Source organism: Mobula birostris, chromosome 8 (genome assembly GCF_030028105.1).
Source record: "Mobula birostris isolate sMobBir1 chromosome 8, sMobBir1.hap1, whole genome shotgun sequence".
Classification (NCBI taxonomy): domain Eukaryota; kingdom Metazoa; phylum Chordata; class Chondrichthyes; order Myliobatiformes; family Myliobatidae; genus Mobula; species Mobula birostris.
Genome location: NC_092377.1, coordinates 162887816 through 162956968, shown reverse-complemented (window position 1 = coordinate 162956968; position 69153 = coordinate 162887816). Strand labels below are relative to the sequence as shown.

Genomic DNA, 69153 nt, shown 5'->3' with positions numbered 1-69153 from the left:
CTGACACATGTAAATGTATATGGCAAATAAAGTTGATCCTTGATCTTAAGGTATGTCAACAAAAACACTCAAAAGCTTCTATAGATGTACTGTGGAGAGCATTCTGACAGGCTGCATCTCTGTCTGGTATGGGGGGGGCTACTGCACAGGACCGAAAGAAGATTAGTCGGCTCCATCTTGGCTACTAGCCTACAAAGTACTTAGGACATCTTCAGGGAGTGGTGTCTCAGAAATGCAGCATCCATTATTAAGGACCTCCAGCACCCATGGCATGCCCTTTTCTCACTGTTACCATCAGGTAGGAGGTACAGAAGCCTGAAGGCACACACCCAGCGATTCAGGAACAGCTTCTTCCCCTCTGCCATCCGATTCCTAAATGGACATTGAACCCTTGAACACTACCTTAGTTTTTTAACATATTATTTCTGTTTTTGCATGATTTTTGATCTATTCAATATGCACACACTGTAACTGGTGTATTTATTTATTTATTTCTCCTCTATATTATGTATTGCATTGAACTGCTGCTGCTAACTTAACAAATTTCACAACACATGCCGGTGATAATAAACCTGATTCTGAGGTTCATTTTCCTTCACTTTCAGAGGTATAGGTATAAATTCAGGAACCAAGCCTGAGTGGGTGCTTGGCCGAGAAGGGGATTGGGGTGGTACCAAGGAGGGAAATGAAGGAGGTAAGATAAGATAAGCTTTATTTGTCACATGTAAATAGAAACATACAGTGAAATACGTTACAGGCAGTGGTAGGAATTGAGCCTGAGTCGTTGGTACTGTAAAGCATTGTGTTAACCACTACGCTGCCTTTCTGCCACGTTTATTTGGTGCCGCCAACTAGCAGTCTTGGGGTCTTTTCTAAATTAGTTTCAGGGTACATTATGTTTCCTAGAAACACCAGAGCAACATCAAGCGAACTAAAATATGAATTGCCAATCGCTTAATAAAAGGGTGGAATGGTAGCATAGTGGATAGCACAACTCTCTGCAGCACAGGCGACCCGAGTTCAATTCCCACCGCTGCCTGTAAGGAGTTTGTACGTTCTCCCCATGACTGTGTGGGTTTCCTCCCACAGTCCAAAGACTATACCAGATGATCAGTTAATTGCTTGTTGGAAATTAGATTAATTGGTCGTGGGAAATTGTCCTGAGATTAGGCTAAAGTTAAATCGGGGGGGTTGCTGGGCAGCGGCACTCGAAGGGCTGGAAGGGCTTAACAGCACTGTATCTCAATAAACGAATAGGTTTGTGTCAACAACCAACACAGTCCGAATATGTGCTGGGGGCAGCCCGCAAGTGTTGCCATGCTTTTGACACCAACATAGTATGCCCACACTTACTAACCCAAACGTATTTGGAATGTGGGTGGAACCAGAGCACCCAGAGGAAACACAGACATGGGGAAAATATACAGACTTCTTACATACTGCAGTGGGAATTGTCCTACCGAAGGGTTTCGACCCGAAATGTTGGCAGTGCCCTTTTCCATAGACGCTGCCTGGCCTGCTGAGTTCCTCCAGCACTTTGTGTGAGTTGCTCAGGTTTCAGCATCTGCAGGTTTTCTCTAGTGGGTGGGAACTGAACCCCGTTCGATGGCATGGTAAAGTGTTACGCTACCGTGCCGCCCAGGAGAGGGAATTAAACCAGCCACCCAGAACTGTTCCATAACCCTGAAAACAAAATTCTTCTCCAAGGAGATCTAGGAGAGTGTAGTGTAGCAGTTGTTGCTGTTGTTCAGTCGTTAAGTCGACTCCCGACTCTTTGTGAGCTCATGGACCAAGCCTTCTTGTTGGAAATTGCCTCGCTAAGATCGCCCAAGGTCATACGCATTGTCTGAGTAATACTATCTATCCATTGTAGTCTCTATCATCCTCTCCTTTTACCTTCTGTTTTCCCTAACATAGCAGTCTTCTGCAAGGAATCCTGTCTTCTCATGATGTGGCCAAAATATTTGAGCTTTTGTCTCATAATCAAGCCTCCAAGTGAGCAGTCTGGCTGCATTTCTTCAAGCTTTGACTTGTTGGATCTCCTTGTAGCAGTTAGTGCAATGCTGTTACAGCTGGGGGTGTTGGGAGTTCCGTTCTGGTTGGGAGTATAGTTGAAGTAAGGAGTTTCTACGTTCTCCCCATGACCGCGTGGGTTTCCTCTGACTCCTCCGGTTTCCTCCCACAGTCCAAAGACGTACTGGTTAGTAGTTAATTTTTACTTTTGCCACATAATTTAAGTAGACTGTTTTGTTTTAAGGAATATCATATAATTGGATGGTAGGGTGGAGGTAGGTCTCTACCAAAGATGGTGTAAGGTGCTCCTTCCCTCCGCTAGCCTGCAGGTCACCCTTGGGCGAGGTGTAGCACCTGCTTACCCCCGATCAGGGTCACGTGAAGCCATGGGAGCAGGTGGTGGATGGTCGTATGAGCAGCTGGTGCATATCACAAGTCCTGGTTATGCGACCACTAACACCAGGCAGACAATCTTTGAAGAGTTTTGATAATCACTGGGGCCATCCACCTTGTAACGACACTGCCCAGAAGAAGGCAATGGCAAACCACTACTGTGGTAGAAAAGTTTCCCAAGAACAATCATGGTCACGGAAAGACCATGATCACCCACATCATACGACACGGCACACAATGATGATGATGATGGATTTAATTGATAGGGCAGTTAATAGTTCAAAATCAGTGGTTGTTGTCTAAAAAACAAACTGTACCTGCCACTGGTACTTTGATATTTCAGTACTGGCTCGACTTATCTATGGCAGCTCACAGAGCAATTCCATTCTCCATTATGTTTCCCTGTGCTCTACTCTCTTTACAATCCCGTCAATTTCCATCAGATTTTACCACCCAGTTTACAGCGGCCTGTTAGCCCAGCAACCTGCACTGTGGTATGGTACAGGAGCCCACAGGTAAGTGTAACCGCTTCACAACACCGGCTGTAAGATCGAGGTTCGACTACCACCGCTGCCATGTGGCAGTGTGGGTTTCCACGCACATTCCAAAGATGAACAGATTAGGTTTAGTGAGCTGCGGGCATGCGGTGTTGCCGCCAGAAGTGTGGTGACGCTTGCGGGCTGCTGAGCACAGTCGTTGCTGATGTCATTTCATTATATTGTAATTATCAGCCGTAGAATTTAAATATTTTTCTTGGGTGCTGGGTGGATGGTGGGAGGGATGGAAGAGGTTTGCTGTTGCTGTTTTCAAAATTTAAAGTTCAAAGTAAATTTTATTATCAAACTACATATATGTCACCATATACAACCCTGAGATTCATTTTCCTGCGGCAAATCTATAGAATAGTGACTATAACACGATCAATGAAAGATCAACCAGAGTGCAGAAGACAACAAACTGTAAATGCAAATATAAATAAATAGCAATAAATAACAAGAACATGAAATAACAGGATAATCAACAAGGTCAGTGAGAAATAGAGTCAATCATGGACTCACGTCCTGTCTCCAGGCTTCTAGGCCTGAAGTGAAAGAAGTAGTTTTATGACCCATCTGGAGGATGTTACTCTTGGTTGTGTTGTTCACAGGCACCATCTTTTTCTGGACATGACAATGAGACATACTGTATCAACAAGAGACCTCTCATTAACAAATCATTTTCAAAGGTTCAAATGTTTATTGTCAAAGTACAATACAACTCTGATATTTGTCTATTCCTGATAGCCATTAAATACAGAAAGACCATGGCTATTGATGAAAGAAAAGACATAACTTCCGCCCCCACCCCCCACCAACTGACACAAAAAAGAAAAGAAACAAAACTCACAGATCCCATAATACCCCTCTCACCCACAGCAAAAAGCAGCCACATAAATAATCAACGATCCTCAACACTGAGGATCAAAGAACACTGAGGCTGTCTACAAGAAGGGTCAGAGCCGTCTCTATTTCCTGAGGAGACTGAGGTCCTTTAACATCTGCCGGATGATGCTGAGGATGTTCTACGAGTCTGTGGTGGCCAGTGCTATCATGTTTGCTGTTGAGTGCTGGGGCAGCAGGCTGAGGGTAGCAGACACCAATAGAATCAACAAACTCATTCGTAAGGCCAGTGATGTGGGGATGGAACTGGACTCTCTGACGGCGGTGTCTGAAAAGAGGATGCTGTCCAAGTTGCATGCCATCTTGGACAATGTCTCCCATCCACTACATAATGTACTGGTTGGGCACAAGAGTACATTCAGGCAGAAACTCATTCCACTGAGATGCAACACAGAGCGTTATAGGAAGTCATTCCTGCCTGTGGCCACCAAACTTTACAACTCCTCCCTTGGAGGGTCAGACACCCTGAGCCAATAGGCTGGTCCTGGACTTATTTCCTGGCATAATTTATATATTACTATTTAACTATTTATGGTTTTATTACTATTTATTATTTATGGAGCAACTGTAATGAAAATCCAATTTCCCCGGGGATCAATAAAGTATGACTATGACTAACACATGTCAGTCCCTGACCCCCTCACTTGCAACAGTAGCACCAGATCCCCGACACCCTTCTTACATGCAGACAATTAACAAATCACCCACCCACCAATCATTCACAAGAAAACACTGAAAAACTGAAGGAAAATCTGCAGATCTGCCACTCACTGGATGTCTTTTGTTCTTTGCACCCTTCTCTGTAAGCTCTAGAGTTTGTTGTGCATAACAATCCCAGGATATCAGCAGCTTCTGAGATACTCAAACCACCCCATCTGGCACCAACATTCATCTCAAGGTCAAAGTCACTTAGATCACATTCTTTCCCCATTCTGATGTTTGGTCTGAACAACAACTGAACCTCTTGACCACATCTGCATGCTTTTCTGTATCGAGTTTTTGCCGTGTGATCAGCTGATTGGATATTTGCATTAACGAGCAAATATATAGGAGTACCTAATAAAGTTGCTACTGAATGTGTAGTTATAATGGGGTGGCACAATAATAGTGGCTAGCACAGTGTTGTACAGTGCCAGAGATGCACAGGTTGGTTAGTAAGGATTAGTGAATTGTGGGCTGCCATGTTGGGGCCAGAAGCACGGCAACACTTGTGGGCTGCCCCCAGAATAACCTCAGACTGTGTTGGTTGTTGATGTAAACAACACTTTTCACTGTATGTTTCGATGTACGTGAAAAAGCATTTCAGGATGTATATTCTATACATTTCTCTGACATTAAATATACCTTTGAAACCTTTGAAACATGACAAATAAAGCTAATCTTTCTTTAAAGATGTAATATCTGTTGAATATAACAAATTTTATTGTGCACTATATTATCATTAAAATAATTAGATAATATATTTTTACAACTTTGAATACTTTGTTCAACTTCATCCACAGTTCTCAGTATTATTTACTTACTATCTGTTATTGTTTTGTTTGTACAGTATTTGCACAGTTTGTCCTCTATGCACATTGCTTGTTTGTCTGCTGTGTAATATGTATTGATTCTATTGTATTTCTTTTGTGAATGTGCACAAGAGAATGAATCTCAGGGTTGTATATGGTGACATATATGCACTTTGATAATAAATTTACTTTGAGCTTTTTGAACTTTGATTGTTGCTCTCTTGCTGGTGACTTCCACGAGTATTGGCTCTGATTTGGTTTCCGTCTGAGTCATTGCTCGCGGTGGTTAGCGAGTGTGTGGGAGGAAACCAGAGCACCCAAAGGAAACCTACGCAACCATGGGAGAATGTACAAATTCCTCCTAGCAGCAGCAGTATCATGATAGCTCCTGTGCGAGTATACACTTCAGTCTACCTCCTCATTTCCAGGCAACTTCATCCTATCTCCTCATTTCCAGGTAACTTCAGCCTATCTCCTCATTTCCAGGTAACTTCAGCCTATCTCCTCATTTCCAGGCAACTTCAGCCTATCTCTTCATCTTCAAGTAACTTCATCCTATCTCCTCACTTCCAAGTAACTTCATCCTATCTCCTCATCTTCAAGTAGCTTCATCTTATCTCCTCACTTCCAAGTAACTTCATCCTATCTCCTCATTTCCAGGTAACTTCATCTTATCTCCTCGTTTCCAGGTAACTTCAGCCTATCTCCTCATTTCCAGGTAACTTCATCTTATCTCCTCGTTTCCAGGTAACTTCAGCCTATCTCCTCATTTCCAGGTAACTTCATTTTATCTCCTCGTTTCCAGGTAACTTCAGCCTATCTCCTCATTTCAGGTAACTTCATCCTCTCTCCTCATTTCCAGGCATCTTTCAATCTACTTGGCCTCGAACACTCTTGGCAACTGAACCATCTCGCACCTCTGAAGGGGAAAGTTCCAAAAATGTACAGACGTTTGTATCAAAGTCTTCTTCTCATCAATCCTAACCTTGTCTACCCACATCCCCCTTGCACCTATATCTGGAGGCAAATCACAGAAGTCCTAGACTCTCTTTGGAGATAAAACAGCCTCTTTCAGAATTTCTCAGAACTTTGTACATCTCATTGACATCATCTTTCATTGCTCTGAACTCCAGTGAGTGGAGGCCAAGCTTTCTCAATCCATGTTGCACAGTGGCGCAGCTGGTACAGGCACTGCCTCACCACTCCAGCGACCTTCAGTGCAATCTGCTCAGAGTTTGCACATTCTCCCCCTGTCAACGTGGGTCTCCTCTGGGTGGGGGTTGACGGGTTAATTGGCTGATATCAATGTAAAGTCAAAGTCGAATGCAGGGGTTTCCAACCTGGGGTCTATGGACCCCTCAGTTAATGGTAGAGGCCCATGGTATAAAGAATGTCAGGAACCCCTGGTCTAATGTCTACTAATCCTCAAGTCCATTGAAGGCTGGAGACTGGAGTTGTACTGTGTATGTGAGTGAGTGGGAGAGAGGAGCAGGGCTTGTTTTGCTGTTGCTTTGTTGCTTGTTGTGTTCTGTTTTTGTCACTTCTACTTTGTTCTTCCGCGCGTTGAGCTCCTGCTATGTTGGCGGTGGAATGTCTGCCAACACTTGTGGGCTGCCCCCAGAACACCTTTAGATTGTGTTGCTTGTTAACACAAATGATGCATTTCAGAATCAGAATCGGGTCTAATACCTCGCACCTCACCTCAAATCTAATCGGGCACATGTCATTAAATTTGTTGTTAAGCGGCAGCGGTACATAATTGTAAAAACTGGATCACAGTAAGAAGTGTATATATGTCTAAACGTTGAATTAAGTAAGTAGTGCAAAAAAAGTAGTGAGGTCGTGATCGTGGGTTCAATGTCCATTCAGAAATCTGATGGCAGAGGGGAAGAAGCTGTTCCTGAATCATTGAGTGTGTGTCTTCAGGTTCCGGTACCTCCTCCCTGATGGTAGCAATGAGAAGAGGGCATGTCCTGGGTGATGGGGGCCCTTAATGATGGATGCTGCCTTTTTGAGGCATCGCTCCTTGAAGATGTCCTGGACACTGGGGAGGCTGGTGCCCATGATGGAGCTGACTGAGTTCACAACTTTCTGCAGTTTATTTCAATCCTGTGCAGTGGCCCCACCCCACCCCATACCAGACAGCGATGGACCCAGTTAGAATGCTCTCCACGGTACGTCTATAGAGATTTGTGAGTGTCTTTGGTGACATAACAAATCTCCTCAAACTCCTAATGAAAGGCCACTGTCATGCCTTCTTTGTAACTGGGTTGGTGGGTTGGCCCCAGAATAGATCCTCAGAGATGTTGACACCCAGGAACTTGAAATTGCTCAACTTTTCCACTCCTGATCCCTCTATGAGGACTGGAGTGTGTTCCCTTGATTTACCCTTTCTGAAGTCCACAATCAGTTCTTTGGTCTTACTAACACTGAGTGCAAGCTAGTTGTTCAGCTAGCTGGTATATCTTACTCCTGTACACTCTCTCTTCACCATCTGAGATTCTGCCAACAATAGATGCGTCATCAGCAAATTTACAGATGGCATTTGAGCTGTGCCTAGCTACACAGTCATGGGTGTAGAGAGAGTAGGGCAGTGGGCTAAGCACACTGTAGGTTTTGATGTACCTGCAATAAATAAATCTGAATTCTCCTTATGTAAGTGGGGGCGGGGGGGGACGAGTAACATAGGATAAGTGTAAACGTCGGACTTGGTAGGTGAGAGGGCTTGTTTCTGTACTTACATGACGCTCCTTAACAGGACGTCCACCTCATTCTAGGAGTTAACACGAAGGAAATTGTGGATAAGTGACCTTGTTCCAAAAACAGTCACTTCCTCCTGAGATGTAGTCAAGAAAACAGAAATAACTTAAATTTCCTGCACAACTGTTCACTTATCAAAGAGTGTGTCACGCTTGAATGACCCTTTAAGAACTCAATATACAAAGGGGAAGGTTGATGTGAAAGTAAATCAGATTAAAGGCAAGGTGAAGTCCAAGTATTCACCATAAACTCCCTCCTTGAATATCACACATTTTCCTTCCAGTTAGCTCATTTGATAGTACGTAAGGGTTAAAGATTAAATTTAACTTTTGCCACAGATACATCAGAACAACAAAATATACAGTGAAATGCGTCATTTGCGTCAACAACCAGCACAGTCTGAGGATGTGCTGGTGGGCAGCCAGTGAGTGTCACCGTTCTTCCAACGCCATCATAAACCAGGCTCTTTCCACTGAGGCCGGGTGAAACTAGGATTGGAGGTCATAGGTTAAGGGTGGAAGGTGAAATACTTAAGGGGAACGTCTCCACTCAGAGGGTGGTGAGAGTGTGGAACGAGCTGCCAGAGAATGTGGTGGATATCAGTTCAGTTTCATACCTGGGAGAAGTTTGGATAAGTACGTGGATGGGAGGGATATGGAGGAGCACTGTCTAGCTGCAGGACAATGGGACTAAGCAGACTAACAGTACAGCATGGACTAGAAGGGCCAAAGGGCCTGTTTCTGTGCTGCAGGTGCTCTATGCCTTTGTAGCGTACGGCCCCCAACCTGTGTGTCTTTTTGGAATGTGGGAGGAAGCCCACGCGGTCACACGGAGAACGTACAGACATCCCCCTATACTTCCTCCGTGCACCTTAAAATGATCAGTCCCACTGCGGGAAAAGGTCTCAGGCCAGCTGTTGTGTATTTAGTATTCAGAATCAGGTGTAATCACCAACATGTGTCGTGAAATTTGTTAACTTAGCAGCAGCAATTCAATGCAATACGTGATAATATAGAAAAAAATAAATAAGTAAATCAATTACAGTAAATACGTATATATATATATATAGAATAGATTAAAATAATGCACAAACAGAAATCATATATATATTTTAAAAATAGTGAGGTAGTGTTCATGGGTTCAATGTCCATTTAGGAATCGGATGGCAGAGGGGAAGAAGCAGTTCCTGAATCACTGAGTGTGTGCCTTCAGGCTCCTGTACCTCCTTCCTGACGGTGACAATGAGAAGAGGGCATGTCCCTGGGTGGTGGTGGTCCTTAGTAATGGACGTCTCCTTTTTGAGGCACCGCTCCTTGAAGATGTCCTGGATGCTACAGAGGCTGGTATCCAAGATGGAGCTGACTAATTTTATGACTTTCTGTAGCTTCTTTTGGTCCTGTGCAGTGGCTCCACCCACATCCACACCCCCGTGGCAGACAGTGATACAGCCTGCCAGAATGCTCTCCACGGGACATCTATAGAAGTTTTTGAGTGTTTTAGTTGACAAACCAAATCTCTTCAAACTCCTAATGAAATATAGCCAATGCTTCCTTTATAGCTGCATTGATATGTTGGGACCAGGTTGGATCCTCAGAGATCTTGACACCCAAGAACTTGAAACTGCTCACTCTCTCCACTTCTGTTCCCTCTTTGAAGATTGGTTCATGTTCTGTCTTCTTACCCTTCCTGAAGTTCACAGTCAACTCTTTCGTCTTATAGACATTGAGTGCCAGGTTGTTGCTGTGACACCACTCCACTCTCGGTCCTGTACGCCCTCTCATCGCCATCTGAGATTCTACCAACAATGGTTGTATCATCAGCAAATTTATAGATGGTATTTGAGCTATACCTAGCCACACAGTCATGGTTATAAAAAGAGTAGTGTAGTGGGCTAAGCACACACCCCGAGGTGCACCAGTGCTGATTGTCAGCAAGGAGGAGATATTATCACCAATCCGCACAGACTGTGGTCTTCCGGTTAGGAAGTCGAGGATCCAATTGCAGAGGGAGGTACAGAGGCCCAGGTTCTGTAACTTCTCAATCAGGGTTGTGGGACTGATGGGATTAAATACTGAGCTATAGTCAACAAACAGCAACCTGACATAGGTGTTTGTGTTGTCCAGGTGATCTAAGGCCGTGTGACGAGCCATTGAGATTTTGTCTGCCATAGACCTATTGTGGTGATAGGCAAATTGCATTGGGTCCTTGCTGAGGCAGCAATTCATTCTAGCCATGACCAACCTTTCAAAGCATTTTATCTCCACAGATGTGAGTACTACTGGGCAATAGTCATTAAGGCAGCTCGCACTACTGTCGTTAGGCACTGCCTTTTTGAAGCAGGTGGGAAATTCTGACCATAGCAGTGAGAGGCTGAAAATGGAATAGTTTAGTATTTGTTCCATTATTTTCCCTCAGTTTGTGTTCTGCCTGTCCTGTGTCACTGATTACTTCACTAAACAAACTCACCAGCCAACAGTCACACTTCACAGTGAAGTTCCTACTTTTTAGGTAGTGACGTATTCCTGAACCATCAGAATCAGGTTTAATATCACTGGCATATGTTGTGAAATTTGTTAACTTTGCAGCAGCAGTACCATGAAATATATGATAAATGTAGAACAAAACTGAATTACGATAGCTAACTTAAAATAAGTAATGCAAAAACAAATTTAAAAAAGGTAGTGAGATAGTGTTCATGGGTTCAATGTCCATTTACAGATCAGATGGCAGAGGGGAAGAAACTTTTACTGAATCGTTGCGTGTGTGCCTTCAGGCTGCTGTACCTCCTCCCTGATGGTAGCAATGAGAAGAGGGCATATCCTGGGTGGTGGAGGTCCTTAATGATGCATTCTGTCTGTCCGAGACATTGCTCCTTGAAATTATCCTGGAGGTTATAGAGGTTAGTACCCATGATGGAGCTGACTAATTTTAAAATTCGCTGCAGCTTACTTCGATCCTGTACAGTAGCCACCCCCCCCCACACACACATACCAGACGGTGGTGCAGCCAGTCAGAATTGTCTTCACAGTACATCTCCAGAAGTTTTTGAGTGTTTTAGATGACAAACCAAATCTCCTGAAACTCCCATGTGACGGGGAAGTATATGATCATGCCTAAAGGTACAATGGAATTACAATGGCCTCCTCTACTGTAAAGATGAAGCCACACTCAGATTGGAGGAACAACACCTTATATTCCGTCTGGGTAGCCTCCAGCCTGATGGCATGAACATCAACTTCTCTAACTTCCGCTAATGCCCCACCTCCCCCTCGTACCCCATCCATTATTTATTTATATACACATAGTCTTTCTCTCTCTCTCTCTCTCTCCTTTTTCTCCCTCTGTCCCTCTGACTATACCCCTTGCCCATCCTCTGGGCTTTTCCCCCCCTCCCCCTTTTCCTTCTTCCTGGGCCTCCTGTCTCATGATCGTCTCATATCCCTTTTGCCAATCACCTGTCCAGCTCTTGGCTCCATCCCTCCCCTCCTGTCTTCTCCTATCATTTTGGATCTCCCCCTCCCCCTCCCACTTTCAAATCTCTTACTAGCTCTTCCTTCAGTTAGTCCTGACAAAGGGTCTCGGCCTGAAACGATGACTGCGCCTCTTCCTAGAGATGCTGCCTGGCAACTTTGATGTGTGTTACAATGGAATTATGTTGGCTTAAAGAATCCCAATCACAAACTTTACAAAAGAAGAGATGTAAAACGCATTTTACTTGCTTTGGTGAGTTAATGATCGATGAATCCTGTGGCACTTTGTACCTCTGGCTGACAGCTGAGAGAAGAAAGGACCAATCAAAACCACTGTGTCCTGTGCCCGGCCTGGCCAAACTCAGCTGGAACAGGCCCAGGCATGACTGGCAAGCGACTTGCAAGCACTTTTCCCCACCCACTGATCTTTCTTGCTCATTGAATCTATTTATTTTGAAGAATAGTTGTGTTGTGTTTTGGCATATCGAGAGAAGCTGATGGAAGAGACGATGCACAACTTGGTACTGATACCAATCATTTCTATTCTTCCTCTAACTCCTCTCCCCTTTCTATCCTGTGGAGGGAGGTGGCTGAATCTGAGAAGAGATCAAAGTATTTGGGCACTGCTTCCTTGGACTAATCCCTCGACTTTTTGACCTTTTTGTCTGTCTTTGTGCTGGTGGTTTTGGGATCCTTATCTTCCTTGCTGCCACCCCTCGCAAACTACAAAACCTGGGGGTGGCATAGTCAACTCCCGTCGCTGTCTGTAAGGAGTTTGCACGTTCTCCCTCTGTCCACTTGGGTTTCCTCCAGGTGCTCTGGTTTCCTCCCACAGTCCAAAGATGTACTGGTTAGTCGGTTAATTGGTCACATGGATGCAATTGGGTGGCATGGACTGATTGAGCCAGAAGGGCCTGATAGCATCTCCAAAGTTGAGCCCATGAACACTACCTCACTTTGTTAATATATATTGACGGTAGCAGTGAGAAAAGGGTATGCCCTGGGTGCTGGAGGTCCTTAATAATAGACGCTGCCTTTCTGAGACACCGCTCCTTGAAGATGTCTTGGGTACTTTGTAGGCTAGTACCCAAGATGGAGCCAACTAAATTTACAACCCTCTGCAGTTTCTTTCGGTCCTGTGCAGTAGCCACCACACCCACCCCCATACCAGACAGAGATGCACAGTACATCTATAGAATTTTTTGTTGACATACCAAATCTCTTCAAACTCTTAATGAAGTATAGTCGCTGTCTTGCGTTCTTTCTAACTGCATCGTTATGTTGGGATCAGGTTAGAACCTCAGAGATCTTGACACCCAGGAACTTGAAACTGCTCACTCTCTCCACTTCTGATCCCTCTATGAGGATTGGTATGTGTTCCTTTGTCTTACCCTTCCTGAAGTCCACAATCGGCTCTTTCATTTCAAATCATAATGATTGACAAGTCCAGGAGAGAGGAACCCCGTGTGAACATTGACAGAAGTTGCTGCAGGACTCTTCATGCACCATGCAGTTGAATGCAGGCCATATTGCCTGCGCAGGGAGTTTACCATTGCGTTTATCACCGCTGTCTACATCTCCTCCACAACCCCCCCCCCAACTGAACACTGACACCAAGGACATACTGGGAGAGCTTTACGGTATCAATTCTCTACACTAACAAACATCCAGGCCATCTCTTCGCGTGTGCAGGAGATGTTTATCGATAAGCACAAGATTCTGCAGATGCTGGAAATCCAGGGCAACACACTCAAAGTACTGAAGGAACTCCGCAGATCAGGCAGCGTCTACCGGGAGGAATAAAGAGTCAGCGTTTCGGGCCAAGACCCTTCCTCAGGAGGGGGAAGAAGCCAGAATAGGAAGGTGAGGGGGAGGAGGAGGAGGAGGAGCACAAGCTGGCAGGTGACAGGTGAAGCTAGGGCGAGGGGTTAAGTGGGAGGGGAAGGATGAAGTTAGAAGCCGAGAGGTGATAGGTGGAAAAGGTAAAGGGCTGAAGAAGAAGGAATCTGATAGGAGAGGAGAGTGGACCATGGGAGAAAGGGAATGATGCGCACCAGGGGAGGGTGAAAGGCAGATAAAGAGAAGAGAAGGGGTACGAGTGGAACCAAGATCGGGAATTGAAGAAGGAAAGAATGAGGAGGGTGAGAATTACTAAAAATGGGAGAAATTGATGCTCATGCCATCAGGTTGGAGGCTACCCAAACAGAATTCTGCCTTCTTCCCCCTTCCTTTCCAGTCCTGATGAAGGGTCTCGGCCTGAAACATCGACGGTTTATTCCTCGACGTAGATGCTGCCCAACCTGCTGAGTTCCTCTGGCATTGTGTGTGTGTGTGTGTGTGTGTGTGTTCTTTATTGTGTTTGTCTTATTTTAATTGTGTTCTTTATGCTTGTTGGGGTTTTTGTTTTCTACTGCATCGGATCCAGAGCAACACCTATTTTGTTTTCCCTCCCGTTCACGTACTGAAGAATGGCAAAAAAAAAACTATCTTGAATCTTGGTACCAGTTTACAGCAGGGTGTCACATACTCGATGTGTGGTTTCTCTGTACAGAGACAGAAACAAAACAGAAGAATTGGATGTGCTCCATCAGGATGAAAATTTTATATATTATTTTTAATACAAAGTTTGTCACGGATAAATAATAAAAAAAATTATATGTCACAGAAGACCATGTTAAGTGTCAATCCTTGCTCTATTTTGGTTTCTAGGTACCACAGTTAAAGCAGCTCACACGCAAGATGCCTCTAATGACAAATTCTGATAATAATTTTCAAATCCAGAAAGAAAAAAAAAGCAGTCCAGCCCACAAAGGTTGCTGGAAATATTTTAAAAACTGTTGAAACGTTAACCACGCTTCTCTCTCCACAGATACTGCCTGACCTGCGGAGTGTCTCCTCAAGTTTCTGATTTTATTGCAGATTTCCAATGTGCGCAGTTCGTTTTGTTTTTTTTTGCTTTTCGATTCCAATGTTTATTGCTTTCGTTCCGGACTCATGGAAGGACTGAGTTGGGGTGATGATCCTGGAGATGACATGCTGGATGATCCTGGAGACGGCATGCTGAAAGCAATGATGATAATGATGATGACGATGAGGACAACAAGAAACACGGTTCCTCCCACAATCAGCTTCCACTTCCTATTCTTATTCTTTTCCTGATGAGCCACGACTTTGGCTGCCTTCTGGAAAGTTTTACCCTGTGGAGATCAACACAGAACATTAGCACTCAGTGAAGTACCCAGGCTGATTACAAATACAACATATTTTATAAAAATCATGTTCCGGGGGTAATCACAAATACGCTCTGTGCCACTTTATTAGGTACAGGAGTGGAACCCGGTTTGGTCCTCTGCTGCCAAAACCCATCCACTTCAAAGTTCAAACACGAGGAATTCTGCAGATGCTGGAAATTCAAGCAACATCAAAGTTGCTGGTGAACGCAGCAGGCCAGGCAGCATCTCTAGGAAGAGGTACAGTCGACGTTTCAAGCCGAGACCCTTCGTCAGGACTAACTGAAGAAAGAGTTAGTAACTCTTGCTGCATTCACCAGCAACTTTGATGTGTGTCACTTCAAAGTTCAACGTGTTGTGCGTTCAGAAATGCTCTTCTGCACACCACTGTGGTTATTTGAGTTACTGTCGCCTTCCCGTCAGCTTGAACCAGTCTGGCCATTCTCCTCTGACCTCTCTCATTAACAAGGCATTTTGCGGCTCACAGGGCTTTTTTTTTGTTTTTCACACCATTCTCTGTAAACTCTTGAGACTGTGAGCATGAAAAGTCCCAGGAGACTGGCAGTTTCTGAGATACCCAAACCACTCCGTTTGGCACCAACAATCATTCCACTAGTTACTTAGATCATACTTCAGGTTGGAGAGTCCCAGCCCAAAACGTCGACTATTTACTCTTCTCCATGGATGCTGCCTGACCTGCTAGATTCCTCCAGCATTTTGTGTGTGTTGCTTTCAATTTCCAACATCTGCAGATTTACTCATGTTTGTGATTTTCTTCCCAATTCTGATGTTTAGTCAGAGCAACAACTGAAACCTCTTGACCACGTCTGCATGCTTTTATGCATTGAGTTGCTGTCATGTGATTGGCCAATTAGATATTTGCATTAATGAGCAGGTGTACTCCCCCCCCCCAATTCTCTCCTTTTCCATTCCCCAATCAGGCACCCCGCTTCCTTTCCAATTCTGATGAAGGGTCTTAGCCCAAAATGACTCTTCACAGCTGCTGTCTGACCTGCTGAGTTCCTCCAGGTTTTTGTGTGTGATACTCTGGATTTTCCTGAATCTACCGAATCTCGCGTTCACGTTACTTAATAATGTCTTAAATGCAAACACAAGAGACTGCAGATAATGGAATGTGGTGCAAAAAGTGAACTGCTGGAGCTGCTATATCTCATTAGGACTTTGAAGAGATTTGGTATCTCGCCTAAAACACTCACATATTTCTACAGATGTACTGTGGAGAGTATTCTGACCGGCTACGCCACCATCTGGTTATGGGGGGTGGGGGGGCGGGGCTACTGCACAGGATTGAAATAAGCTGCAGAGAGTTGAAAAATTAGTCAGCTCCATCATGGGCACGAGCTTCCATAGTATCCAGGACATCTTCAAGGAGCAATGCCTCAAAAAGGCAGCGTCCATCACCCAGGATCAACCCCCATCACCCAGGACATGCCTTGTTCTCATCGCTACTGTCAGGAAGGAGGTACAGGAGCCTGAAGATACACACTCAGTGATTCAGGAACAACTTCTTCCCCTCTGCCATCAGATTTCTGAATGGACATTGAACCCATGAACAACACCTCACTACTTTTAAAAATTTCTATTCTTTTGCACTACTTAGTTAATTTAACTATTTTATATACATAGTTAACAAATTTTATGACCTGATGTTATTAAACCTGATTCTGATCTCTCCGGGTGGAGCAGCAAATATGGGCGTCAGTGTATATTCCCCTTAAATAGATACTTGTAATTAAGTTTGAAGTCATTTTCTGTTTTTAAACTTTTCACAACATTAATTATTTTGATGACCCTTATCAAAAACACAAGAATGTCTGCAGATGCTGGAGATCTTTTAAGAGGCTCCTGGATAGGTACATGAAGCTTAGAAAAATAGAGGGCTATGGGTAACCCTGGTAATTTCTAAGGTAGGGACATGTAGGCTGAAGGGCCTGTATTGTGCTGTAGGTTTTCTATGTTTCTATGTTTCTATCTGTAGCGAAACACATAAAATGCTGGAGGAACTCAAGTCAGGCAGCATTTTATGGAAATGAATAAACAGTCGACATTTCGGGCTGAGACACTTCTTCAGGACTGAGAAGCAAGGGGAAAGATGTCAGGATAAAAAGGTGGGAGGAGGGAAAGGAGGCTAGCTGAAGGTGATAGGTGAAGCCAGGTGGGTGGAAAAGATAAAGGGCTGGAGAGGAAGGAATCTGATAGGAGAGGAGAGTGGACCACATAGAAAGGAAAGAAGGAAGGGACCCAGGAGGAGATGATAGGCAGGTGAGAAGATGTCAAAGGCCAGATGATGAAGAGAGGAAGTGGAGGGGGAATTTTTTTTACTGGAAGGAGAAATCGATATTCATGCTGTCAGGTTGGAGGCTACCCAGATGAAATATAAGGAGTTGCTCCTCATCTTGGCACAAGAGGAAGCCATGGACTGATGAGTCGGAATGGGAATTAAAATACCTGGCCACCGGTCAAAAAAGCCCACACTTCTGTTTTTCTTATAACTCAGTTCCTGCCCCAAGGAGACACAAGAAACTGCAGTTGCTGGAATCCAGAGCAACCAACATTTTGCTGGAGGAACTCAGCGGTCAGAACGCAGCAGTGGAGAAAAGGAGTTGTCGTTGTTTCAGATCAAAGACCTGCATCAGGCCTGCATCCAGAGTTTCTCTGCTCCCCATCGATGCTGGTAGATATGCTGGGCTTTTCCATCAGTTTGTCTGTTTACTTACTTATTGAGATATAATGCAGAATAGGCCTTCCGGCCCCTTGAGCCTCGCCAAGCCTAATCACAGGACAATTTATAAAGAGCAACTAACCAACCAACTGGTGCGTCTTTGGACTGTGGGAGGAAACTAGAGCACCAGGAAGAAACCCACGCAGTCACAGAGAGAACATACAAACTCCTTACAGGCATCAGAGGGATTTGAACCTGGGTCATTGGTACTGCAAGGCCTTGTGCTACCACTAAGCTACCGTGCTGCTGTGATTTTTGGCACCTGACTCCAAGGAGCAGTCTTGGGGTTCTTTTCTAAATTGGTTTCACGGTAGCGCAGTGGTCAGCACAACGCTTTACGGTGCGGGCAACCCGGGTTCAATTCCCGTCACTGCCTGTAAAGAGTCTGTACGTTCTCCCTGTGACCGTGTGGGTTTCCTCCCACAGTCCAAAGACGTACCAGTTGGTAGGTTAATTGGTCATTGTAAATTGCCCCGCGATTCGGCTAGGAGTAAATCAGGGGATTGTTGGATGGCACGGCTTGACAGTCCGGAGGAGTCCATTCCGCGCTGTATTCAATAAATATAAATAAATTGATAATGAATCGCAACATGGCATTACCAGCAACTTCCGAGAACAGAACAGCACAGGAACAGGCCCCTGAGCCCACAGTGCCAGTGCTCAAAACGATGCCAGATCAAAATAAACCTCCTTTGCCTGCACGTGATCCATCTCTCTCCATTTCCTGCAGTTATATAAAAGCCTCTTAAATGCCACTACCATATTGACTTCTGTCACTACCCCAGCAGCCATGTCCAAGCACCTGACACTCTCTGTGTAAAAATATTTGCCCCGTGCATCTCCAATAAACTTCCCCCCTCTAACTTGAATCCATGTCTTCACATTTTTACCCTGGGAAAAATATACTGACTGTCTGCCCATCTATCATCATCATCACCATCATTGTGTGCCGTGTCGTAAGACGTGGTCGATCGTGGTCGATCACCGTTCTTGGCAAATTTTTTCTACAGAAGTGGTTTGCCATTGCCTTCTTCTGCGCAGTGTCTTTACAAGATGGGTGACCCCAGCCATTATCAATACCCTTCAGAGATTGTCTACCTGGTGTCAGTGGTCACATAACCAGGACTTGTGATATGCACCAGCTGCTCATACGACCATCCACCACCCGCTCCCATGGCTTCACCTGACCCAGAATGGGTTGGGGGGGTGGGGGAGGCACTAAGTAGGTGCTAAACCTTGTCCAAGGGTGACCTACAGACTAGTGGAGAGAAGAAACACCTAACACCTCCTTTGCTAGAATTGTATCTCCACCCCACCCCCCACCCAATATAGATACTTTGGTAATAAATGCACTTTGAATTTTGAACTTTTGAAGCGAGGACTTCAGGAATATTGAATTACTCTATATCCATATGGGCCCTGAAGGAAGTTCTCCTCCCCGCCACCCAAGCCCCATCTATACCTCTCATAATTCTATAAGCATCTCTCAGGTCCCATCTTAAGTCTCCTACTTTCCAGGGATAACAACCCAAGTTTGTCCGACCCCTCCTTACAGCTCATACCCTCTAATGCAACCAGTTCATTCCACTTGCTACCAGGAAACTGCCGGATACAACAGGCTCATGGGACCAGACAACATCCCAACACTGTTGTCAGGAAAGTAGCATCCATGATCAGGGTCCTGCACCACGCAGGCCAAGCTCTCCTCTCACTCCTGCCACCAGAAAGAAGGCACAAGAGCCTCAGGACTCACACCACCAGGTTCAGGAATAGTTACTACCCCTCAACCATCAGGCTCTTGAACAAAGGGGAAGGGGATAACATCACTCAACTTCACTTGCCCCATCATTGATATGCTCCTACAACCAATGGACTCACTTTCAAGGACTCTTCATCTCATGTTCTCGATATTTATTATTTCTTCTTTTTGTATTTGCACAGTGTGTTGTCTTCTGCACTGGTTGAACACCCTAGATGGGGTAGTCTTTCATTGATTCTGTTATGGTTATTAATTAAAGGCATCCACTAGTCTTGTGAGACCATGGATCTGCGCCTGGAAAGTCTTCACTCTCCAGGGCGCAGGCCTGGGCAAAGTTGTATGGAAGACCAGCAGTTGCCCATGCTGCAAGTCTCCCCTCTCCACGCCACCGATGTTGTCCAAGGGAAGGGCATTAGGACCCATACAGCTTGGCACTGATGTCGTTGCAGAGCAATATGTGATTAAGTGCCTTGCTCAAGGACACAACACATGTTGCCTCGGCTGGGACTTGAACTCACGACCTTCAGGTTGCTAGTCCAGTGCCTTAACCACTTGGCCACGTGCCCACACTATAACCATATAACAATTACAGCACAGAAACAGGCCATTGCGGCCCTTCTAGTCCATGCCGAACTCTTACTCTCACCTAGTCCCACTGACCTGCACTCAGCCTATCACCCTCCATTCCTTTCCTGTCCATATATCCATCCAATTTAACTTTAAACAACAACATCGAACCTGCCTCAACCACTTCTGCTGGAAGCTCATTCCACACAGCTACCACTCTCTGAGTAAAGAAGTTCCCCCTCATGTTACCCCTAAACTTTTGCCCTTTAACTCTCAACTCATTTATTCTATAGATTTATTGAGTATGCCCGCAGGAAAATGAATCTCAGGGTCATATATAGTGACATATGTGTACTTTGATTATCAATTTACTTTGAACATTGAACTTTACAGGAGGCGGTTTAGTATCAGTTCCTTTTACTATGGGGTATGATCAAAGTTCATGTTATTGGCAAAGTACATATATGAAACCAAATATGACCCTGAGGTTCATTTTCTGTAGGCATTCACGGTAGAACAAAGAAGTACAATAGAATCAATGAAAAACTACACGCAAAGATTGACAAATGGTGCAAGTACAAAAAGAAACAAGTAATAAGAATAACAATAAATAACGAAGTATATTTCACAATTGTACACAATCACATATCCTTTTCTAGTTTCTGATTAGATTAGATTATGAGGACCTCTTTTATTACATGCATTAAGAAATGATACAATTTGTTCCTCCAGAATGATATCACAGAAACACAAGACAAACCAAGACTAAAAACTGACAAAAACCACATAATTATAACATATAGTTACGACAGTGGACGGTGTTGACAATGTGGAGTTTGCGATGATTTGTCTGCAGATTTTAGAACTGGTTTATTTATACTGTTTTTATTGAAGAAATTATTCAGTGCACACGTTGTTGTCACTGGGCAAAAAAATTGCACAGCACAGGATATTTGCGCACACTGGTCATTAGAAATTAGAGAGAACATTGAATTTACTTTATTTCTTACATCCTTCACATTCGTGAGTAAAAATCCTTACGTTACGTCTCTCTCTGAATGTGCAATGTGCAAATTATAGTCATTTGTAATAAATAATATGTACAGTAAGATATACAACAGAACAGTCAATATAGCTTAGAAATACAATTGTGTCAGCGTGAATTAATCAGTCTGATGGCCCGGTGGAAGAAGCCGTGCTGATAATTGATGTTGCTTTCAGGTGGCAGTGAAGTGGTTTAGCTTCTTAGGCCATTGATCCAAGGACACATGCCACCACTGCATCTAGAGAACTTAAATTCCAATGATTAAACAAATCTGGATCTAAAGCTGCTCCAAATAATGGTAAAAAATTAAAATACCAGATTATTTTAAAGACTATATAGTTCACTAGTGCCATCCCAAGTAAGGAACTCTATCATACTGGAATCAGGGCCTTGTGCTTTGGCTCTTGGTAGGGTCACCCATGCCAAACAGTGGTCCATCGTTCCTCCAGGTTCGGGGGCTCAGCTCAGGGCTAACAATGCTGACTGGTCAAAAAACATTGTTAAGGAAACAGACAGACAGAGATGGAGGACCTTCATTGCTCCCCTAAATGCTAGCAGCATAACTGACAGTAAGTAGGTGTATCATTTATTATGATATGTTAATGTAAATGGAGATTTCAAAAACGAGCAGAAAGACAAATCACAAACGAGAAAATCTGCAGATGCCGGGCAGAGACCAGTGAAATGACTTACAGCTTCCATCAGACACTGGGCTCTTTCATCGAGAACTTCCAGTTTCTCTCCCCGGTCCTTTACTTTATCCACATTTACATGCATGATCTCCAAAACCTCCTCCGTTTCTTTATGGAGTTTATCCATTCTGTCAGAGTTATTTGTACCCTGAAAAAAAATCATGGGAAGGAATTAAGAAAGAGCTTGGGAAAGTTCTTGGCAGGATGATAGGATGCAGATCATTCCGTCTCCTCTCTAGGGAATTGCCGCTCCCACCAGCATTCCACACAAGATTCAATATTCAGCATTCACACATTATCAGGCTTCCACAGTGACATACACTCAGTGGCCACTTTATTACGTACCTGCAGCCACTGAATGTATGTTCGAGGTCTTCCGCTGCCCGCCACTTCAAGGTTAGACATGTTGTGCATTCAGAGATGCTGTTCTGCACACCACTGTTGTAATGCGTGGTTATTTGAGTTACTGTCACCTTCTTGTCAGCTTGAACCAGCCTGACCATTCTCCTCTGACCTCTCTCATTAAAGAGGCGTTTTTGCCCACAAAACTGCTGCTCACTGGATGTTAAACACACAAAATACTGCAGGAACTGGGCAGGTCAGGCAGCATCTATGGAGATTAATAAGCAGTTGGCGTTTTGGGCGGAGACCGGCACAGTAGCGTAGTGGTAGCACAACGCTTTATAGTTCCAGCGACCCAGGTTCAATTCCTGTCCCCAAGAGCAGCCTCATCGTGGCAGCCAGGGACCAGCGTGTCGGAATGGGGGCAGGAATTGAAATGGCTGGATGTTTTTTTTTGCTTTTCACACCATTCACTGGAAACTCCAGAGACTGCTGTGCATGAAAATCCCAGGAGATCAGCAGTTTCTGAGATACATAAAGCTGCCTGTCACAAACAGCCAGAGGAAGTAGTAGAGGCAGGTACAATTACAATATTTAAGAAGGCACTTAGGCAATTACATGGATAGGTAAGGTTTTGGAGGGATATGGACCAAATACAGGCAAAGGCTTGATTACTCATATAGGCAATGTGGTTGGCATGGTGATTAGGCCAAAGGGCCAGATTCAACGTTGTACAACTCTACAACAATGATCATGTATGGAACCTGATATGGAAGTTGTCCTGTTCAAGACCGGAAGAAGCTGCAGAAGATCGTGAACACGGGGCAGCACATCACACAAACCAATCTTCCGTCCTTGGACTCACTTTACACCACACGCTGTCGGAGCAGTGCTGCCAGGATAATCAAGGACATGACCCACCCAGCCAACACACTTTTCGTCCCTCTTCCCTCCGGGAGAAGGCTCAGGGGCTTGAAGACTCGTACGACCAGATTTGGGAACAGCTTCTTTCCAACTGTGATAAGACTGCTGAACGGATCCTGACCCGGATCTGGGCCGTACCCTCCAAATATCCGGACCTGCCTCTTGTTTTTTTTTGCTCTACCTTACTTTCCATTTTTCTATTTTCTATTTATGATTTATAATTTAAATTTTTAATATTTACTATCGATTTGTAATCCAGGGAGCGGGAAGCGCAGAATCAAATATCGCTGTGATGACTGTACGTTCTAGTATCAATTGTTTGGGGACAATGAAGTATAAAGTATGTATTTCTGATGGATCTACCCTGAAGCTCATCTTTGACACAGCAGAACTATAGCTTTCTATTTGAATTTTGTCCAACTCCAATTTCACTTGTCTATAAAAGTTGTCTTACTGCGCTTTTACTTTGGTTAGATTTTCTTCGGTTTTGTCTGAAAATATCTTTATCCAGAATGAGAATCAGGTTTACTATCACTAAGACTGGCCATGAGGTATGTTGCTTTGTGGCAGATGTACAGTGCAAGACGTGAAAATCACTGTCAATTACAAGAAATAAATAAATAAATAGATTGATAGTGCAAAAAGGGAAGACTGGTGTAGTGCTTATGGAGTCATGGAGCATACAAAAATCTGATGGCGGACAAGCAGTGCAAGCCGTTCGTTGACTGTGAGTCTTCAGGCTCCTGTACCCTGTTAGGGGTGGCACAATAGTGTAGTTATTAGCTTAATGCTTTTATAACGCCAGTGCTAAGATCAGGGTCTGATTTCTGACGCTTTCTGTGAGGAATTTGTATGTTGCCCTCGTGACCGCTTGGGTTTCCTCCAGGTGCTCTGGTTTCCTCCCACTGTCCTAAAAAGTATGGTTAGGTTTTGCGAGTTGTGGCACTGGAAGCACGGCGACACTCGCGGGCGCCCAGCACAATCCTCGCTGATTTAGTTTGATGCAAATAATGCGCTTTGTTGTATGTTTCAATCTTTCGAAACGTTTATATGACAAATAAATAAGGCAAAACTAATCTCCTCCCTGATGGCAGTAATGAGAGGAAGGCATGTCTGGGGTGGTGAGGATCCTTAATGACAGATGCTGCCTTCCTGAGGCACTGTTCCAAAGTTCTGCATTCAGGCAAAATACTAGTGTTACTGTGCCTGTGTGTCTGCACCACAGGTGCTGTTTGAAAAGAAAGACCGAAGAAAAATTCAGAGCCCAAAACAGAATTAATTACCTTACACACAATCTGATCTGCCAGAGTCCTGGGTGTTGGGAAAGGTTTAATCGCCGTGGTTTGTGGACTGGGCTCTAAATTTCACATTATGATGTATTTCTGATTTCTGGTTGCTCCTTTCTCCGTGTGATTTTGTTCGGGGCCGGACTGGCTCTGCCGCCTGTGGTCAACGAGCAACACAGCGTTAGACTGAACTGAACTGAACTGAACGTTCCTGGCCTGTCCCAATGACTTTGTGGTTTGATGTTTTATATTCTGTGTTTTTTGCTCTTTTTTGCCATTTGCACGATTTGTTCTTCTTTTGCGTGTTGGTGGTTTGATATTTTTCTTTGAAGGGGTTCCATGGTTTTCACTGTTTCGTAGCTGTCAGTGGGGAAGATGAATCCCAGGGTTGTTATACTGTGTACGTACTTCGATAATAAATGTACTTTGAATCCTTGATCAGCCTATAAAAGTTTGCAAGAGGCTTTATTGAATGGAAGTACAGGCACGCCAACTCAAAATAATGGCAGTAACTCCGTCAAGAATAATCACGTGCCCATATGACAAATTGCAGAAACAACTGTATATTGCCAGTAAGAGTCTACAGATAAAGATTTTGGTTGCATTAATTGCAGATTGTGATAAAGGGGCTTTCCTGGAGCACCACTGAAGATTTAGATCAACGATAAATACCCATGTCACACAAAAAACCCCATGTGACCAATTAACCTGCTAACCCATATGTCTTTGGAATGTGGTGAAGCCGGAGCACCCGGAGGAAACACACGTGGTCACAGGAGGAGTGTACAAACTCCTTACAGACAGTGGCAGGAATTGAACCTGATCTGCTGTAACAGCGCCGTGCTAACTGCTAAGCTACTGTGCTGCCCCACCCCTTCTGCGAAGTGTTGTGCCTTTAGGCCAGTTGGCAAGTCACTACAGAAAAATTCCCGTAGATCACCAAGATTCAAGGCACCTACTGTCAGAATTCCAAACCTGCCGTTGCCTCTCTGCCAGGACTTTATCCCAGTTCTAATCAGTTCCAAGTCCATACAAAGCCCAAACTGGAAAGACAGAATTCACATCATACTGATCATTTTTTTCAGGCAAAAGGTTCTGCAGATGCTGGAAATCCAGAGCAACACACGCTAAGTGTTGGAGGAACTCAGCAGGCCAAGAGGGGAATAGACAGTCAACATTTCAGGCCGAGACCAAGACGATGTTCCCCATCATGGATGCTACCTGACCTGAGTTCCTTCAGTACCTTGTGTGTTTTAAACATTGTAATTGCCTCTACTACCATCTGTGGCAGGTCACTGAATACACGCTGAAAGGAATCAACGCTTCAAGCCAAGACCCTTCATCAGTCCTGTAATTGTTAGAGTCAAGAATACAAAGTCAAGTTGCCTGACCTGCTGAGCTCCTCCAATATTTTGTGTGTGTTACTTCCAAAGGACAATTAATTGCAATAGTATGCCACAGGCAGCTCTTGTATTATCGAGTCTCTGAACTCTAAGCAAACAACGATTAACCAATTCAGGTGACCTAAAAACCTCGGAACCCAGGCCTGAAGAGCTCACCACGGAGGGACGGAGGAACTGGGCTTGCTTCACTGTCGTTGTCCAGTTGATTGTTCTGTCGAGCATTGTGGGCATGCTATGTTGGCATCAGAATGAGTGCCAACACCAGTGGGCTGCCCGCCTGGCTACATCCTTAGGTTGTGTTGGTTGTTAATGAAAGTGGCAAATTTTTGCTGTACGTTTCGATGTACATGTGATAAATCATTCTGAATCCGAAATCCTGACTTGGCAAGGACTTTCTATTCTCCACAAGGTTGCAAACTCAGTTCTTCACCAACACGGAGTCATTAATTAGAGATTGTGGGCAGACAGGAGAATCAAAATGTGAATGGGGTATGAAAGGAAGGATTAGATGTGAGCACGTCATCATCTTTTTTCTGCACATTCCATTATCTTCATGCCAAGAGCTCCCAGAGCTGAACACCCACTCTACAAGGCAGTTCAGAGTTGTCTGTGTACATCAAAGGGTTAATTCACCATTTTGCTGTGGTAGTGAGCAGTTCCCGCTGAGCTTGTTCATGAGAGGGCCAGTGTGCAAGTGAATATGCTGCTCTGTGTGTGTGTGTGTGTGTGTGTGTGTGTGTGTGCGCGCGCGAGAGGGAGAGAATTTATGTTCATCATCAGAATCAGGTTTAATATCTCTGGTATCGAAACATAGAAAACCTACAACATAACACAGGCCCTTTGGCCCACAATGCTGTGTCGAACATGTACTTACTTTAGAAATTACCTAGTGTCATCCATAGCCCTCTACTTTTCTAAGCTCCATGTACCTATATGTCATGAAATTTGTTAACTTTGTGGCAGCAGTACAATGCAAGACATAATAACAGAAAAAATATGAATGGTTAAATTAAATAAGTTGTGCAAAAATAGGAATAAAAAAGTAGTGAGGTAGTGTCCATGGGTTCAATGTCCATTCAGAAATCAGATGGCAGAGGGGAAGAAGCTGTTCCTGAATCGTTGAGTGTGTGTCTTCAGGCTCCTGTACCTCCTCCCTGATGGTAACAATGAGAAGAGGGCATGTCCTGGGTGATGAGGGTCCTTAATGATGGATGCTGCCTTTTTGAGGCATGGCATCTTGAAGATGTCCTGGACACTGGGGGGGGGGGCCAGTGCCCATGATGGAGCTAACTGAGTTTACAACTCTCTGCAGTTTATTTTGATCCTGTGCAGTAGCCCCCCCCACCCCCATACCAAACGGTGATCACGTGCCCAAGGAGGCCACCACAGCCTGGAAGGTTCCATCTCCCAGCAGCCCCATTCACATTCTTTCCCTGCACATTATTCTCGGAGTCACGGGAAGCGTGGGAACGCTTCGCTCACTGGTGGGACGTGCTGATCTTTTCTCGCTCTCGTCCACAGCTGTGACATCATTAAACAGCTTGTGATCGGGTCCAAGGAACACCACCATTTCCAATGACCCACAGAACACAGAACAGTAAAGCACAGGAACGGGCCCTTCACTATGTAGTGCTGAACCCAATTAAACTAGTAATTAAATACCTAACTCAAACTAGACACAAGAGATTCTGCAGATGCTGAAAATCCAGGGTAATGCACACAAAATGCTGGAGGAACTCAACAGGTCAGGCAGCGTCTATGGAAAAGTGTAAACAGTCGATGTTTTAGGCCGAGACCTTTCTCTGCCTGACCTCCAGCACTTTGCCTGTGTTACCTTAATTAAACGAATCCCTTCAGCCTATACATTGTTAATATCTCTCCCTCCAGTCTCTGCACAGTCACGTGCCTATCTAAGGGCCTCTTTAATGCCTCTGTTGCATCCTCCTCCGTCACCACCACCCCAGCAACAAATTCCAGGCACCCACCACTCCACGGAAAAGAAAAACTTACCCCGCACACCATCCTTTGAACTTATCCTCTCTTAGTTTTAAAGGCATGATTATAAGGTTCTAGACACTTCAGCACTAGGGAAAAAAAGACACTGACTGTCTCCTGTACCTATGTCTCTCATAATCCTATAAAGTTGGCTCACTATGACATTTTCCCAGCACTGCTTTATCCTTACCCTGAATGGCATCTCAGCAGTAGTCCTTTCCCTCTCCCTCAACGTGTTCCGACCTTCACACACAGCAATTGTAAGCCTTTGCTTCAAGTAGAACTTCAATGTAGAGAAGTCTATTGTGGGCCCTTGAAATCAGTTGGAGATACAGGAGACTGCAGATGTCCTTTTCCCTCCACAGATGCTGCCTGGCTCATCCAGTTCTCACAGTATCTGGCTGTACTTCCCCTGAATTCTGCTATCCTGCCTTAACGTGAAAAGCAGCCCGAAAGGACAATTCACGCAGTAATGTGCCACAGACAGCTCGTGCTCAAAGTTCAAAGTAAATTTATTATCAAACTATGTATGTGCCATCAAATACTACCCCAAGATTCATTTTCTTGTGGGCATTCACAGGAGAACACAGAAATACAATAGAATCAATAACAAACTACTCACAAATAAAGACTGACAAGCTAATGATGACCAAAAGAAGACAAACCGTGCAAGTAATTAATAAATAATACTGAGAACATGAGTTGTAGACTCTCTGAAAGTGAGTCTGTTGGTTATGAATCAGTTCAGTGCTGAAGTGAGTGAAGTGAGTGAAGTTACCTACGCTGGTTCAGAATCCTCATGTTTGAAGGGTGATAACTGTTCCTGAACCTGGTGGTGTGGGACCTGATGGTTGAGGGGTAATTGTTCCTGAACCTGGTGGTGTGGGGCCTGATGGCTGAGGGGTAATAACTGTTCCTGAACCTGGTGGTGTGGAACCTGATGGTTGTACGGTAATAACTGTTCCTGAACCTGGTGGTGTGGGACCTGATGGTTGTAGGGTAATAACTGTTCCTGAACCTGGTGGTGTGGGACCTGATGGTTGAGGGGTAATAATTGTTCCTGAACCTGGTGGTGTGGGACCTCAGACTCCTGTATCTCCTTCCTGACGGCAGCGTGACCTACATGGTGGGAGCCCTTTATAATGGGACACTGCTCTCTTGTGGCAGCAGCCCTTGTAGACGTGCTCTAAGACGGGAAGGGTTTTACCTGCGTTTCTAGCGCTGAACCCGGCAGAAATGGGTTTCCGCTGGCTAACCTGTTTACCCTACTTAATTTAGCTTGGATTTCCAGCATCTGCAGGTTTTCCATTGTTTGTAGTTTAACCCTCGTCCGTATAGGTAACCAACCACCACCAGGGCGACACTGGGGGGCTCTGACCAAGATCATTGTCTGGGTCTGGGAACAACCAAGAACTTCTGAAAATACGGAAAACTTGAGCAACACACACAAAGCGCCGGGGGAACTCAGCAGGTCAGGCAGCATCTACGGAGGGGAATAAACAGTTTCTGGCCGAGCCCATATGATATCCACGTCTACAAGGTCCCGGGTGAAGTGTCTGACCGTGCGCTACACGTTAGGTCAATAGTGACCTCTCTAAGTCGGGTAGGGCGGTCTAGGCCGAGCTCAGAGCCCCAGCCTCCCCCATACACTCAACCCCAGGGTCCGTCTGTATCCGCGGCGCCCGGAGCCCCAATTTAACAGGCAGCCGAGTGATCTAATATAGATCAATTTACTGAGCGGCTTCGGCCAGGGGACTTGAAAGGTCACAGTCCGCGGCCACGGATCGGGAAGAAATTCCGGTTTAAAACTCACTATCTCGCTCACTGGCGTGATTGCCTTTCTCTTGGGTCCATAAACTCGAAACGACGGGGTCAGGCTCAAAAGTGTGGACTGAAAACTGTACTCACCGCTACCGCCGATCCCCGGCCACTTCCCTCTCTGTCTGTCCTCTCGATTTGTTGCTGCTATTCGAAGGCAGCTGATTTCCCCTGCGACTCCGCCCTCCCGTCAAAAATTTCTTCCGGGAATTCACACCTACGCCGCCAGTGCTCTCGGCAAACCCGCCTGCTGGAAGCGTCAGCGCGACGGTCACGGCTGTCAGTTGTTGGGCGCAGACGCATCCCAGCCTTTATCACTCCCGGTGACCCTCTAACTTGGGCAGGACATTGTCTTGCTGATGTTTTACAGCTTAAAGAGATTCTGCAGATGCTCGAAGTCCAGCACAAAATGTTAAAGAAAGGGAGTAGAGATAACCCAGGAAATTAAAGACCAGTGCAGTGAGTCTTACTTCAGTGGCGGGCAAGTTTTGGTGGAGAAGATCCTGTGAGGCAGGATTGATGAGCATTTAGAGAGACATAATCTGGTTAGGGATAGTCAGCATGGCTTTGTCAAAGGCAGGTCATGCCTTAGGAACCTGACTGAATTCTTTGTAAAGGCATCAGTTAGTGTTGTGAGACCATGGATCTGCGCCTGGAAAGTCTTCACTCTCCAGGGCGCAGACCTGGGCAAGGTTGTATGGAAGACCAGCAGTTGCCCATGCTGCAAGTCTCCCCTCTCCACGACACCGATGTTGTCCAAGGGAAGGGCATTAGGACCCATACAGCTTGGCACCAATGTCGTCGCAGAGCAATGTGTGGTTAAGTGCCTTGCTCAAGGACACAACACGTTCCCTCGGCTGGGGTTCGAACTCACGACCTTCAGGTTGCTAGTCCAATGGCTTAACCATTCGGCCACGTGCCGATGAATTCTTTGAGGATATTACAAAACACATTGATGAAGGTAGAGCAGTGGATGTAGTGTATATGGATTTCAGTAAGGCATTTGATAAGGTTCCCCATGCAAGGCTCCTTCAGAAAGTAATGAGGCATGGGATCCAAGGAGACCTTGCTTTGTGGGTCCAGAATTGGCTTGCCCACAGAATGCAAAGAGTAGTTGTGGATGGTTCGTATTCTGCATGGAGGTCGGTGACCAGTGGAGTTCCACAGGGATCTGTTCTGGGACCCCCTCCTCTTTGCGGTTTTCATAAATGACCTGGATAAGGAAGTAAAAGGATGGGTTAGTAAGCTTGCCAATGATACAAAAGTTGGAGGTGTTGTGAATAGTCTGGAGGGTTGTCAGAGGTTACAGTGGGACATCGATAGGATGCAGAACTGGGCTGAAAAGTAGCAGATGGAGTTCAACCCAGATAAGTGTGAAGTGGTTCCTTTCAATAGGTCAAATTTGAAGACAGAATATAATATGAACGGTAAGACTCTTGGCAGTGTAGAGGATCAGCGAGTTTTTGGGGTTCATGTTGATAGGACACTCAAAGCTGCTGTGACAGTTGACAGTGTTGTTAAGAAGGCGTATGGTGTGTTGGCCTTCATCAACCGTGGGATTGAATTCAAAAGCCATGAGGTAATGTTACAGCTGTATAAGACCTTAGTTAGACCCCACTTGGAGTACTATGTTCGGTTCTGGTCACCTCATTATTGGAAGGATGTGGATACTATAGAGAGAATGCAGAGGAGATTTACAAGGATGTTGCCTGGATTGGAGAGTATGCCTTATGAGAATAGGTTGAGTGAACTTGGCCTTTTCTCCTTGGAGCGACGGAGGATGAGAGGTGACCTGATAGAGGTGTATAAGATGATGAGAGGCATTGATCATGTGGACAGTCAGAGGCTTTTTCCCAGGGCTGAAATGGCTAACACGAGGGGGCATAGGTTTAAGGTGCTTGGAAATAGGTACAAGGGGGATGTCAGAGGTAAGTTTTTCACACAGAGAGTGGTGGGTTGTGTGGAATGCACTACCAGCGAAGATGGTAGAGGTGGATACAACAGGGTCTTTTAAGAGACTCTTAGATGGGTTCATGGAGCTTAGAAAAATAGAGGGCTATGGGGTAGGGAAATTCTAGGCAGCTTCTAGAGTAGGTTACATGGTCGGCATAACACTCGCTTGTGTGTCCACTCTTCATCCTGGCAAGTTATCAACTTAGTGAAATAATTCTGAGGAATATGGTTGGTTGACATCCGTCTGTCTGAAAGGGCAATGGGTGATGATGATCTTCATCACAGGCCTGGGCGGAAGGTGTGGAGACCCTGAGGTGCCCAGTCATCAAGATCCCCCTCGCGGCCTCACCGGTGTAGTGCAAAGGAAAGCTTATGAAGCAATATGTCTGACACCAGCTTGACTGCAGGAGCTGCCAGAAGGCCATTCAATGACGTCCAGCCGCCCGTACCCTTCGTCTCTCCCGAGGTTTCCCACAAGGCAGTGGGGCTATTTACCTGTTGCTGGGGATCTGGTTCACGAGAGCAGGGCCGATCCACACACCGGTGGGCCTGCGTTCCATTTGTGCAGAGGCCACACCTCCTCCCTGTCCTCTGTAGTTCAGCCTGACTCCGAAAGGAGTTCAGTTTCCGTGAGTCACCAGCGAGGCACTACGTGAGGCTTACTGTCAGAGAGGCTATGTACTGGCAGGGAGAGACTCACACACTCAGCTCTCCTTTTCACAAGACCGCTGGCCAGTGGTGGAAGCTGAAAGTGAGAGCGACAAGCACTACCCACTACACTACCACACCAGACGCGTCACATCAACCATTTTGACTCCTGAGGAATATAGACTTCATGTAAAACAACTTGTCACGTTTGCAGGAACAAGTGGCTGGAGGAACTCAGCAGATCATGCAGCATCTATTGAGGCAAGGGGATGGTCAACATTTCGGTCTGAGACCCTGGTTCATAAGACCATAGATATTCAGTGCCTATAAAAAGTATTCACCACCCCCCCAGATCACTTTGTAGAGATCTGTTTTCACTTTGACATGAACGAGTCTTTTTCTGTTGAGCAGTGTCAAAAAAAGCCATATTAAATCCACTGTGATTAAATGCTGTAAAACAATAAAATATGTAAACTTCCACGGGGAATGAATACTTTTTATAGGCAGGGTAGGAGCAGAATAAGGAATTAGGAATTTGGTCCATCACATCTTCTTCACTATTTCATCATGGCTGGTCAATTTCAGCCCCAGTCTCCTGCCTTCCTCCCAAAGCCCTTCATGCACTGACTAATCAAGAATCTATCAACTTCTGCCTTAAATGTACTTAAATGACTTGGCCTCCACAGCTGCCTGTAGCAACAAACTCTACAGATTAGAAACAAGGGAAAATCTACAGATGCTGGAAATCTAAGTAACACACACAAAATGCTGAAGGAACTCAGCAGGCCAGGCAGCATCTCTGGAAAAGAGTACGGTCGATGTTTCAGGCCGAGACCCTTCATCAGGACTGGAAAAAAACATTCCACAGATTCACCACTCTCTGGCTAAAGAAATTCCTCCTCATTTCCATTCTAAAATTCCTCTATTCTGAAGCTTTGACCTCTGGTCTTTGACTCCCCCACCACAGGAAACATCCTCTCCACATCCACCCCTGTGGAGGCCTTTCAACATTCAATAGGTTTCAATAAGATCCCCACTCTTTCCAATGAGTACAGGCCCAGAGCCAACAATCAGTAACCCTTTCATTCCTGGAAACATTCTCGTGAGCCTCCTCTGAACCCCCTCCAATATCAGCACATCCTAAGGGACCCAAAATTTCTCACAGTACTCCAAGTGAGGCATCACCAGTAGCTTGTAAAGACTGGGTTCAGACCTGAGAGTGCAGAGGGATGAGAGGGAGGGGTGAGTCAGGAGCTGACAGGTGATATGTCAATCCAGGTGACGAAGGAATGGTTTTGTTCACAGTTAGAAAATATCACGTATTTTGTATCACTCTTCAATTCAGTGCAAGATTGTTTGATATCACTTCCGGTACACAAGTGTAAAGGAGAACGAAATAATAGTTTCAAAGGTACATTTAATGTTCAATAAATGTATACAATATACATCCTGAAATGCTTTTTCTTTGCAAACAGCCACAAAAACAGAGGAGTGCCCCCAAGAATGAATGACGTTAAATGTTAGGACCCCCCCCCCCCCAGCTCCCCTCCCTCCCATGCGTAAGCAGCAGCAAGCAATGATCCCCCCTCACCCCACTGGCAAAAAATCTGGTTGCCCAGATCCGATACAGCACAAAAAAAACACAAGAAGGTAAAGAACACTACACTAGAAAGTCTGCAGATGCTGGAAATCCAGAACAACACACACAAAATGCTGGGGGAACTCAGCAGGCCAGGCAGCATCCATGGGATAAATAGTCAATGCTTCAGGCCGAGACCCCTCTTGAGTCCTGAAGAAGGGTTGCAGCTGAAACGTCGACTGTCTACTCTTTTCCATAGATGCTACCTGACCTACAGAGTTCCTCCAGCTTTTTCTGTGTGTTGCTAAGAACAGAATAGTAATAAAAAACAAAAAATAAACTTTATTACATAAGGTAACTTATATACATAGATTGATTGTAGGCCTGGAAGTGTCTGTACGTAGGTGTCTCTGACAGGAAATGGTAAAGGAGTGGTGGTGGTGTGGCTTAGTGGGTGGGTGGAGGTGTTGATCAGCCTTACTGCCTGGGGAAAGTAACTGCTCTTTGAGCCTGGTGGTCCTGGCGCGGAGGCTACGTAGTCTCCTCCCTGATGAGGGCGGTGGGTAGGTGTGATCCTTCCTGACGTTGCTGACCTTTTTTGATGGCCAATGTGCCCAGAGAAAATAAAAAGTAAAGCTGCAAATTCTTTTGCAGGATCTGAAAGGCAGGATTGGTTTTGATTGCACTATTATCATCCTGATCGTTGTTTATCTGTCATGAGAAAGTTACTGAATGTGAAAGTTCTTCCTTTTTTGCAGGAAGGAAGCAACAGATGCTAATCGGTTTATTTTAGACCATAACAGAATTAGACCATTCACCCTGTTGAGTCTACTCTGCCATTCAATCATGTCTGATTTTATTATCCTTCTCAACTCCATTCTCTTTCGAATAATACTTTTATTTTATACTTTATACTTTATTGTCACCAAACAATTGATACTAGAGCGTACAATCATCACAGTGATATTTGATTCTGCGCTTCGCGCTCCCTGGAGTACAAATCGATAGTAAATATTAAAAATTTGAATTATAAATCATAAATAGAAAATAGAAAAGGGAAAGTGAGGTAAAAAACTGAGAGGCAGGTCCAGATATTTGGAGGGTACGGCCCAGATCCGGGTCAGGATCCGTTCAGCAGTCTTATCACAGTTGGAAAGAAGCTGTTCCCAAATCTGGCCGTGCGAGTCTTACATGAATACTCGAGAACTGGAATATAAAATCATGGATGTAGTGTTGAGGCTTTATAAAGCACTGGAGAGGCCTCATTTGGAGCAGTTTTGGGCCCCTTTTCTAAGTGTAATGGCCTGGTTCACATCTTTACTGTAATGCTGTAAGTATTTTATTTAGCTGCTCTGTAAGAGCACTTTGTTCTGCTGTCAGCCTGTTTGGGTTATTGCTGAAGGATGCTGAGAAATCCAGGGATGCCGAGGAATGTGTGCCCTCCAATTAGCAGAAGCTTTTCTTGGTGAGGGACACTGAGGTTGGCCTTGGGCTTTTGTTTGGCTGGAGATGGAGAGAGAAGACGCTGCGGAGAGCCGGTCGTAGCATCCGATCCGGCGGGAGACCCGCCTGTTCGGGACGGATCGCGAGTGACGTTCGGAGGGTGGTGTGCGCTTTCACGTTGACCGAGGGCCCGGCACATGAGTGACAGAGATGAGCTCCAACTTGTGCACATTTGACTGTTTAATTAGAATGGGCCCTTTTCTTTTTGTTATTCTTTACTAACCCTTTAGTTAAGATTCATAAATATAATCCCTTTAATCGTATGCAGTGTGCTGTCGGCTATTTTGTGGAATTAATTTGTAACAAAGTAGCGAATTACACAGCACCCACACAAACCGGGGGTTGGGGGGGGCTCACACCTCAATCTCACACGTTTGGCAGGGCCGGAGATTGTCTTCCCTACACCTCCGCAGCCGAGGAAACCAGGGCGTTCCAATGCTGACGTTGAAGAGGGTTCAAAGGAAATTCACTAAAATGATTCCGGGATTGAACCGCTTGTCATATGAGGAGCGTTTGATGGCTCTGGGCCTGTACTCACAGGAATTCAGAAGAATGAGGGATGACCTCATTGAAACCTATCGAGTGTTGAAAGGCCTCAGTAGAGTGGATGTGGAGAGGATATTTCCTGTGGTGGGGAGTTTAAGACCAGAGGACACAGCCTCAGAACAGAGGGATGTCCTTTTAGAACAGAGATGAGGAGGAATTTCTTTAGCCATAGAGTGGTGAATCTGTGGAATTTGTTGCCACAAGCAGCGTGAAGTCACTGGGTATGTTTCATGCAGAGGTTGATAGATTCTAGATTAGGCAGGGCATGAAGTGATCTGGGGAAAAGGCGGGGGATTGGGGCTGAGAGGGAAAGAGGATCTGCTGTGATGAAATGGCAGAGCAGGCTCGATGGGCCAAATGGCCTAATTCTGCTCCTATATCTCATGTTTTTTTGTCTCCTCCCCAGTGACCTTTGACACCCTCTCAAGAACCTATCAAATGTATACTGTGGCTTGGTCTCCACAGCTGTCTGTGGCAATGAATTTAACAGATTCACCAACCTTCGGCTAAAGAAATTCCTCCTCATCTCTGTTCTAAAGGCACATCCCGAGGCTGTGCCTTCTGGTCCTAACCTCCCACCCCATACGGAACAACCTCTCAATGTCTACTGTATATTATAAAGTAGCCACTGAGTGTATGTTTGTTATCTTCTGCTGCTGTAGCCCATCCACTTCAAGATTTAACGTGTTGTGTGTTCAGAGATGCTCTTCTACACACCATTGTTGTAACATGGTTTTTTGAGTTACTGTCACCTTCCTGTCAGTTTGGCCTCTCTCATTAACAAAGCAGTTTTTTTGCTCACAGAACTGCTGCTCACTGGATTTTTTTTGTTTCTTGCACTGTTCTCTATAAACTCTAGACACTGTTGTGTGTGAAAATCCCAGGAGATCAGCAGTTTCTCAAACCACCTCAGCTGGCACCAACAATCATTCCACAGTCAAAGTCACTTAGGTCACATTTCTTCCCCAGTCTGATGTGTGGCCTGAACAAAAGCTGAACTTTCTGACCACGTCTGAATACTTTTATGCATTGAGTTGCTGCCACATGATTGGCTGATTAGATATTTACATTAATGAGCAGGTGCACTGGTGTACCTAATAAAGCGGCCACTGAGTGTAGGCTTTTCCATTTCAAAAAGTTTCAGTGAGATCCCACCATCCTTCTAAAGTTCAGTGAGTACAGGCCCAGAGCCATCAAACACTCCCCATCTGTTAACCCTTTCGTACTCAAGATCCTCCGGACCCCGTCCTATAACAAAACATCCTCTCTTAGGTACAGGGCCCAAAACTGCTCACAATACTCCAAATGTGATCTGACCAAATCCTTGTAAAGTCTTGACATTACATCCATTTATATTTTAGTCCAGTTCTCTAAATGAATGCTAACATTCACTTGCCTTCTTTACCACTGACTCAACCTGCAAGTTAGCCTTTGCGGAATCCTGCACTTGGGCTCCTCTGATTTTTGAATTCACTTCCCGTTTAGAAAATAGTCTACATCTTGGTTCCTTCTACCATTCTAAGTGCATGACCATACACTTCCCTACACTGTTTTCCATTGGCCATTTCTTTGCCCAGTCTCTTGATCTGTCCCGCTTCCCTGCTTCCACAATACTTCCTTCCCTCCACCTATCTTTGTACCATCCATAAACTTGGCTACAAAGCCAGCAACATTAATGTCCTGATCATTAACCTATAGTGTGAAACGTAGCAGAGCCAACACCAATACGTGTGGAACATCAGTAGTCACCGCCAACCAATCAGAATAGGCCTTCTTTGCCTTTTGTCAGTCATCCAATCTTCTCTCCATGCTACTTCCTTGCCTGTAAAACTGTGGGCTCTTATCTAGCAGCCTCATTTTCAGCACCTTGTCCAAGGATTCTTAAAATCCAAGTAAATAACACCCACTGACTGCTTGTGGTCTTTCTCAAAGAATTCCAACAGATTTTTCAAGCAATATCTCCCCTTAAGGAAACCGCACAGACTTTGGCCTATTTTATCATGTGCTTCCGAGTACCCCAAAACTGCATCCTTAATAATGGACTCCAGCATTTTCCCAACCACGGAATTCAGGCTAACTGGCCTATAATTTCCTTTCTTCTGCCTCCCTTCTTAAAGAGTGGAGTGACATTATTCATTTTCTAATCCTCTCGAACTTGTCCTGACGCTAATAATTCATGAAGATCACCACTAGTGCCTGCACAATCTCTTCAGCTACCTCTTTCAGACCCCTGGGAGGTAGTCTGTCTGGTCAAGGTGACTTACCTACCTTTACACCTTTCAGTTCATAAGGACCTTCTCCTCGGTAATAGTGACTATTTCCACTACAGAAAATCTGACTGAAAACACCACGGTTGCCGTGGACTTTATTAAAACAGTTGTAGAAGAGTGTGTCCCCGCAAAATCATTCTGAGTCTTCCTCAGCCAGAAGCCCTGGATGAACCATGAGATCTGTAAATCTGCTGAGGGCCAGATCAGGGGCATTCAAGTCTGGAAACCAAAAAAGTTACAAGAGGTCCAGGTACAATCTCCGGAGAGCCATCTCATGGACGAAGTGGCAATTCCAGAGTAAACTTGAATCAATGAACGATGCTGAACAGCTCTGTCAGGGCGTGAATGCCGTCACCTCTTATAAAGTAAAGTGAACAGGACTTCGCCTCCAGATGAGCTCAATGCCTTCTACGGAGGAGCCATCACAATCTCCTACAGCCCCCGAAGATCCTGTGATTTCAGTTTCTGAGGCCCACGTGCGAGCAGCCTTCCGGAGGGTGAACCCTCGAAAACATCCAGCCCAGAAGGGGTACCTAGCCAAGCACTAAAGACCTGTGCTAATCACCGAGATCTCTAAACTCTCACTTCGGCAGTCTGAGGTTCCCGTCTGCTTCAAGCAGGCTTCGGTTATACTGGTGCCTAAGGAGAACCTGCCTCAATGACTTACATCCACTGTGATGACGTGCTTTGAGAGGTTAGTGACGAATCACATCGACTCCTGCCTGAGAAGCGACTTGGATCGGCTCCAATTTCCCTACCGTCACAGCAGGTTCGCGGCAGATGCCATCTCATTCACTCTTCACGCAACCCTGGAACGTCTGTACAACAAATCTGCAAACACCAGGATGCTCTTTATTGATGACAACTCGGCATTCAATACTATCAACGCATGCTCAGCAGAACAGCGCAGAACACAACAAAACAGAACATACCAATCGACAAAACAACCACAGTGAAGCAAGCCCCATTCCTCCCACCCACCCACCCGTCCCCCATCCCCAGGAATCGCAGACACTGGTCTTTTGACTTCCCTAATGGACTCACAGACTCAGGAATCCAACCATCAGGCCTTGACTTCTGGACTCCGAACGACTTTGGCTTTGATCTGGATTTCTGAATGATCTTTGGGCTTTGACCTTTGGGAATCTCCAAGTGTCGACAAATGAGGACCCAAACTCCAGGTCTTGAGCTCCAGACTCTTCGATGATGTGACCCCAAACACTAGACCTGGAACTCTGGTCTCCTGACTTGCATACCTAGGGTGTTCCCGGCCATCACTCCTCATTGCTGACCTTTGGACACAGAGTGGAGGCTCAGATGCCAGCCAGTCCTCTAACTCCCTCACGTCACCATCCCTAAATACTAACCTGTTCCTCAACGCCTCCCCCTGTCGCCAAATTCATCCCTAGGAACCTAAAAAAAGGCTTATTATTTAGTCTGTCCTTAGTGCTGTTCTGAGTGAGACCAAATGGATGTTTTTCAGGCTAGTGGGTTTGAGCTATAGGGAGAGGTTGGCCAACTTAAAATGAGGTATTTATAGAAGCGTTTAAAATTTTGAGAATCATAGATAAGATGGATGATAACAGCCTTTTCCCCGGGATAGTGCTGTCCAAAACTAAGGGGCATAGGTTTAGAGTAAGAGGGGAAAGATTTAAAATGGACCTGAGGGCCAACGTTTTCTTGCTCACGGAACATGGAACAAATGGCCAGAGCAGGTGGTTGGGGCAGGTCGTATAATAAACTGTAAGAAGCATTTGAATAGGTACTTGGAGCAACTTGGCTGGGAGGGAAATGGGTTGAATGCAGGAAATTGGGTCTAGCACTGCGGCTGGCATGGACTAGTTGGGCCAAAGGGCCTGCATGCATGCTGTATTGCTCAATGTCTCTATAACCACCACAGACTCTAAGTTCAATGTTCAAATTTCAAAGTATGTTTATTAATAAAGCATGTATACTTTATACAACCTTGAGATTCGTCTCAATAGACAATAGACAATAGGTGCAGGAGTAGGCCATTCGGCCCTTCGAGCCAGCACCGCCATTCACTGTGATCATGGCTGATCATCCACAATCAGTATCCAGTTCCTGCCTTATCCCCATAACTTTTGATTCCACTGTCTTTAAGAGCTCTATCCATCTCTTTCTTGAAAGCATCCAGAGACTTGGCCTCCACAGCCTTCTGGGGCAGAGCATTCCACATATCCACCACTCTCTGGGCGAAAAAGTCTTTCTTCAACTCGGTTCTAAATGGTCTACCCCTTATTCTTAAACTGTGGCCTCTGGTTCTGGACTCACCTATCAGCGTGTCCAATCCCTTAATAATCTTATATGTTTCAATATTGAAACATATATTTCTCCTTACAGGCAGCCACAAAACAAAGAAACCCAACAGAACCCATTCAAACAAAAGACCATTGAACACCCAACGTGCAGAGAGAAAAAAAAAGACAAGTTGTGCGAACAATAAAAGTAAGCAAATAGCATTCAGAAATGAAGCTCATGAAAGTGAGTCCACAGCCAAGGATCACCGCGGGCAACTCAGAAGCCCGTTTCTTGCAGACTACAACCTCAGTTCAGTGCAGAGTTGAGTAAAACTTGAGGAGCAGCCATTGAACCGGGCCCCTCCTCGCCTCCAGCCCGGACAAACTAAGCATTTCAATTTGGCCCAGCGCTTAAAGCATGTTGTTCCTTGCTCTCTGTCCCAGGTCCTGTCACTTTGGTACACTTGGGCCTGGGCTCCGTGATTCGGCCTGTACCCAACCTCTCCAATTCAGCCCAGTGCTTAAATTGATCAAACCTCAGGCCTTCCCTCACTCTTGGGCCCAGGTTCCACCTTGACTCTGCCTCAGCTCCACTCGCCTCACCTCGGTTCTGCTGCATCGAATTGCCTCCAAGTCCGCTTCAGCAATGGCTTTACATTGGCTCATTGCCCGCCCTCCAGCTCGACCCCACCACCTCGAATTCGACCTGTACACACTGTGCCACAACCACCCTGCACCTTAGAGACTTCGGTTCACACCGCAGAAATGCTGGACTCAGCCCAGAAAAGAACTGGGGTCTCAGTGAAGTACCTCCACTTGAATTTCCAGTCGTTGTAGAAGAAAGGAAGTGGTGTGGCACAGTAGCATAGTGGTTAATGCATCGTGTTACAACACTAGCAATTACCAATCAGAGCTCATCTCCCGACACTGCCTGTGACCTCCGGGTGCTCCAGTTTCCTCCCACCTTCCAAAGACGTGCCGGTTGGGGTTAGCGAGTTGACGGCACGCTGTGTTGGCGCAGGAAGCATGGCGACACTAGCAGGCTGCCCACAGGAAAACCCTTGCTGTTTTGATTTGACGTGAAACAACTACTTTCACTGCACGTTTCAATCTACAGGCGGTAAGTACAGTTAACCTTTAATCTGCAGAGGTTTCTGATGAACACTTCTGACATCCTGTCTCACTTCTTCTTGTGGATCAACGACATTTAGTAATATTTAAGTAACATTTACCAAAAGATCAACAGCACAGTAACCTTGAACTTGGTGTTCCAGCACATTTACACACCGCTCACAGGTTCCATTTGAAAGGGAATAACATCACAGCCGTGCACTTCATAACAATGGTCCATTCTGAGCGCACATGGCCTCTCCACCAGCACGGTAGGCTGGTGCTGTGTCGTCACTGATTAACACGACTCTGAAAACTCACACTCGTTCCTCAATCTCACTTTGTTTTACTTGCGACCGTTTGGTAAATGGTGCTCGTTATGTGCCGTGTCGTATGATGTGGGCGATCACGGTCTTTCCATGACCATGATTGTTCTTGGCAAAGTTTTCTACAGAAGTGGTTTGCCATTGCCCTCTTCTGGGCAGTGTCTTTACAAGACGGGTGATCCCAGCCATTAGCAATACTCTTCAGAGATTGTCTGCCTGGCGTCAGTGGTCACGTAACCAGGACTTGTTCGTACGACCATCCACCACCAACTCCAGTGGCTTCATGTGACCCTGATCAGTAGGGGAGGGGGGAAGTGGCTAAATGGGTGCTACACCTTGTCCAAGGGTGACCTGCAGGCTAGCGGAGGAAAGGAGTACCTTACATGTTCTTACGTTAGAGAGACATCTCCACTCCACTACCCGAGCCATTCCCATTAGAGAAGTTAAAAGTCAGTGGAAGCTACATGCTGTCAATGGATGGATAGTTTGAAGTTACTAATTGTCCCCCAGTTGGTGTGAGTGGCTTACACCCTTATCTTGTCTCCCTATGCCAATTTGGGGTTGGGGATTTGATATCCCTGTTGGCATTTTCTGTTTGGAGGGATCTGTTGGTTTTTTGAGTGAGGGAGGGGGTTGGGGGTTTGGCATTTTGGATATTTGTTTTTTTGTGTGTTGGGGGGGGTTGATAATTTTCTTTGAACAACCACCGTGGTTTTCTTTGTTTCGTGGCTATCTGGAGAAGACGAATCCCAGAGTTTTATACTGCATACATACTTTGATAATGAATGAAATGGCTCCAGCCCCCCTGCTATACCAAGGGAAATTATACTCTCCAAAGGCCTTACTTGCCTGGACACTATTTTAACTCTTGCCTTGCTCCAGCTTATCATACCAGGTTCAGCCAACTGTCAACTCACTCCATCCTCCCGCCACCCCACTAGGAATAGGGTTCCCCTGGTCCTCACCTACCACCCCACCAGCCTTCGGGTCCAACATATTATTCTCCGTAACTTCCGCCACTTCCAACGGGATCCCACCACTAAGCAATCTTTCCCTCCCCCCCTCTCTCTGCATTCCGCAGGGATCGCTCCCTACGCAACTCCCTTGTCTATTCGTACCCCCCATCCCTCCCCACTGATCTCCCTCCTGGCACTTATCCGTGTAAGCGGAACAAGTGCTACACATGCCTTACACTTCCTCCCTTACCACCATTCAGGGCCCCAAACAGTCCTTCCAGGTGAGGCAACACTTCACCTGTGAGTCGACTGGGGTGATATACTGCGTCCGGTGCTCCCGATGTGGCCTTTTATATATTGGCGAGACCCGACGCAGACTGGGAGACCGCTTTGCTGAACATCTACGCTCTGTCCGCCAGAGAAAGGATCTCCCAGTGGCCACACATTTTAGTTCCACATCCCATTCCCATTCTGACATGTCTATCCACGGCCTCCTCTACTGTAAAGATGAAGCCACACTCAGGTTGGAGGAACAACACCTTATATTCCGTCTGGGTAGCCTCCAACCTGATGGCATGAATATCGACTTCTCTAACTTCCACTAAGGCCCCACCTCCCCCTCGTACCCCATCTGTTACTTATTTTTATGCACATATTCTTTCTCTCACTCTCCTTTTTCTCCCTCTGTCCCTCTGAATATACCTCTTGCCCATCCTCTGGGTACCCCCCCCTTGTCTTTCTTCCCGGACCTCCTGTCGCATGATCCTCTCGTATCCCCTTTTGCCTATCACCTGTCCAGCTCTTGGCTCCATCCCTCCCCCTCCTGTCTTCTCCTATCATTTTGGATCTCCTCCTCCCCCTCCAACTTTCAAATCCCTTACTCACTCTTCCTTCAGTTAGTCCTGACGAAGGGTCTCGGCCTGAAACGTCAACTGCACCTCTTACTACAGATGCTGCCTGGCCTGCTGCGTTCACCAGCAACTTTGATGTGTGTCAACGTGATATGAAGCATTCGGTGGGTGTCCTGATAATGAAGGCTTGGTGGGATGGTTCCAGCTGTGACTTGTGCAAGGATCTCCAGCGGGTGATATTTCCGTGCACCCACTACCTCCTGCTGTAAGATGCGGAGGTTTAGAAGGCATCTTGACAATTTTAACCAAAATCAAATTTCAAAATCCACTGTCATCTTCCTGTAAACTTGAACTAGTCTGGTCGTTCTCCTCTGACCTCTGTGATTAATAAGGCATTTTCGCCCACAGAACTGCCAATCACTGGATGTTTTTTTTTGTTTTTCGCACCATTCTCTGTAAACTCTAGAGACTGTTATGTGTGAAAACCCCAGGAGATCAGCAGTTTCTGAGATACTCAAACCACCCCATCTGGCACCAACAATCATTCCGCAATCTAAGTCACTTAGATCACATTTCTTCCCAATTCTGATGTTTGGTCGGAACCACAACTGAATCTCTTGACCATGGCTGCATGCTTTTATATATTGAGTTGCTGCCACGTGATTGGCTGATTAGATATTATGTCCAGACACCGCTGCACCTAGTGTCACTTTATGGACATACAATCAATCTATATATATATATATATACACACACACACAATTTTATGTATTTATATTTATTATTTTTTATTATTGTGTTCTTTATCTTATTGTGTTTTTTTTGCATTGCATCAGATCTGGAGAATCAATCATTTTGTTCTCTTTTACACTTGCGTATTGGAAATGACATTAAAGAACCTTGAATCTTGAATCTGTGTTAACAAGCAGGTGTACGGGTGTACCTAATAAAGTGGCCACCGAGTGTCTGTCAGTGATGATAAACCTGATCCTGATTCTGAAAATGGGGCTATCTTAGACAGGAATCTTGGTCAGCGTGGATGAGTTGGGATGAAAGATCTGTTTCTTTGCTGTTCAGCACTGTCTCAGAGCAGCACTGACACATCGACCCATATTTTGTGTTTTAAGTGCCTGATTTAGGTGATCCCATGACCAAACACAGCCACATACTTGTGCAAGGAGAAAGCCAGAGTCTCGATCCAATCCGTAAGCTCTGACATGAGACGGGAGTGTAGCATCCGTCTCAAGCTGTCACAGTCGCAGCTTCTGCTGCGGGGTCTACACGCCCGCGCAGGCGGGCTGCGCTACAGGTTTGACTATTGCACTCATGACCATGCACGTGCCTGCTTTAGTGCTCTGTTGTGGTGGTACATAACTCATTTCTTTTCAATCTAGTCTTGTCGAGACTTGACCAAAAGCACAGCAACGTTTACACTCCCTGCTTCCCCTCGCCCTCAACAGGGAAAGGAGCACCGCCGTTTCAACTGACGCTGGAAAGGAGCAGAACTCATTTGGTATTTAGTTATTGCTTCCAGCTACAGTGCTGGCATTTAACTTTCAGCATGAACGTTTTACTTAACAGCCCTATTGGCCTAGCATTTATTGTTTTTTCTTTTCCTTTAAGATCTGCAACAGTTCTCATTAAAGTCAGTGAACTGTTGACCTGCTTCAGTGTCTCTCAGCACTTGGTCCATATCCGAATGCTTCGACATTTGCCACTGTATATTTTTGGTGTGCTCTTGTAATTGTGCAGACTTCACCCTGCTCTCCTCAACATCGCACGGTTTGCATGTGAGTAAAGCAAGTTGTGGTTGTACCATTATTAAGTCCCTACCTGCGACAGGAGTGTACGGGGTGTCCGGGGAAGGGTAGCACCTCAGGTGAAGGGGCTTGTTGTGTCCATTCTGGGGCAGCTCACTCACCTTTGATCCCCACCGGACACTCAGCTCTCACCCATGGCTCCAAGTAGCTGTTTGCATGCAATAGTGGCCCACACGCCGGTTCACTGCTGCGACAGGTGGGCTAAACCAGGTAGCCAGAGAGCCTCATTTCCCAGTGAGCTAGAGATGTACCTGTCTTAAAGGCTGATTTATACTTGTGCGTCAAATGTACACCGTAGGTACGGCGTAGCAGCGTACCCTACGCTGTACTCTGCACCAACCCTACGCCGTAGCCTAACGCGCACCTCTCCCAAAATGTAACTACACATCGCGGCGTCGCAGACCGCAACAGCTGGTGATTGGTCCGCTTGGTAGCATTGCATTTCCTCCTACGCTGCAATAGCTTCCCATCGGGCGACTGAAGGGCAGGGAAGGAACCCTGGCTGCAATGCTTTCCATAAAGCTTTACAGACCTCCGAAATTATGGAGGACCCTGTGCTTGATGCCAGTTTGTAGCTGCTACAGCCTGTTGACTTCCACCTGAAGCTAAAACTCGAATGGTGATTGCCAGTCTCTGAGTATACTGTGCGTACACTGATGCAAAATAAATGGTTGGAGACAATGAACCAAATCGTCAGATCTACCTGCCGACATCTGAAAATATGTGAAATGCATTTCCTCATCCATGTCTCTCAGTGGCCAGACAAACACAGAAAATTCACCCTCCTTCAGTTTCAGGCGCCATTGTTTGAAGTTTGAGTTTCTTCGTGTTGAGTTTCAACACGAAGAAACTCAACACAGTGGCATAGAAACCCCACCGTCAACTAGCGTTTTGGCGGTGAATTGTAGAGTGACGCAGACGCGCCAACGCACAAGTATAAATGCTCACAATGGCGTAGCCCACTTGCGTAAGCTACGGCGTAAGCTAGTACACGCAAGTATAAATCAGCCTTTAGCTGCGGCAAACTGGGGGATAAGATCGAACAGTCAGGAAGGCGGTTCTGCAATGCTCCGTGGAGAACAAGGAGGCGCAGAAGAAATTGTAGTCAGCCAGTGTAGCCACTGTGTGTGTTGAGAGTGGGTGGGTAGGTGGGAAAGGGCTGGTTTTGCTGATGTTGTTTTGTTGTCGTTGCTTGTATTGTTCTGCTGAACATTGTGGGCATGCTACGTTGGTGCAGGAATGCGTGGCGACATGCAAACGACGCCGTTCACGCTAAGTTTCCGTGCACACGTGATAAGGAAATGAATCTGGAAAGAGGACAAGGTCAGCAGGTGCAGCTCAACGCTGCCACCTGCAGGCTCCCCTCGGAATGACAACACCATTCCGACTGCCAAGTGGAGAGGGGAACAGTTTCAAGTTCCTGGGTGTCAACATCTCTGAAGATCTATCCTGGGTCCATTCTCAGCCAGCTCCACCACCATCGAGGACATCTTCAAAAGGCAATGCCTCAAAAAGGCTGTGTCACCATGAAGGATCCCCACCACCTGGACATGGCCTACCATCAGGGAGCAGGCTCTGAGTCCTTTTCTTCGCCCTGAGACTCACCTTCACTGGGAAAGAATGCAGCCCTTTCAAATTTCGAAGTAAATTTACTATCAAAGTACGTGTATGTCGCCATAAAACAACCCCGTGGTTCATTTTCTTTCGGGCATGCTCAGTAAATCCACGAGCTGGAACAGAATTGATGAGGCTGCCCCCAACAGGACAGACAACCAATGTGCAAAAGACGACAAAGCTGTACAAATACAAAAGGAAAAAGTAATAATAATAAATGAACAATAAATATCAAGAGTGCTTGATGAAGAGACCTGAAAAGCGAGTCCATAGGTTGTGGGAACAGCCCATGTTCCCACAACCTCTGCAACACACACAAAATGCTGGAGGAACTCAGCAGGTCAGGCAGCATCTATAGAAATTAATAAATGGCTGACGTTTTGGGCTGAGACCCTTCTTCAGGACTGGAAAGGAAGGGGGGGGGAGACGCCAGAATAAAATGTGGGGGTAGGGAAGAGAGGAAGATAGCTAGAAGGTGATAGATGAAGCCAGGTGGGTAGGAAAGGTAAAGGGCTGGAGAGGAAGGAATCTGATTGGAGAGGAGAGTGGATCATGTTTACAAAGGTTTTTCACTGCCATCTTCTGGGTTTGGAATGGGCCATAAATGCCAACTATGCCCAGATGTTGTAAAAAAAATACAGAGGATTTCTGCCCAATGAAACAGTGGAGGCTACCTCAGTAAATATGTTTAAGACAAGTTTGGATAGACTTTTGCATAGCAGAGGTTATGGGGAAAAGACAGGTGGAGATGAGTCCATGGCCAGATCAGCCATGATCTTACTGAATGGTGGAGGAGGCTCGACGAGCCAGATGGCCGACTCCTGCTCCTATTCCTTATGTTCTTGCCTGTGTATCCATTCTGTAATGAGAGTCTCTCACGGAGTTAAATTAGGGAAGGCAATTTTAAACACATAATAAATCTAAACGTAAAACCTGAAAGTTCAAACAATTCCTAATCCCGTTCCCTCCACTCGCTGTTCCCTCAAAGCTGCGCGGGTGTGTAGCTGCACAGTAACTGAAATGCTCCCGTGCACATAGCCTCTGTTGCTGCGCAGTTGGAATTTTCTTTTACGTAACGTGCCATGCAGTCTTCAGGCTGTGTATATGAAAGTATTCCTGCTGAGATCAATTGTTGGTCTGTGCAGCTGTGAAAAACTGATAATAATAATTAGATTTTAGAAGTGGTTTAAAAATTAGATTGGGTTATAGTCCAACCCAAAGTTCCCAGTGAACTGTGGTACGTCGTAGCGGTGGATACCCAGCAAGAGGTACAGACCCAACTGGTTTCCTCCACCACTGGCAATGGACCGCAGACTGTGGGAACATATTGTCCCCAGGATGTGCCCCTGGCAAGTGCAATTTCTCCATGGCCTGGTGTCAAGTACATTGAGGTTCATTTCCTTCCTGATTTTATTAATCTGTCCTGTAACTGCTGATTGGTTGTCCGTCATATCTGATGCTGACAGTTTCAACCTGTGCGGGAGAGTTTTTAAAAGTGGAAAAACCATTGGACTGGAGCAGCTCCTCTCTCTCAACTTTAGAAGTCATAGAGTCATAGAAAAGTACAGCACAGAAACAGGACCTTTGGCCCATCTAGTCTATGCCAAACCATTTAAACTGCCTAGTCCCATCGACCAGCACCGGGACCATAGCCCTCCATACCCCTACCATCCATGTACCTACACAAACTTCTCCTAATAGTTGAAATCGAGCTCACATGCACCACTTGTGCTGGTAGCTTGCTCCACAGTCTCACGACCCTCTGAATGAAGAAGTTTCCCTTCGTGTTCCTCTTAAACTTTTCACCTTTCACTCTTAACCTATGACCCCTAGTTGTAGACCCACCCAACCTCAGTGGAAAAAGCCCGCTTGCTATCACTCTATCTATAGCCTTCATAAATTTGTATAGCTCTATCAAATCTCCCCTCAATCTTCTATGTTCCAAGGAATAAAATCCTAACCTATTCAATCTTTCCTTATAACTCAGATCCTCCAGACTGATCAACTTCTTGTAAAATTTCTCTCTACTCTTTCAACCATATTTACATCTTTCCTGTAGGTTGGTGACCAAAACTGCGCATAATATTCCAAATCTGGCCTCACCAGCATCTTATACAACTTCAACACAATATTCCATTTGATTTATGAGTAAGAGTAGTCATCACAGCTAGGGTCTTCCTTGGGTTGCCGTGGATGAGTCGGTGTGCTGACAACACAAAAATTGGTGGAGCTGTGGACAGTGAGGAGGGTTGTGGAAGAAATCTGCAGGCATAGACCAGTAGAAATCGTAAACACAAAATAATCTGCAGATGCTGGGATCAAAGCAACACTCACAACACGCTGGAGGAACTCAGCAGGTCGGGCAGCATTCGTGGAAACGATGAGTCAACGTTTCGGGCCGGAACCCTTCGTCAGGACTGAAGAGGGAGCGGGCAGCAGCCCTATAAAGAAGGTGGGGGGAGGGTGGGAAGGAGAAGGCTGGTAGGTTCCAGGTGAAAAACCAGTAAGGGGAAAGATAAAGGGGTGGGGGAGAGGAAGCAGGGAAGTGATAGGCAGGAAAGGTGAAGAAGGAATAGGGGAAAGCACAATGGGTAGTAGAAGGAGGCGGAACCATGACGGAGGTGATAGGCAGCTGGGGGAGGGGGCAGAGTGACATAGGGATAAGGGAACAGAGGGGGAGGGAATTACCGGAAGCTGGAGAATTCTATGTTCATACCAAGGGGCTGGAGACTACCCAGACTGTATATGAGGTGTTGCTCCTCCAACCTGAGTTTAGCATCATGGCAGCAGAGAAGGCCATGTATGGACATATCCGAATGGGAATGGGAAACAGTGCTGAAGTGGGTGGCTACCGGGAGATGTCTGTTGTGGTGGACGGAGCGGAGATGCTCGACAAAGCGGTCCCCTAATCTGCGTCGGGTTTCACCAATGTAGAGGAGACCAGTAGAAACATAGGCAGAGAAATGGCAGATTGAGATTAATTATGACGTGTCGTATTTTGGGAGGTTAAATGTAAAATGTAACAGGAAAGAATACTGTACCATAAATGTCAGGACCCTCTATAGCTGAGAACACCAAATTGAAGAAATTAATCTCCTAATATTTTCCAATTTCAGCAGTGAGATTTGACGAATATCCATTAGTGCATTTAATCCCTGAAATAGAGTCATAGAGCCACCACAGCACAGAAATAGGCTTTTTGGCCCATCTATAAGTGCTGGAAATCCAAAGCAACACACACACAATGCTTTTTTCCATAGATGCTACCTGAGGGGCTGAGTTCCTCCAATATTTTGTGTGTGCTGCCCTGGATTTCCAGCATCTGCAGACATCCTCACATTTGTGATTTACAACTCCACTGCGAAGGTCACCCCCTCCCTCTCTCCCAGTGTCACCTATCACCTGCCACCTTGTGTTTCTCCCTCCCCTCCCCCACCCTTGTATTCTGACTTCCTCCCCTTCCCTTCCCGTCCTGACGAAGGGTCTCAGCCCGAAATGTCGACCGTTTACTCTTTTCTATAGATGCTGCCGGGGCACTGAGTTCCTCCAGCAGTTTCTGTGTGTTGCTTTGGCCCGTCTAGTCCATGCTAAACTGTTATTCTGCCTAATCCCATAAACCCTCTCCTGCACCCTAGCCCTCCATGTACTTATCCAAACTTCTCTTTCTACTCCTCAACCATCAGGCTCTTGAACAAAAGGGGATAACTACGCTCATTCTGACAAATAAACTCTTCTTGGGCTTCCAGCCGGTTATACATATCGATTATAACCCACGTTTCGATGACAATCTCTGCCATCTTCATCAGGGATGATGCCTGGGCATGTCTAGTCTGGTGGTATTTATACCCCTGTTGTCCATCCCTCCTGATTGGTTAGTCCTCACTCAATCAGGTTTCTGCCTTGTTTACAATTGAATTCCAGTTCTTACTTGGAGGGAGACCTTCATCTTTGTTAAAATTCTTTTCCTCTAGTTTTATTTCAATGGCTTCCTGTACCAGGCGGTCCCAAAAGCCATTGGCGCGGCACAGTAGTTTTGTGCTGTGGAAGTCAATCCTATGGCTATTGTGAATGCAATGTTCTGCTACGGCCAGTTTCTCCGGGTAACCCAAACGAGTTCACCTCCTGTGCTCCTTGATGTGGGTTTCCACCGTCTGGCCAATGTACGCTGCTCTGCGTTCACGGGGAATCCCATAAGCGCCAACCAACCTGAGCCCCAGGTCATCTTTCACCCACATAAGCTGTGACTTGAATTTCCTTATGGGCTTGTGGGTGGTATTAATCCAATATTTCTTCTGATCCTTCCAGCAACCATGGAAGTATTGGGAAGACAGGGGGTTGCGAAGGGTTCCTCCTCGTTGTTAGGCTTCCTGCTTTTTCTGTCAGCCCTTCTAAGGGCCCGATTGGTAAGGACCACCTGGTAAAGGAAGGCATTGAAATAAAACTAGAGGAAAACAATTTTAACAAAGTCAAAGGTCTCGCTCTAAATAAGAATTGGAATTTAATTGTAAACAGGGTGGGAGAGCAGAAATCTGATTGGTTGAAAACTAACCAGTCAGAAGGGACGGACAAGGGGGGTATAAACACCACCGGATTAGACACGCCCAGGCATCATCCCTGAAGAGGTTGTCAGAATTTGTTATTGAAACATCGGTTATAATCGATACCTGTACCCATCTGGAAGCCTGAGAAGAATTCTATATATTGGCGAGACCAGACACAGACTGGGAGACCATTTCACTGAATACCTACGCTCTGTCCACCAGAGAAAGCAGGATCTCCCAGTGGCCACACATTTTAATTCCACATCCCATTCCCATTCTGACATGTCTATCCACGGCCTCCTCTGCTGTAAAGATGAAGCCACACTCAGGTTGGAGGAACAACACCTTATATTCCGTCTGAGTAGCCTCCGACCTGATGGCATGAACATTAACTTCTCCAACTTCCGCTAATGCCCCACCTCCCCCTCGTACCCCATCTGTTATTTATTTTTATACACACATTCTTTCTCTCTCTCTCCTTTTTCTGCCTCTGTCCCTCTGACTATACCCCTTGCCCATCCTCTGTTTTTTTCCCACCCCTCCCCTTTCCTTCTCCCTGGGCCTCCTGTCCCATGATCCTCTCATATCCCTTTTGCCTATCACCTGTCCAGCTCTTGGCTCCATCCCTCCCCCTCCTGTCTTCTCCTATCATTTTGGATCTCCCCCTCCCCCTCCAACTTTCAAATCTCATACTAACTCTTCCTTCAGTTAGTCCTGACGAAGGGTCTCGGCCTGAAACGTCGACTGTACCTCTTCCTAGAGATGCTGCCTGGCCTGCTGCGTTCACCAGCAACTTTGATGTGTGTTGCTTGAATTTCCAGCATCTGCAGAATTCCTCGTGTAAGAATTTATTCATCCTGTACTCCGGGAAAGCATGAGATCCTTTTTTACACTCATTCTGATGTTCCCACAACTGATGGTCCCACTTTAAGGATTCTTTATCTTGTTATTTCATGCTCTCGTTATTTATTGCTATTTATTTATATTTGCATTTACACAATTTGTTAATCATTGATCCTGTTTACAGTTACTGTTCTGTAGATTTGCTAAGTCTGCCAACAGGAGAAAAGAATCTCTGGGTTGTATGTGGTGACATCTATGAACTGAATTGAATTGTCTTTATTTCTTACATCCTTTGAATACAAGAGGAGTAAAAATCTTTACATTAATTCTCCATTCAAATGTGCAATGTGCAATTATAGTAATTTATAATAAATATTATGTACAACAGGACAGTCAATATAACATAGAAATACAGTTGTGTCAGCATGAATTAATCAGTCCAATGGCCTGGTGGAAGAAGCTGTCCCGGAGCCTGCTGATCCTGGCTTTTATGCTGTGGTACTGTTTCCCAGATGGTAGCAGCTGGAACAGTTTCTGGTTGGGGTGACTCGGGTCTCCAAAGATCCCTTTTTACACACCTGTCTCTGTAAATGTCCTGAATCATGGGAAGTTCCCATCTGCACATGAGCTGGGCTGTCCACACCACTCTCTGCAGAGTCCTGCGATTGAGGGAGGTACAGTTCCCATACCAGGCAGTGATGCAGCCAGTCAGGATGCTCTCAATTGTGTCCCTATAGAAAGTTCTAAGAATTTGGGGGCCCATACCAAACTTCTTCAACCACCTGAGGTGAAAGAGGCGCTGTTGTGCCTTTTTCACCACACAGCTGGTGTGTACAGACCATCTGAGGTCCTCAGTGATGTTTATGCCGAGGAACTTAAAGCTGTTCACCATCTCAGCCCCAGATCCATTGATGTCAATAGAGGTTAGCCTACCTCCATTCTTCCTGTAATTCACAACCGGCTCCTTTGTTTTTGCGACATTGAGGGAGAGGTTGTTTTCTTGACACCACTGTGTCAGGGGCAACTTACAGCTGCCTATTAACCCACCAACGGAAACACCAATGTCTTTGAACAGAATATCCTTCAAAAGGTCAAACACAAGAAATCTGCAGATGCTGGAATTTCGAGCAACACACATAAAAGTTGTTGGTGAACGCAGCAGGCCAGGCAGCATCTCTAGGAAGAGGTACAGTCGACGTTTCGGGCCGAGACCCTTCGTCAGGACTAATTGAAGGAAGAGCTAGTAAGAGATTTGAAAGTGGGAGGGGGAGGGGGAGATCCGAAATGATAGGAGAAGATCAGACAAAAGGTAGTGGCTTTGACCCAGTACTGTACATCATGGATAAATCTCTCCTAACCATCAAGCACATCTACTGTACGTGAACGCTGTCACAGGAAAGCAGCATCTATTATCAGAGACCCCCACTGACCAGCTCACGCTCTTTTCTTGCTGCTACCATTGTACTTTATACTTTATACTTTATTGTCACCAAACAATTGATACTAGAGCGTACAATCATCACAGTGATATTTGATTCTGCGCTTCACGCTCCCTGGATTACAAATCGATAGTAATAGTAAAAATTTAAATTACAAATCATAAATAGAAAATAGAAAAAGGAAAGTAAGGTAGTGCAAAAAACCGAGAGGCAGGTCTGGATATTTGGAGGGTACGGCCCAGATCCGGGTCAGGATCCGTTCAGCAGTCTTATCACAGTTGGAAAGAAGCTGTTCCCAAATCTGGCCGTACGAGTCTTCAAGCTCCTGAACCTTGTCCTGGAGGGAAGAGGGACAAAAAGTGTGTTGGCTGGGTGGGTGGTGTCCTTGATTATCCTGGCAGCACTGCTCTGACAGCGTGCGGTGTAAAGTGAGTCCAAGGATGGAGGATTGGTTTGTGTGATGTGCTGGGCTGTGACAGGTGCCTCAGGACTCGAACCACCAGGTTCAAGAACAGTTATTACCCCTCAAACATCAGGCTCTGGAATAAAAGGGGATGACTACACTCACTTGCCCCATCATTGAAGTGTTTCCACGATCAATGATCTCACTTTAAGGATTCTTTATCTCATTATCTTGTTCTCGTTATTTATTGCTATGTATTTATATTTGCATTTACACAGTTTGTTGCTTTCTGCACTCTGGTTGATCTTTCATTGTTCCTGTTGTAGTTACTATTCTGTACATTCGCAGAGTATGCTCACAAGGAAATGAATCTCAGGGTTGTATATCGTAACATATACATAATTTGATAACAAAATTTACTTTGAACTTTCGACCTGGTAGCATGACCAGGACAGGAAACCAGACTTCCGGGAAGAAACCCTTGTGGTCATAGGGAGGACCTGCAAACTCCACATAGACAGCTTGGGAGGTCAGGATCGAAGTCAGCTCCCTGGAGTTGAACTTACTACAGCCTCACCATGCCATCCTTTGAGCCAGTTTGTTTCTTTTCAACATCTATTATTTATTTTTATTTACAGATGCAGCATGGTAACAGGCCCCTCTGGCCCAACGAGTCTGTGGCGCCTGATTACGCCCATGTAACCAGTTAAACTCCTACCCTGTGCACCTTTGGACTGAGGGAGGAAACTCGCGGGGTCACGGGATGAACATACAGACTCTGTGTGCGTGTCTGTAGACACTGGTGGAATCGAACCCGGGTTACTAGCTCTGTATTAGCATTACGCCAACCGCTAAGTTACCGTGCTGCCTAAAACAAATTCTTCCGTTGCTTCTGAAACGTGCCAGGTCAGGGCTGTGTTTCCCATCCTGTCCTGAAGTTGACCTGCTTCTGCTTTCTAACTCACCTCTGATTTCAAACTCCCTCGAAGCTCGCCAGGTTTTCAACGCTCTCTTCAAACCAGGGGTTCCCAACCTGGGGCCCGCGGACCGCTTGGTTAATGGTAGGGGTCCATGGCGTAAATTAGGTTGGCAACCCCTGCTTTAGAGCGACCTGGACCAATTTCCAACACACATTTTAAACTTGCCACATTCACTAGAAAGTTTTATTATGCTGTCATGTAGCATCTGGGTGATGGTGGTGGCAAGGTAGTGGTTTAGCGTAACATTATTACAGCACCAGCGATTCAGGTTCAAATCGGCCACTGACAGTATACTAATCTATAGATTTGTTGAGTATACCCATAAGAAAGTGAATCTCAGGGTTGTATATAGTGACATATATATATATATATATATATATAGATATATACACATACATACATACACACACACACACACACACACACATATATATAGACCATAAGACCAAAAGACAAAGGAGCAGAAGTCGGCCATTTGGCCCATTGAGTCTGCTCCGCCATTTTATCATGAGTTGATTCATTCTCCTATTTAGTCCCACTCCCCCGCCTTCTCACCATAACCTTTGATGCCCTGGCTACTCAGATACCTATCAATCTCTGCCTTAAATACACCCAATGACTTGGCCTCCACTGCTGCCCGTGGCAACAAATTCCATAGATTCACCACCCTCTGACTAAAAAAATTTCTTCGCATTTCTGTTCTGAATGGGCGCCCTTCAATCCTGAAGTCATGCCCTCTCGTACTAGACTCCCCCATCATGGGAAACAACTTTGCCACATCCACTCTGTCCATGCCTTTCAACATTCAAAATATTTCTATGAGGTCTCCCCTCATTCTTCTAAACTCCAAGGAATACAGTCCAAGAGCAGACAAACGTTCCTCATATGTTAACCCTCTCATTCCCGGAATCATTCTAGTGAATCTTCTCTGTACCCTCTCCAACATATGTATATGTGTGTGTGTGTGTGTGTGTGTGTGTGCGCGTGGGCACATGGCCAAGTGGTTAAGGCATTGGACCAGCGATTTGAAGGTCGTGAGTTCGAGCCCCAGCCGAGGCAGCGTGTGTGTCCTTGAGCGAGGCACTTAACCACACATTACTCTGCAACGACACTGGTGCCAAGCTGTATGGGTCCTAATGCCCTTCCCTTGGACAACATTGGTGTCGTGGAGAGGGTAGACTTGCAGCATGGGCAACTGCTGGTCTTCCATACAACCTTGCCCAGGCCTGTGCCCTGGAGAATGAAGACTTTCCAGGCGCAGATCCATGGTCTCGCAAGACTAACAGATGCCTCTATATATATATCTACTTCGATAATGAATTTACTCTGAGCTTTTAAGTTTGTACATTCTCCCCGTGACTATGTAGGTTTCTTCTGGGTCCTCCCACGTTCCAAAGACATTCAGTTTCATGGGTTAATTGGTCACGTGAGTGTAAGTGGATGGTTCAGGCTCTTTGGGCTATATTTCTAAATAATTGAAATAAAAGCAACTAAAACTATATTTCAGCACTAAGGACTGGAAAATCCACTGTTCATCCCAGTCAGACCAAAAGTCTAGAGGGCACTGGATTTATGGAGTTTTACTACAGTATTCTTGTAACAGTTCCTTTGAGGGGAGAAAAAACATTGCCAGTGCATGTACCATCGTCCGAACAAAGCCACACGCACAAGATCTTCACTCAGAGACCTTCTCTGCAAAATAAGTACAGTGTTGGCTTTTGCTTTACATTGTCTGCTGATAACCTTGTGTAAATAGGCTGAAGTGTAGTGTGTATATGGAGCGAGATGCCAGTGGATGTGGTTGAGACAGATCATAGTAGTGCAATCATTTGAGTCGAGTACGATGTTCTCCTAAGGCAGGGGTTCCAAACCTGGGGCTTCACGGACCCCTCAGTTAGTCGTAGGGGTCTATGGCATTAAAAAGGGCCCATGTCCTCAGGGGTTGTTTCCAGGACGTTGAGGTGGATTCCTTTAATGGGAATGTCAGTGTGTGATTTTGTTCAACATGGGGAGGCTGAAGCAGGTACAATATTATCATTTAATATTTAACGGATGGTGCAATCTGGGTCATATTACGATCGAGGAACGTGTTTGTAGACCGGATATTGAACTTTTTGCTGTTGGATTCCGGTCATATTCCACCAAGATACAACACTGGGTGTCACGGGAGGTTGTTCCTGCCTGTGGCCATCGAACTTTACAGCTCCTCTCGTGGAGGGTCAGACACCCTGAGCCAATAGGCTGGTCCTGGACTTATTTTCCATCTGGCATAGTTTGCATTTTGTTGTTGGATTGTTTGTGGTTTTTGTATTGCTATATTTATGCTCTATTCTTGGTTGGTGCGGCTGTAACGAAACTCAATTTCCCTCGGGATCAATAAAGTATATCTATCTATCTATCTATTTAAGGAGTACTTGGATTGGCACATGGAGGGCTGGGGTTTAGAGGGGTACGGGCTGAATGCAGGTAGTGGTTAGCAAAATGCTATTACAACACTAGCGATCTCTGTTCGCGGTTCGATTCCCGCCGCTGCCTGTAAGAAGTTTACATGTTCTCCCCATGACCGTGTGGGTTTCCTCTGGGTGCTCTTGTTTCTTCCCACAGGCCAGAGGTGTACGGAGAGGGTTAGTGAGTTGTGGGCACGCTACTTTGGCACCAGAAGTGTGACAACACTTGTGGGCTACCCAGCACAATCCTCACTGATTTGTTATTTTTCAGAATCGGGTTTCATATCACTGGTGAATGTCGTGAAATTTGTTGTTACGCCTCTGCTGGATCTGGGACGATGGCGAATCGCACAAAGAAGGTTGGGATCGTGGGCAAGTATGGCACCCAGTACGGAGCATCTCTCCGCAAAATGGTGAAAAAGATCGAGATCAGCCAACACGCCAAGTACACCTGCTCCTTCTGTGGGAAGACCAAGATGAAGAGGAGGGCTGTTGGAATCTGGCACTGTGGGTCCTGCATGAAGGCAGTAGCTGGAGGAGCCTGGGCCTACGACACGACCTCAGCTGTCACTGTGAAGTCTGCCATTCGTCGCCTCCGGGAGCTGAAGGACCAGTAAATGTCAGCCGTTGGGAGTGTCTAATTTTCAGCTGTTTGTATGCCAGCAATCTAGCTAATAAAAGGTTAAATACATCAAAAAAAAATTGTCGCTACGTGGCAGCAGTACAATGCAATTAAAAACTGTAAATTACAGTAAAATCTGTTTATAGAAAGCAGTGCAGAAAGAGAACAAAAAAGTAGTGAGGTAGTGATCCTGGGTTCAATGTCCATTCAGAAATCTGATGGCTGTTGGGAAGAAACTGTTATTGAATCATTGAGTGCATTGCCTTGAGGCTCCTGTACCTCCTTCCTGGTGGTAGCAATGTGAAGAGGGCACGTCCTGGGTGATAAAGGTTCTTAATGATGGATGCCGTCTTTCTGAGGCACCATTTCTTGAAGATGTCATGGATACTAAGGAGGCTAATGGAGCTGACTGAGTTTACAACTCTCTGCAGCTTACTTCCATCCTGTGCGGTAATACCCCCTCCCCCATTCGAGACGGTGATGCAGCCAGTCAGAATGCTCTGCACAGTACATCTGTAGAAATTTGCGAGTCTCTTTGGTGACATTCCAGAGCTCCTCAATCTCCTAATGAAATATAGCCGCTGTCGTGCCTTCTTTGCAACTGCGTCGAAGTGTTGACGCAGACAACACATTTTGCTGTACATTTCAATGCATGTGTGACAAATAAAGCCAATCTCTTAAAATGTGGCACAACAGTCACAAGATAGGTTGAGAAACAATTAGATTAAAAGGAATAGTAACTACAGACAATCTCTCAGCACCAAGTTCCTCTTGTGTGGCCCATGAATGGTACGATACCACTTCTTCATTCTGTAATGCAGGCAGGGTGAAGGGTACCCTGTACAGTTGGCTTCATTAGACCATAATTCCATAAGACAAATTGTGGGGGCAGTGTTCGGCCATTCACAGCATCGAGTCTGCTCTGCCGTTCGATCATGGCCGATTTATTTTCCCTCTCAACCCCACTCTTCTGCTTTCTCCCTGTAACCTTTGACGCCCTTACTAATCAAGAACCTATCAACCTCTGTTCTAAGTATACCCAATGGAATTACACACACAGATTCACCAGCCTCTGGCTAAAGAAATTCATCCTCATCTCCATTCTGAAAGAATGTCCTTCTATTCCTAGATATCTCCCACTATTGGAAACATCCTCTCCATGCCCACTCTATCTAGGCCTTTCAAAACTCAATACTTTTCAACAAGATCCCCCCCTCATTCTTCTAAACTCCAGTGAGTACAGGCCCAGAGCCATCGAATGCTCCTCATACATTAACCCTTTCACTCCCAGGATCATTCTCATGAACTTTCTCTGGACCTTCTCCAATGCCAACACATCTGTACTTAGATAAGGGGCCCAAAACTGCTGACAATATTCCAAGTGGGATCTGACCTGTGCCTCATTAAGCCTCAACATTAAACTCTTGTTTTTATATTCTGGTCTTAAGGAAATGAATGCTTGATATTGCATTTGGTTTACTTATCACTGACTCAAATGCAAGTTAACCTTCCAGCCAAGATCTGAGGAGAGGAGAGAAATTGTCACGATCTCTAGCTCCCGCTCATCTTTTCGTGATGTCTGAGGGCAAGATCAGACTTAACATTCAGTACAGGCCCTTCAGCCCACAATGTTGTACCACTCTCTTAACCTACTCGAAGATCGATCCAACCTCTTCCTCCCACATGCCCTCCATTTTTCTTTAACCCATGATCCTATCTAAGAATTTCTTAAATATTTTTAATATATCAGTCTCTCCCACCATGGCATATAATGATGATGATATAGAAGCTAAATGCCTACTATCCTCCAACTGTTCAGCATCCATTCATAAAAATCCTCCATCAATCCTATTTCGTTCTCCCCGTGCTCGTGTCAGTCCTCCCAAATTCTGCCACTCGCCCACACACTAGGGGCAATTTACAATGGCCGATTAATCTACTGACCCATGCAGATTTGGGAAGGTAGGGGACCCTGAGGCAGCCATGCGATCACAGGAAGAGCATGCAAACTCCACGCAGACAACATCCCGAGGTCCGAATGGAACCTGCGTCGTTGGGACATTGTACTGCACGTGATCTTCACAAAGCTTCAGCCCTGGGAGAATCAGTACAGCAAGAGAGGGGAAAACAGGAAAAGAAGAAAAGTGTCTTTAAGAATGACCCAAGATTCAGTTCCCTCGCTCAATCAAGCTAGAAGACATCAATCATTCATAGAATCTAACTCATTATAAGGCACAATATTACAAAAAAAAACTGTTTAGCATTTACTTCCCTCTGATTGGGCGGTCAAGGGATCATCAGTTTGGCCAGTATGAGGGAATGTTTGGCATAATTAATACACTCAGCGGCCACGTTATCAGGAACACCTGCTCATTAATGCAAATATCTAATCAGCCAATCACATGGCAGCAATTCAATGCATCAAAGCATGCAGACATGGTCAAGAGGTTCAGTTGTTGTTCAGCCCAAACATCAGACTGGGGGAAGAAATGTGATCTAAGTGACGTTGACCATGGAATGATTGTTGGTGCCAGATGGGGTGGTTTGAGTATTTCAGAAACTGCTGATCTCTTGGGATTTTCACGTACGACAGTCACTAGTGTTTATAAAGAATGGTGTGAAAGACAAAAAAAAAAATCCAGTGAATGGCAGTTCTGCGGGTGAAAACTCCTTGTTAGTGAGAGAGGTCAGAGGAGAATGGCCAGACTGGTTCAAGTTGAAAGGAAGGCAACAGTAACTCAAATAACCACGTGATACAACAGTGGCGTGCAGAAGAGCATCTCCGAACACACAACAAATCGAACCTTGAAATGGGCGGCTACTGCAACAGAAGACCAAACTGGGTTCCGCTCCTGTATCTAATCAAGTGGCCACAGGGTGAATTTGGAAAGTTGGCCTCACCATTTTGGGTTGTTTTCTCTGGAGTACTGGAGGATGAGGGGAGATCTGACAGAGGTTTATAAGATTATGAGAGCACTAGATAGAGTGGACAGGGAGTATCTGTTTCCCAGGGTTTGAAATGTCTAGGACATGCAACGAAGGTGAGAGAGGGTGTGTTGGGGTATGTTTTTTTACCAGAGTGGTGGACGCCTGGAATGTGCTGCCTGGTATGGTGGTAGAGGCAAGTACCTACATTAGAGGCTTTTAAGAGACATTTGGATAGGCACATTGATATGAGGAAGATGGAGGGATATGGACATGCTGTAGGTAGGAGGGATTGGTGTTCGGGTGTTGCTGATTTTCTTTTTAGCTGGTTCGGCACAACATTGTGGGCTAAATGGCCTGTTCCTACATGTACTGTCTGCGTTCTAACAGAAAGAATGATCCGTTACAATACAGAATTTCCACAGCAGAGAAGAGGAAGAGTCGGTGTAGTTGCACATTCAAGCAAGCCACACCATCTGTACCCATTCTGTCCTGTGGTTACTTATCTCCCTCTCAGAACAGCTTACAGTAAACTCACGTTCTTGCAGCTTTCCCTTGTGAATGAGGAAGACCGTTTTGTTCCTTGTAAGGCAGGGGAAGAAGTACCAACTTCAGTAAGAGGAGTGCTCTTGTGGTCTGCTGCCAGCTTTGCCCCACAACAGAGAGCGAGAGAGAGAGACTGCCACAGACAGCTGTGGAAGCCAGGTCACTGGGTATATGTAAAGCAGAGGCCAACAAGTTTTTGAATAGTAAGGGAGTAAAAGATTACAGGGAGAAGACAGGAGAATGGGGTTGAGAGGGAAATTAAACAGCCATGATCAAATGGCCTAACTCGGCTCCTATGTATTGTGGTTTTAGGGAATGGCCCAATCACCCAATGGACCCATGAGGAGAAAGAAGATGGCGGCGCGACGGCAGCGTGTGCGGCCACTCTGGTGACTGATATCTGTAATCTGTCAAGTAGGGGACCGTGCACAATTCTGATTTGATGGAGACAGACGTGAGAGTACAGAGGAACATCTGGAAAACTTCTGAAATGCCCGCTTCACTGCCACTGCTACTGTGTGGTAACCGGAATCTCCAGAGCTGAAGGCCCTGAAGTCCTCGGCCTTGCGTGTTTCAGTGGCCGGGGCGAGGTCGAAGGCGCTTGGCAGAGGATGGCGCTTGGGAGGCTGTATCGGAGAGGCTGGTCGGAGGCGCGAAGTTTTTGGACGGACCGACTCGGTGTCGGCTGTGGTCGGCTGCTTCCAAGGCATCGGCAAGTTGACGGTGCCTGGAGGTTTATGGCAGGGAGTTTCTCCCTTTTGCCGCCTGCTATCGGGGACTCGGGGACTTTTGAGACTTTATTTACCGTGCCCATGGTTTGTTCTTCATCAAATTATGGTATTGCTTTGCACTGCTGTGACTATATGTTATAATTATGTGGTTCTGTCAGTCTTTGGTTTGTCCTGTTTTCTGTGATATCATTCTGGAGAAACATTGTATCATTTCTTAATGTACAAACGTGTGTATGTATGCATTTCGAAATGACAATAAAAGAGGACTGAGTGTTCTCATGATCTTAAAAAAAATTCTAAAATCACCTATCACCTGCCAGTCGATACTCCTTCCCTCCTTCCCCCACCTTCTTATCCTGGCTTCTGTTCCCTTCCTTTCCAATCCTGATGAAGGGTCTCGGCCCAAAACGTTGACTGTTTATTCCCCTCCGTAGATGTTGCCTGACCTGCTGAGTTCCTCCAGCACTTTTGTCTGTGTTGCTCGGGAATAGCTGATGGAACTTCACTCAGGCAAGAATGAAGTGATGCCATTTGACGTGTTTAAACCAGGCTAGCAAATACCTAGTGTATGGCAGGGCCCCGGGAAGTGTTATTGAGAACAGAGACCCAGGGATACAAGTGCGTATTTCTCTGCAAGTGGCCACACAGGTGCAAAGTAAATGTATGGCTCTTGCCTACATCGTTCGTGGCAAGAGTTGGGACATAACGTTACAGTGGTACAAAATGTTGGTCAGACTACACTTGATGTTTTGGGTTCAATTTCCAAGGGTGTTGCTGGGACTGGAGCACCTGAGTTATAAGGAAAAGCTGAACTTATTCCCTAGAACATTGAGGGGAGATTTGATAAAGGTACACAAAATTATGAGAGTATAGACAGGGTAAATGTAAGCAGGCTTTTTCCACTGAGGCTGAGTGAGACTACAACTGGAAGTCACGGGTTAAGGGTGAAAGGTGAGAAGTTTAAGGGGATGGTGAAGGGAAACGTCTTCACTCAGAGGGTGGTGAGAGTGTGGAACGAGCTGCCAAGTGCAAGTGGTGGAAGCAAGCTCGATTTCAGCATTTAATAGAAGTTTGGATGGGTACATGGATGGGGGCGGGTATGGAGGGCTATAGTCCGGATGCAGGTTGATGGGAGTAGGCAGTTTAAATAGTTCAGCATGGACTAGATGGGCTGAAGGGCCTGTTTCTGTGCTGTAGTTTTCTACGACTCTATGACTCTAATTGATGTGGGCACGTGGCCAAGTGGTTAAGGCATTGGACTTGCTTCGTGAAGGTCGTGAGTTCGAGCCCCAGCCGAGGGAACGTGTTGTGTCCTTGAGCAAGGCACTTAATCACACATTGCTCTGCGACGACACTGGTGCCAAGCTGTATGGGTCCTAATGCCCTTCCCTTGGACAACATTGGTGGCGTGGAGAGGGGAGACTTGCAGCATGGGCAACTGCTGGTCTTCCATACAACCTTACCCAGGCCTGTGCCCTGAAGCGTGAAGACTTTCCAGGCGCAGATCCATGGTCTCACAAGACTAACCTACTAACTAACTAATCGGATGCCTTTAAAATGACTGTAATTAAAGTCTCCACATGAAAGGAAGGATGGAATTAAGCGATCGAGGGTGTGGAAAACTAATTGTACGTATGGCGACACGGCAGCATAGCGGTTAGTGTAACACTGTCACGGCTCCAGTAATCCGGGTTCAATTCCCACCGCTGTCTGTAAGGAGTTTGTCCATTGTCCCCGTGCGTGCTCTGGCTTCCTCCCACATCGAAAAGGACACACAGGTTAATTGGTCACATGGGTGTAACTGGGAGGGGTGGGGCTCGTTGGGTCGGAAGGACCTGTTACCGTGCTGTATCTGTAAACAAAGTAATAAATAAAACAAAAACATTGACAAAGATGTTGCCTTGACTGGAGGGCTGGGACTACCTGTCTTGAGGAAGGCTGAAGAGTAACCTTGTAGATCAGGGGTCCCACCCTGGGCTCCATGGACCCCTTGCTTAATGGTATTGGTCCATGGCATAAAAAAGGTTGGGATGCCCTGTGGCAGGGGTTTTTAGATTGGGTGAATGGTCACAGTCTTTTTCCCACAGTAGGGGAGTCAAAAACACGAGGGCATAGAATATGGAACATCGAACCAGCTAAAATGCAAATCAGAAACACCCAAGCACTAATCCCTCCTCCCTACACCATGTCCACATCCCTCCATCTTCCTCACATCCATGTACCTATCCGAACGTCTCTTAAAAGCCTCCAATGTATTTGCCTCTACCACCATAACAGACAGCATATTCCAGGCATCCCCCTCTCTCTGAGTAAAACTCTTACCCCTCACATCCCCCTTGAACCTCCCCCCTCTCACCTTCAATGTGTGCCCTCTGGTATTTCAACCCCGGGAAACAGATACTCCCTGACTACTCTATCTATGCCTCTCATAGTCTTATAAACACAGGGAGGTGGGTAGATTGAACAAGATTCCAGAGGATGTAGCTGGGGCAGATACAATATTTTAAAAAAATCTTTTGGACGGGTACCCAATGGGAAATGGGGTTCCCAGTCTATTTTATGTCGTGGACCAATACCATTAAGCAAGGGGTCCATGACCCCAGGATGGGAACCCACTGCTTTAGGGATAGGGATTAAATTCAAGCAATGGAATATGTATCTTGGTTGGCATGGACGAGATGGGCAGATGGGAGGGGTTCTCAACGTGCTCTATAACTATATGAGTCATCAGTGGTCATGATACAGTTCCAAAGCCCATGCTTGATTCCTGGACTCTGCTCTTTCAACTGGACCATGGACCAGAAGCTGTAACTGATCAGCCTCAGTGCCTTGTATGAAGGAGAAGAAAATAAATCGGGTTCTTGCTGCTTAGTGATATTCAGTCTCAAATTTATTAATCATGTGTACATTGAAAGATACAGTGAAATATGTTGTTTGTGTTAGCAACCAACACACCTAAGGATGTGCTGGGGGCAGGCCTGATTTAATTTCCTCTTTACTTGTTATTTCATGGTCTCACTTTAAGGGCTGTTTATCTCATCATTTCACAGTCTCAGAATTTATTGCTGTTTATTTATATCTGTATTTGCCTAGTTTGTTATCTTCTGCACTCTGGTTGATCTTTCATTGATCCTGTTATAGTTACTATTCTATAGGTTTGCTGAGTATGCCCACAGGAAAATGAACCTTAGGGTTGTATGTGGTGACATATACGTACTTTGATAGTGAAATTTACTCTGAACTTTGAACTTTGAAATTTGAAGTGTCGCCACACGTTCCGGTGCCAACATAGAATGTCTGCAATGCTCGGCAGAACAACACCAAACATGACAAGTGACAAAACACCAACAGCAAAAGCAAGCCCTGTTTCTTCCTCCGACTCCCCCCCCCCCCCAACCCACCCACACACGCACACAGTCCTCTAGCTCCATGACAACTGTCTTCGGCCTCCAGTGGACTTGTGGATTCACAGACACGGGGTCTTCGATTCCCCAGTAGTCTTGCAGAGATTCAGCTTGACCGACGTTATGTACCCAGATCAGGGTATTTACTGACCAATCCCACCCTCCACCTCCCAGTCCCGACCCAGCGATGATAGAGTCCCACAAAAGCAGGCTTTGCTCTGATCTTGCCCAGGGTCAGAAACATAGAAAACCTACAGCACAATACAGGCCCTTCAGCCCACAATGCTGTGCTGAACATGTACTTACTTTAGAAATTACCTAGGGTTACCCATAGCCCTCTATGTTTCTAAGCTCCATGTACCTACCCAGGAGTCTCTTAAAAGACCCTGTCGTATCCGCCTCCACCACCATTGCCGGCAGTCCATTCCACGCACTCACCACTCTCTGCATAAAAAACATACCCCTACATCTCCTTTGTACCTACTTCCAAGCATCTTAAAACTGTGTCCTCTTTTGTTAGCCATTTCTGCCCCGGGAAAAAAGCCTCTGGCTATCCACATGATCAATGCCTCTCATCATCTTCTACACCTCTATCAGGTCACCTCTCATCCTCCGCCACTCCAAGGAGAAAAGGCCAAGCTCACTCAACGTATTCTCATAAGGCATACTCTCCAATCCAGGCAACATCCTTGTAAATCTTCTCTGAATCCTTTCTATAATTTCTACATCCTTCCTGTAGTGAGGTGACCAGAACTGAGCACAGTACTCCAAGTGAGGTCTGACCAGGGTCCTATATAGCTGTAACATTACCTCTCGGCTCTTAAACTCAATCCTATGGTTGATGAAGGCCAATGCACCGTATGCATTCTTAAACACAGAGTCAACCTGCGCAGCAGCTTTGAGTGTCCTATAGACCTGGACCCCAAGACCCCTCTGATCCTCCACACTGCTAAGAGTCTTACCATTAATACTATATTCTTCCACTTGCATATTTGACCTACCAAAATGAACCAACTCATACTTACTTGGGTTGAACTCCATCTGCCACTTCTCAGCCCAGTTTTGCATCCTGTCGATGTCCCGCTGTAACCTCTGACAGCCCTCCACACTATACACAACACCCCCAACCTTTGTGTCATCAGCAAATTTACTAACCCATCCCTCCACTTCCTCAACCAGGTCACTTATAAAAATCTGTCCCAGAACAGATCCGTGAGGCACACCACTGGTCACCAACCTCTACGCAGAATATGACCTGTCTATGACCACTCCTTGCCTTCTCTGGGCAAGCCAGTTCTGGATTCACAAAGCAATGTCCCTTTGGATCCCATGCCTCCTTACTTTCTCAATAAGCCTTGCATGGGGTACCTTATCAAATGCCTTGCTGAAATCCTTATACACTACATCTACTTCTCTACCTTCATCAATGTGTTTAGTCACATCCTCAAAAAATTCAAACAGGCTCGTAAGGCACAACCTGCCCTTGACAAAGCCATGCTGACTATTCCTAATCATATTATGCCTCTCCAAATGTTCATAAATCCTGCCTCTTGGGATCTTCTCCATCAACTTACCAACCATTGAAGTAAGACTCACTGGTCTATAATTTCCTGGGCTATCTCTTCTCCCTTTCTTGAACATGAGCCAACTCTCCAATCCTCCGGAACCTCTCCCGTCCCCATAGATGATGCAAAGATCGTTGCCAGAGGTCATTACAATCTCCTCCCTCGCCTCCCACGATAGCCTGGGGTACATCTCATCCAGACCCAGTGACTTATCCAACTTGATGCTTTCCAAAAGCTCCAGCACATCCTCTTTCTTAATGTCTATATGCTCAACCTTGTCAGTACGCTGTAAATCACCCCTACAATCACCAAGATGGATTACATTATTCAGACTCACGAAGGAAGAAGGGTTCATTAACTGTGATTCCACAGAGCTGTGTACTTACAGAAGTTGTGCGTGGAAAGTAAGGGGAGTACAGTCCACATTTTCACTAATCTTAAAGGGTTGATCAACTCATGACTAGCTAGGGCTTTGGTGGACAGAAATAAACTGAGCAAATACCCAACTTCATCCTCACCTTCATCTTCACCTTCCAAAGTTTACCTTCTAAATGACGAAACAGTATTAGGATGGCGGTGGGGGGGGGACACAGCACAGGATCATCCAGTGTTTCCATCCAGGGGGTCAGTGTGGACATGGTGGAGGATTACAAATACCTGGGGATATGAATTGACAATAAACCGGACTGATCAAAGAACACTGAGGCTGTCTACAAGAAGAGTCAGAGCCATCTCTATTTCCTGAGGAGACTGAGGTCCTTTATCATCTGCTGGACGATTCTGAGGATGTTCCACGAGTCTGTGGTGGCCAGTGCTATCATGTTTTCTGTTGTGTGCTGGGGCAGCAGGCTGAGGGTAACTGACACCAACAGAATCAACAAATTCATTCGTAAGGTCAGTGATGTTGTGGGGATGGAACTGGACTCTCTGACGGTGGTGTCTGAAAAGAGGATGCTGTCTAAGTTGCATGCCATCTTGGACAATGTCTCCCATCCACTACATAATGTACTGGGTGGGCACAGGAGTACATTCAGCCAGAGACTCATTCCACTGAGATGCAACACAGAGCGTCATAGGAAGTCATTCCTGCCTATGGCCATCAAACTTTACAGCTCCTCCCTTGGAGGGTCAGACACCCTGAGCCAATAGGCTGGTCCTGGACTTATTTCCTGGCATAACTTACATATTATTATTTAACTATTTATGCTTTTATTACTATTTAATTATTTGTGGTGCAACTGTAATGAAAACCAATTTCCCCTGGGATCAATGAAGTATGACTATGACTATGAAATAAGCTGCAGAAAGTTGTGAACTCAGTCAGCTCTCTCATGGGAATTAGCTTCCCCAGTGTCCAGGACACCTTCAATGCCTCAAAAAGGCAGCATCCTTCAGTAAGGACCCCTACCACCCAGGACATGCCCTGTTCTCATTGTTACCATCAAGAAGGAGATACAGAATCCTGAAGGCACACACTCAACGAACAGCTTCACGAACATAAGAAAATCTGCTGATGATGGAAATCCTGCTGAAGGGTCTTGTCCCGAAATGTCGACTGTTTACTCTTTTCCATAGACGCTGCCTGACCTGCTGAGTTCCTCCAGCACATTGTGCGTGTTGCAATGAACAGCTTCCTCAAAGGTTCAAAGGTTTCAAAGGTTCATTTGATGTCAGAGAAATGTATGCAATATACATCCTGAAATGTTTTTTCTTCGCAAACATCTATGAAAACAGAGGAGTGTCCCAAAGAATGAATGACAGTCAAATGTTAGAACCCCAAACTCCCCCCCACCATGCCATCTGATTTCTGAATGGACATTGAACCCATGAACACAACCCCACGACTTGATTTCCTCATGTTTGCCCACAACTTTCTTTTT

General features: G+C 45.6%; 2 protein-coding genes across 2 annotated transcripts; one reads left to right on the top strand and one right to left on the bottom strand.

The window, feature by feature from the left end:
• Positions 1-14260: 14260 nt before the first annotated feature.
• On the bottom strand, positions 14261-29584 carry LOC140202348 (vesicle-associated membrane protein 5-like). The gene is made up of 3 exons (XM_072267260.1): positions 29481-29584; positions 21624-21770; positions 14261-14783 (listed from the first exon to the last, which is right to left on the bottom strand). Exons 2-3 carry the CDS (start codon positions 21747-21749, stop codon positions 14559-14561), a joined length of 351 nt encoding a protein of 116 aa, XP_072123361.1. The 5' UTR covers positions 21750-21770; positions 29481-29584; the 3' UTR covers positions 14261-14558.
• A 28218-nt stretch (positions 29585-57802) lies between these two features.
• On the top strand, positions 57803-58126 carry LOC140202347 (large ribosomal subunit protein eL43-like). The gene has a single exon (XM_072267259.1). The coding sequence runs from the start codon at positions 57819-57821 to the stop codon at positions 58095-58097; it is 279 nt and encodes a 92-aa protein (XP_072123360.1). The 5' UTR covers positions 57803-57818; the 3' UTR covers positions 58098-58126.
• The last annotated feature ends 11027 nt before the right edge of the window (positions 58127-69153 follow it).

What these genes read in the sequence shown, in the direction of transcription:
- LOC140202348 (XM_072267260.1), bottom strand. Translation starts at nt 21,749, where the DNA reads ATGGATAAACTCCATAAAGAAACGGAGGAGGTTTTGGAGATCATGCAT. An exon ending in CCCAGTGTCTGATGGAAGCT is followed by an intron (nt 14,784 to 21,623) that starts GTAAGTCATTTC and finishes TGATCTCCACAG; the next exon opens with GGTAAAACTTTCCAGAAGGC.
- LOC140202347 (XM_072267259.1), top strand. Translation starts at nt 57,819, where the DNA reads ATGGCGAATCGCACAAAGAAGGTTGGGATCGTGGGCAAGTATGGCACC.